The 72,089-nt window shown below is 45.9% G+C and overlaps 1 protein-coding gene across 1 annotated transcript; it reads left to right on the forward strand.

Moving 5' to 3' along the window:
• The first annotated feature begins 15,016 nt into the window (after nt 1–15,016).
• Nucleotides 15,017–43,559, forward strand: FAM83C (family with sequence similarity 83 member C). Its single transcript, XM_056548516.1, has 4 exons — nt 15,017–15,575; nt 27,390–27,557; nt 32,820–32,944; nt 42,067–43,559. The coding sequence occupies exons 1-4, from the start codon at nt 15,072–15,074 to the stop codon at nt 42,854–42,856; spliced, it is 1,587 nt and encodes a 528-aa protein (XP_056404491.1). The 5' UTR covers nt 15,017–15,071; the 3' UTR covers nt 42,857–43,559.
• Nucleotides 43,560–72,089: the final 28,530 nt, after the last annotated feature.

The following is a 72,089-nucleotide window of genomic DNA, read 5'->3' on the forward strand; positions in this document are numbered from 1 at the left end:
ACAGCCAGGGCCCAAGGAGGTGATCAGTGACACAGAGACCTCGCAGGCTTGCTGGGACTTGTAGTTGGACGGGAGAATTCAGGCCAGATGACTTGACTGACTTGTGACCGACAGGATGGTGACATTATCTTACTTGCACTTGACTTGTGGCAGCAGGACTTGACTTGAGGCCTCCATTACTCTGGACACACACTAGGCACAAGTTTACTGGACCTCAGCAGGAAGCAAGAGAGAGAAACTAGCTCCACCCAGAGCTTATATGGGGGAGACTAGCAGGGAGCCCATAGGTCATCTTTGGGGTCAGCTGGTCACTGGTACCTCCTGAGTAACAATAACATGGTACATTTTATTTATTTATATACAACATATATACAAATGGGGAAACAACTACAGGGGGCCCTGGGACACCGAGGGACACTGCCTGACAGGGCAGGAAAGGTACAGGGCAACACCATCCCATACTGGGCCACCACATTCACTCCTCACTGAGAGCACCAGGGGCCTGTCCCGGTGATGACAGGGGGCCCCAGCGGTTGACAAGTACATTTTTACCGGAGCACTCCTCTATCAGCCTGGAATCGATGCTAATAAACATTACTTCTCTGATACATTGTAGCAAATTATCAGGACACAGGACAGGAGAAGTTTCTGCTGTTGATATATTTAGTTCACGGAAGACGCATGCTTTGGGAAAGGATTTCCTGATCTCACAGGACTGAATATGAATCCAACCCTGACTCTAAATATATAGTTCCTGAATAAAGTAGTTTATGTGCCTGTTGCCTAACATTGTGATGTGAAGGAAAGTACTGTTATAGAAAAGTTGGTATATTGGTACTTAAAGTGTACCTGTCATCACTGAGCCAAAAAAAAAAAAAAACTGTAGCCATACTTGGTGATGGTCTCTGATCATTTCCAGACTTTTCTTTTTTTTTTTTGGTCTGCCCTGTTTCTCTACGCATCCATGATCTCCTGTATGGGCTTCTGCTGTTCTCCTGAACTCTGTGGGTGTTCCCAGGCAGTGATGCTGCTTATCCTCATTGCTGTAAATCTCCTGTCCCTTAGTTGCCAGGTTGACAGCAAAAGCCAATAAGCTGCCATCTCCTCTATGTTCCCTTTGGCAGTAGCTACAGAGAGGAGTGAGGAATAGAAAGTCAATACACACATCTCAGCCATAGACACTCACCTCTGCTACACACAGTTCAGCCATACACACACTCATCTCTGCTAAACACAGCTCAGCCATATACACACTCATCTCTGCTACACACAGCGCAACCATATACACACTCATCTCTACTACACACAGCTCAACCATATACACACTCATCTCTACTACACACAGCTCAACCATATACACACTCATCTCTGCAATAAACAGCTCAGCCATATACACACTCATCTCTACTACACACCCATCTCAGCCATACACACTCAGCTCTGCTACACACAGGTCAGTGATACTCAGTTCTACACACATATGTAGCTTTACTTCACACTCAGCTTTACTACACACACAGCTCAGCCATATACGCACTCAGTTTTACTACACACATCCTCAGCCATACACACTCAGCTCTGCTACACACATATCTCAGCCATATACATACATTATTTTATATTACATTATACACATTATTTAATACACTCTATAAGGCCAGGCTGCTCGAGTCAGTCCTCAACCACGGGACAGCCACTTGTGCTGGGACACCACAAACTCCCCCTCTAAAACACAGCTGGCCTCTGCATCCAGTCTTGGAGGTTGAGGGATGGCGAAGGGAAGTCCTGAGGTAGGAGAAAGGGCAAATTAGAGTCTCTTCCTTACGTTGGTGCCTTTGTTGAAAACCAAATGCTTTTGTAATTTGTGCCAATTGAGTGGTTGTGGTAGGGTTTAAGTGCTTTGTAACTGCGCTTTGACTGATAATTACACAAGACAAACAAACATATAACATGACTTTGCTGTACACCATGGGCTGCAGCAGTATAACTCCAAAAGGTGGGTCGACGCTGCCGTAGGCTATAATTTCGCAACCGGTCTAGTACCACGAGGCCCATTAGCTTCTAGCACTTCTCCCCGTGATGAGACTCAGAGTCCTCCTCCATGGGCACACCCTGGGACAAACAAAGACAACATAGGGGCACCTCCATCCACAGCTATTTTATCTACCAAGGCGCCAACTTTAATTTCGGGGCCCTCATGTGCCTCAGGAGACACCTAGGACAACATGAAGAGAAGAAAACATCCTGAAAAACATTTTTACTAACTGTCTGGCTTTAAGCACTACTACTACTTCTTGGCAATAATTTAAAGAAAGCATAATGAAAGGAAGACATTAAAACACAGTTTAAGGCTACCTAGGTTATGCATGTTTCTCCATTAGACAATTATAACTAGGAAAATAATTTTCAGTAGTAATAGCATTTGTGGCTACCAACAAGGAAAGTATAAGGATATGTACTGTAGTAAAGTTCACAACATAGGCTGGGAACTTGTAAGCATTTTGGTTACTTCTTGGCCCAAGGACAGGCACAGTTCTTAAACATTGCAGGAACTTGAAACTGAACATATAGCAGTCCTGGGGCATTGATACCAAATGTCCCGCACAGGCTGGGGTATAGGTATCAGTCCTGGGGCATTGATGACGAATGTCCTACACAGGCTGGTTGTAAACAAAAGCAAGAACTGAAGATGTAGGCTTTGTCGCCAAAAGGATAGTAAACAAAAACAAATGTAGAAGATAAGGCACAAGAAGGGGTGAGCGTTATGTCTCACCTTCCTTCACCATAGCAGACTTTTCTTAAGTAAGGTGCAGGTTGGGGCTCCCATTCAGGTGGGCCAACTTCTTTTTCTCTCTTCATTAGGTGGCGTGGTAGACGAGGAGCCTCTGACAGAGTCACGATGCTCTGGATTGAAGAGACCCTTGATAATTGTGAGCCAGAAATGTGGGGGCTCATGGTTACTGTCACGCTTCGGCTGGCTGGAGGTGGATCCTCTGTGCCAGAGAGGGATTGGCGTGGACCGTGCTGGTGGACCAGTTCTAAGTTGCTACTGGTATTCACCAGAGCCCGCCGCAAAGCGGGATGGTCTTGCAGCGGCAGTAGCAACCAGGTCGTATCCACCAGCAACGGCTCAACCTCTCTGACTGCTGAAGATAGGCGCGGTACAAGGGAGTAGACAAGAGCAAGGTCGGACGTAGCAGAAGGTCAGGGCAGGCAGCAAGGATCGTAGTCAGGGGCAACGGCAGGAGGTCTGGAACACAGGCTAGGAACACACAAGGAAACGCTTTCACTGGCACAATGGCAACAAGATCCGGCGAGGGAGTGCAGGGGAAGTGAGGTATAAATAGGGAGTGCACAGGTGAACACACTAATTAAGCCAGCTGCACCAATCAGTGGCGCAGTGGCCCTTTAAATTGCAGAGACCCGGCGCGCGCGCGCCCTAAGGAGCGGGGCCGCGCGCGCCGGGACAAGACCGACGGAGAGCGAGTCAGGTACGGGAGCCGGGATGCGCATCGCGAGCGGGCGCCTCCCGCATCGCAAATCGCATCCCGGCTGAGAGAGGTATTGCAGCGCACCCGGTCAGCAGGTCTGACCGGGGCGCTGCAAATGCGAGGATGTTGCGAGCGCTCCGGGGAGGAGCGGGGACCCGGAGCGCTCGGCGTAACAGTACCCCCCCCCCCCCCTTGGGTCTCCCCCTCTTCTTGGAGCCTGAGAACCTGAGGACAAGACTTTTGTCTAGGATGTTGTCCTCAGGTTCCCAGGATCTCTCTTCTGGACCACAGAGGGGTCTGGCGAGACTGGTCACCGGGATGTTGAACCTATTGATGAGGGAGGCCAAAATAAAATTTCCTGCAGATCCGGAATCCAAGAAGGCCATAGTAGAGAAGGAGAAGGTAGAGGAAGATATCCGCACAGGCACAGTAAGGCGTGGAGAGGCAGAGTTGACATCAAGAACTGTCTCACCTTTGTGCGGAGTCAGCGTACGTCTTTCCAGGCGTGGAGGACGGATAGGACAATCCTTCAAGAAGTGTTCGGTACCGGCACAGTACAGGCACAGATTCTCCATGCGGCGTCGTGTCCTCTCTTGAGGTGTCAAGTGAGACCGGTCAACTTGCATAGCCTCCACGGCGGGAGGCACAGGAACGGATTGCAGAGGACCAGAGGAGAGAGGAGCCGGGGAGAAAAAATGCCTTGTGCGAACAAAGTCCATATCCTGGCGGAGCTCCTGACGCCTTTCGGAAAAACGCATGTCAATGCGGGTGGCCAGATGAATAAGTTCATGCAGGTTAGCAGGAATTTCTCGTGCGGCCAGCACATCTTTAATGTTGCTGGATAGGCCTTTTTTAAAGGTCGCGCAGAGGGCCTCATTATTCCAGGATAATTCGGAGGCAAGAGTACGGAATTGGATGGCGTACTCGCCAACAGAAGAATTACCCTGGACCAGGTTCAGCAGGGCAGTCTCAGCAGAAGAGGCTCGGGCAGGTTCCTCAAAGACACTTCGAATCTCCGTGAAGAAGGAGTGTACAGAGGCAGTGACGGGGTCATTGTGGTCCCAGAGCGGTGTGGCCCATGACAGAGCTTTCCCAGACAGAAGGCTGACTACGAAAGCCACCTTAGACCTTTCCGTAGGAAACTGGTCCGACATCATCTCCAAGTGCAGGGAACACTGCGAAAGAAAGCCACGGCAAAACTTAGAGTCCCCATCAAATTTATCCGGCAAGGATAATCGTAGGCCGGAAGCGGCCACTCGCTGCGGAGGAGGTGCAGGAGCTGGCGGAGGAGATGATTGCTGAAGCTGTGGTAGTAGCTGCTGTAGCATCACGGTCAGTTGAGACAGCTGGTGGCCTTGTTGCGCTATCTGTTGCGACTGCTGGGCGACCACCGTGGGGAGGTCGGCGACAACTGGCAGTGGGACTTCAGCGGGATCCATGGCCGGATCTACTGTCACGCTTCGGCTGGCTGGAGGTGGATCCTCTGTGCCAGAGAGGGATTGGCGTGGACCGGTTCTAAGTTGCTACTGGTATTCACCAGAGCCCGCCGCAAAGCGGGATGGTCTTGCAGCGGCGGTAGCAACCAGGTCGTATCCACCATCAACGGCTCAACCTCTCTGACTGCTGAAGATAGGCGCGGTACAAGGGAGTAGACAAGAGCAAGGTCGGACGTAGCAGAAGGTCAGGGCAGGCAGCAAGGATCGTAGTCAGGGGCAACGGCAGGAGGTCTGGAACACAGGCTAGGAACACACAAGGAAACGCTTTCACTGGCACAATGGCAACAAGATCCGGCGAGGGAGTGCAGGGGAAGTGAGGTATAAATAGGGAGTGCACAGGTGAACACACTAATTAAGCCAGCTGCGCCAATCAGTGGCGCAGTGGCCCTTTAAATTGCAGAGACCCGGCGCGCGCGCGCCCTAAGGAGCGGGGCCGTGCGCGCCGGGACAAGACCGACGGAGAGCGAGTCAGGTACGGGAGCCGGGATGCGCATCGCGAGCGGGCGCCTCCCGCATCGCGAATCGCATCCCGGCTGAGAGAGGTATTGCAGCGCACCCGGTCAGCAGGTCTGACCGGGGCGCTGCAAATGCGAGGATGTTGCGAGCGCTCCGGGGAGGAGCGGGGACCCGGAGCGCTCGGCGTAACAGTTACCACCACCTGGATTGATGCGGCTCCCGCTGCTGGAGCTGCAGATGGAACGGTTGGTGCCACTCTTCCAGCCAGACCTTCAGGCAATGGGGCTGTGGCGCAGTAGCAGGAGACCGTAACTTTTCCCTTGGCATTGCCGCAGCTTGTGGTAAGGGAGCTGTCTCTGACGCTTCTCTCTTGGGCAAGGAAGCCAGGGCTTCTCTCATATGCTTGAGGAACTCTTGCTCATCCCCGAAGAGCCACTTTGGAAGTGGAGGCAACTGGGGCCTGCTAGGGGTTTCCGGCTCTGGTTCCGGTATGCTAGCCGACAACAGTTCGGGACTAGAACAGGGTAAGGGTGAGGTAAACCCCGTCCTGGAAGGGATACTGACCTCGGAGGACTCACTGCATAGCTCCGCCCATGATCCCTACGAGGTGAAGGGAGGCGATAATCTCATCGGCGGTGGCGCCCGGGATGATGCAGGAGACCTATCTTCAGGACTGCCGCCAGCCGTCAGGGTCCCTGGTGACCTGCTGGCATCACTGACGTGGTCCTTCAGGCAGATAACAAGGGCCGAGAAGACGTTAGCGGCAGCCGCCGTTACTTGCTGTGGGCTTGCTTGTCGCAATTGCTCATGTGAGCGCTCCATTTTGCTACACCTTTGCTGCTCCTCACAAGACGAATCTGAAGGGCAGAGTTCTGCTGCAGGCTTTATAGCAGGCTCCCCTAAAATGGCCGCCAGGTGGAAGTACGTCATCCATGCAGCCTCTTCAACCATCCTGTCAGGATCCGGACTGGTATGCAGCGAGGACAATGGTGGTGGATCCTCTGTGTCAGTAAGGTGATGGCGTGGGCCGTACCAGGGGAACGGAGTCTAAGGGGTTGCTGGTTTTCACCAGAGCCCGCCGCAAAGCGGGATGGACTTACAGCAGCAGGTAACCCCCAGGTCATTCCACCCGATAGCGACTCAACCCAAACTGACAGCTGAGACAGGCGCGGTACACAGGGACAAGGCAAGAGCAAGGTCGGACGTAGCAGAAGGTCAGGGCAGGCAGCAAGAGTCGTAGTCAGGGGCAACAGCAGGAGGTCTGGGTACACAGGCTAGGGAACACACTAAACGCTTTCACAGGGCACTAAGGCAACAAGATTCGACAAGGACAGGAAGGGGAAGTGGGTTTTTATACACATAGAGCAGGTGTAGGTACTGATTGGGCCAGGCACCAATTAATGGTGCACTGGCCCTTTAAATTTAAGAGAGCCGGCACGCGCGTGCCCTAGAGAGCGGGGCCGCGCGCGCCGGGACAGAACAGAACAGCAAGAGGACAGGGCAGGTGAGGAGATTGGGATGCGATCCGCGGGCGGGCGCGTCCCACTACGCGGATCGCATCCCCGCCGGTGATACCAGTGCAGCGCTCCCAGTCAGCGGGTCTGACCGGGGCGCTGCACAGAGAAGAACGCCGCGAGCGCTCCGGGGAGGAGCAGGGACCCGGAGCGCTCGGCATAACACATCCCCTGGCAACAAGGGAGCGGTCCTTTGAGTTCCACTTAGGCTTTGGCACAGCAACTTAGTTCCCGTGCCCAGGGATGGGGCGTTCCGTCTGGTGGGAATTCTTTGCACTCTTTGTGCTTGCTGAGTTAACCCCTGCTGGGGCAGACTGGAATCTGTGGTGCAGCATGATGTTGCTGCGTTGCTTGCACATTCTTGAAACGTTGATACACACAGTCTTTGGCAATCTTCACACGATGTGTGTGTGGGCTTCCGTGTTCAGGACCGCCCCATGTTACGTCACGCCCTCCTCCTCAACGAAAGTCTATGGGAAGGGGGGCGTGACAGCTGTAGACTTTCGTTGAGGGGGTGGGCGTGACGTCACGAGGGACGGCCCTGAACACGGAAACCCGCACACACATCGTTCAGAACAATAACTTCCGGATGCTGGGGAGGGGAGCTCCGAAAGCAAGGGAACGGAGTACCCCTTTAACATAATGACTAGGGTTTTTTTGTAGGCACACACCCGTATCCTCTTTGTGGCGGCCACTGGGTGTAAGACATACCTCGATCACTTTGTGACACCAGGGCACTGTTTATCCGAACCACGGTCCGAAGGTGGGAAGCAGTCTTCCTGGGCCAGACACGATGAGTCAATGAACACACCGACGTCAGATTACGGTTAACTGCTTTTACTGAGCTTGTGAAGATGATAAAACACAAACAGCTGGCCTTAGTGTGAGAGTGCAGCGTACTCCTTGCGAGCCTTGTTGCCTTTCTCAGACTTGGATCATGGGGGGGGGTCGCTAGGGTTGCCACCTTTCTTGCCCAAAAATATCTGCCATGCTAATTTGCATAATTAATTATATCTACATTAATCCCCCCCTCTGATCCCGCTGTGCCATAATCATTTCACTTGATTCCCCTGTGCCATACTCTTTTACTCATTTCAATTGATCCCCCCCCGAACCCGTATCATAACCATTCCAATTGATTCATCCGCCACTTTCCACTGATCCCCTTGTGCTATAACGACTCTAATTTATTTAACCCCCCCTCCCACCGATTCCCCCAGTGCCATAACCATATAACCATTTCAATCAATCCCCCCCCCCCCCCGTGCCATACTCTTTTACTCATTTCAATTGATCCCACCCCCACTGATCCCCCTGGTTCCTCGCTGCCTGTACCTACTTACCTGGCCTGTATGTCTTTAGCAGGCTCAGGTGAAGCGAAAAGGCAGCTGCCAGCTTCTCTCTGTGCCGGCGGGCGGAACTGATGAGGGATGTCCTAATGCTCGGCTCCTCGGTGCAACATCAGGTGTGTCCACTGGCAGACACTGCTGACAGCTCTGCCTCTCGGTCTGCTCTTCTCTCTGTCAGTGAAAACATGGCTGCTGCTCTCACCTTGTGCTGTGCTCTGCACAGTGATTGACAGGCTAGGAGCATACAGCACAGTGCTAGGTCCGCCCCTACTTCCTGTGTTCCGACTGTGCAGCACTGTTGCCACAGTAAGTTAGGACATAGAGACAGGTGGACAACAGCAATGTACATGGTATGGGGACCGACCCCCCAGTAGACTGAACTTTTTCCCATAAACAAAGGTAAAATATTTAATTCAAAGAAATTACAAAGTTGAATAATTTTATATAATCTGTTGAAAAATAAAAAAGTAGTTTATGGCAGCAGTATTTAAAGGGAACATGTTACAAAGAAATACAGTCCAATCTGCAGGAATCATGTTATAGAGCAGTGGGAGCTGAGCAGATAATATATACAATACAGTACAATCTGCAGGTATCATGTTATAGAGCAGGAGGAGCTGAGCAGATGATATATACAATAGACTACAATCTGCAGGTATCATGTTATAGAGCAGGAGGAGCTGAGCAGATGATATATACAATTCAGTACAATCTGTAGGAATCATGTTATAGAGCAAGAGGAGCTGAGCAGATGATATATACATTACAGTACAATTTGCAGGTATCATGTTGTAGAGCAGGAGGAGCCAAGCAAATGATATATACATTACAGTACAATTTGCAGGTATCATGTTATAGAGCAGGAGGAGCTGAGCAGATGATATATACAAAACAGTACAATCTGCAGGTATCATGTTATAGAGCAGGAGGAGCCGAGCAGATGATATATACATTACCGTACAATCTGCAGGTATCATGGTATAGAGCCGGAGGAGCTGAGCAGATGATATATACAAAACAGTACAATCTGCAGGTATCATGTTATAGAGCAGGAGGAGCTGAGCAGATGATATATACAATACAGTACAATCTGCAGATATCATGTTATAGAGCAGGAGGAGCTGAGCAGATGATATATACAATACAGTACAATCTGCAGGTATCATGTTATAGAGCAGGAGGAGCTGAGCAGATGATATATACAATACAGTACAATCTGCAGGTATCATGTTATAGAGCAAGAGGAGCTGAGCAGATGATATATACAATACAGTACAATCTGCAGTTATCATGTTATAGAGCAGGAGGAGCTGAGCAGATTATATATACAATACTTTACAATCTGCATAGGGGTTGACATAGGGGTATTTTATGCCAGTGATTCCCAAACAGGGTGCCTCCAGCTGTTGCAAAACTCCCAGCATGCCTGGACAGTCAGTGGCTATCTGGCAATACTGGGAGTAGTTGTTTTGCAACAGTTGGAGGCTCCGTTTTGGAAACAGTGGCGTACCAGACGTTTTTCATTTTTATTGGGGAGGGGAGGGGGGCTGTGTAGGGGTATGGGTATATGTAGTGTTTTTTTTAAACTTTTTATTTTATTTTGTGTTAGTGTAGTGTAGTGTTTTTAGGGTACAGTCGCACGGGCGGGGGTTCACAGTAGTTTCTCGCTGGCAGTTTGAGCTGCGGCAGAAAATTTGCCGCAGCTCAAACTTGCAGCTGGATACTTACTGTAAACCTCCGCCCATGTGAGTGTACCCTGTACATTCACATTGGGGGGGGGGGGGGAAATACCTCCAGCTGTTGCAAAACTACAACTCCCAGCATGTACGGTCTATCAGTGCATGCTGGGAGTTGTAGTTTTGCAACAGCTGGAGGCACACTGGTTGTGAAACACCCCCAGCATGTACGGACAGCGGAAGGGCATGCTGGGACTTGTAGTTATGCAACAGCTGGAGGCATACTACTTTGGCTGGGGATTGTATTTATGCAACAGCTGGAGACACACTGGTTTGCTACTTAACTCAGTGTTTCACAACCAGTGTGCCTCCAGCTGTTGCAAAACTACAACTCTCAGCAGTCACCGACAGCCAACGGGCATGCTGGGAGTTGTAGTTATGCAACCAGCAGATGCACCACTACAACTCCCAGCATGCACTTTAGCTGATTGTGCAAGCTGGGAGTTGTAGTTATATAACAGCTGAAGGTACACTTTTCCATAGAAAAAATGTGCCTCCAGCTGTTGCAAAACTATAAGTCCCAGCATGCCCATAAGGGAATGCTGGGAGTTGTGGTGGTCTGCCTCCTGCTGTTGTATAACTACAGCTCCCAGCATGTCCTTTTTGCATGCTGGGAGCTGTTGCTAAGCAACAGCAGGAGACTGTCACTCACCTATAACTGCTGCTCCACGCCGCCGCGCAGGTCAGTCCCTCGCCGCCGCTCCTGGGGCCCCGATCCCAACAGGGACACCGGGAATCGGGGTCCCCAGCACCCGGGGTCTTCTTCCCGCACCCGCTCACGTCCTCCGGAAGAGGGGCGGAGCGGGTTGCGGGAGTGACAACCGCAGCAGGCACCCTGATTGGTCGGCCGGGAAACCTCACCTCTGCTGGCTGTCAGAGACAGCCCCGATCAGCCAGTAATTCCGGGTCACTGGAGACCCAACTGACCCGGAATCCGCCGCAGATCGCTGGACTGAATTGTTTAGTGATCTGCGGCCATCGCCGATATGGGGGGACATAATGACCCCCCTGGGCGATATGCCGGGATGCCTGCTGAACGATTTCAGCAGGCATCCGGCACCGGCTCCGCTCCAGCTAGCGTCTGGGGCCGGAAATGCGCAGGGCGTATCCATACGACCTGTGTCCTTAAGGACTTGGAAACGGGGGCGTATGGATACGCCCTGTGTCCTTAAGGGGTTAAATGGGCACTGTCACAAACTTTTTTTTTTGATATGTTGTAGTACTTATGTACTACAACATATCTCTAATATAATTTAATCATTTTTTTTTATTAAAATAGTTTATTTTACATGTTAAAACCGGCCACTAGGGGTCTCCCTCCGCAATCGGTCCTAATTCATTCAGGCTGCGCTCGCTCCCTGCCTGTCAATCAGCCAGGCGGGAGCGAGCACTGAGAATACAGAGGAGAGCATTGGCTCGCACGCCGGCCCTGCCTCCCTGCATACATGTGCCGCCGCTGAAGTCCTGCACTGTACTCTAGGGGTATGTCTTTTTTGGGGTGGGGGGAGCGCAGTGGGGAGCGGGTTGCGGGGTTGGGGGTTACGCGGCCGTAACTCAGATACTATTTTCACCACAGGGTGCCTCCAGCTGTTTCACCACCACAACTCCCAGCATGCCCTGACAGCCAATAGATGTCAGGGCAAGCTGGGAGTTGTAATGGTGAAACAGCTGGAGGCACCCTGTATAGGTGAACTAAGGGCAGAAGTCGGCCCCCCCAGCAGGCATCAGTGACCACACTACCAGGCAGACAAAATGGCATTTGTAAGATAATTTAAAAAAATTTAAAGGCAGAAAAGGGGTTAGGGATAGATGGGCAATAGGCAGGGACTAAAAAAAAAAAAAAAAAGGATGGCGGGAGCTACCCTTTAATCAACTGGTGCCAGAATGTTAAACAGATTTGTAAATTACTTTCTCTAGATACTCTATCTATTTTATTTCTGGCAGATACAACCGTGAGCTCGCGAGATCCCTCAGGACAGGCATAGGAGCCACTAGATTCATTCAGCACATGAATGAGATCCATTCCCGAGAAAGGTGTGGATTCCAGTTTGCAGATCTTGAGAAGGTCGAACGGAGCAACAGTGGTTTTAATAAAGATGAAATTTAACAAAATGTATACGTTTAGAAGCGATGGGACCGCTTGGTTTGAGCGAACAAACAGAACTTAGTGCCTTGCTGTAATATCTTGTTTCTGCAGAGTTGGTTTTAACATATTTTAATTGCACTTCCCTTTTGTTTGATGGTTGTCCTGACAACAGAGGGGAGGGATATTTAAATGTGTATCCAGCGTGATGACGTCGTTGAAGCGCAAACCGCGAAACGGCACCGTAGCCCGATCAACTCCCCTCCCCGTCTGAATCGTCCACCCCGACCCTGCACTGTATGTACTTTTTACTATTTTGAATAAAGAAGATTGAAGAAGGCGCGTGTGGTGAGTTGCCCTGTTTATGTTCTACTCCGTTGGAATTTGTCTATTGACGGGCTTTCACGCAGTGAGCACCACCTGGCGCAGGTCAGCTAGCAGAGGTACTGACATTCAAGCTAATTTTGAAGGCAGTAGTGCCGAGTGTTCTCTGTTCTATACATTAGGACTTGTTACAGGTTTTGATAATTCTTCCCCAATGGGTCAAATAACCACAGTACAATATATTTGTGGTGTCTGGGGTGTTGCAATGGTGATTGACAGGTCTGGTGGTATTAACCCTTACTTCTCGTGATGCCAGAGTGAGGTTTGCTTAGTATTGGAGGTCCTGCTGCCAACCAGCCCACAATCGGCAGGGATAATAAATGGAATGTCCACAGCAGAATTTTCTGAGATAACTGGAAACTTTTACTTGAACTTTTATGCAACAGTCTTTACAATTAAACAGTTTCTCTCGAGGTAACCGGGATGCAGGTTCCTCACAGGCTTTGCTGGGACTGATAGTAATGAGCTTTAAGCAGGCCACTGTACTACTAATTATCAGATTTGAGTGGAATAGTAGTCACACAGGATTTGTAGGATTGAGCTTTATAACTCATGGTTTTAGTGGCCGCTGGTTCTTTAGGCTTTGGCCTAGTTGAAATGAAATTGAAGATATGCTGATTGTGGTGGCTTGATAATCCAGAACTAAGAGGGAGAATTTACAGACTACAGCCCCTTATATATTAAGGGGGCTGGACTAAGCTCATTGGCCAGCAAACCTGTAAGTCCTGAACCCAGTGAACTCTGGGTACATCACATGACCCAGGAAGGTCCTTAATCATATGTACATTCACAACTGTAGATCACATGACCTGGGAAGGTCCTATACATTTATTTAAGCTATACATTAAATAATAGACATGTAAATACTGAGGCGACCAAGGGGCAAGCCCTGCAGGAGAGCCCTGTGGAGATGGAGGAGCTCTAGCTGAGGGGACTTGACACAAGGGACAGGACAAGGTCTTGTACCGGGATACCACATATTAATTTGTAATGAAAAAAGCAAAGAAATCAAGGAATGCTCAGTTTAGTAAAAAAATTACTTTATTTGGGTGGTTGGGATTAATTCAATAACATAAAACAGTATGATATGGCATACTTTACTATTCCATACCTCTGAGTTTAATAACCTTTCTTTAGGATGAAGAATACCAATGTAGTTCCACAAAGACAGTTTTGTGAGCATGGTCCTCACTGGAGTGAGCTTGCACAAAAATTCCTCTGCGCAATTTTTTTATTTATTTATTTATTTTTTGCACCTTATGGCAAATGATAAATCCTAGTTCACTGCATAAGCAAAAAAAAACACAAAAAAGGTAGAACATTTTCAGTAAGTTTCAGATCACAAAAAGACACAACAGGACACATGCGCCAAAGCCCTACCAAAAATGAATCAGCCCACAATGATAAATTCCCCCCCCCCCAATGGAGTCTTTAAAGGGGTATTCTGTCTATAGACTTCTTATCCCCTATCCAAAGGATAGGGGATGAGATTTCTGATTGTGGGGGGCCCACCGAGGGGACCCCCCCCGTGATCTATGTGCAGCCCCCACATACTATGCCATGTTGCTGCTCCAGTCTCGGAAACCTCTGTATTTCTGGGACCGGAGATGTGATGTCACACCACGCCCCCTTGTGATATCATGCCACACCCTCTCCATTCATGTCTACGGGAGGGGGCGTGACGGCCATCACGCCCCCTCCCTTAGAAATGAATGGAGGGGGCATAGTGTGGCATCACTAGGGGGTGTGGTGTTTCCGAGACTGGAGCAGCAGCCCGGCATAGAATGTGGGTGTTGCATGGAGATCGCGGTCAGACATCGCGGTCGAGATCAGACATCTTATCCTTGATAGAGGATAAGATGTCTATGGCCGGATAACCCCTTTAACAATTTTTTTTTTTTATAATAAATTCTCACTTACAAAAAAAATATATAGCAACTCATATTACAATACTGAACCCCGCTCTGTCCCTCCCACCGACCTACCCTGACTGTCCGGCAAAAAATAATAATAATAATAATAATATTGAATAATAATAACTACTTAGTTACGAATAAATGATCTTTAACAAGTGTTTAGCGTGTGTAAAGATGAGCTTCAGGAGATAAGAGAATTTTTACTTTTCACGGCCATAAATATCCGTCCTGCTTTTACAATTTGCTGAGGAACAATGGAAGGAACCATTAAGTCCGCCTTTGGCATTGTCTGCCTTAATAGCATATGCGTTGTCAGGAAGCCTTATCTGTAGCCTGCTGGAACAAGTCGGATAGCAACAGTCACTAGTTGAGTAGGTTAACAAACAGGTAGCTGGGTTGGGGGTAGGGCGACATTTGGCTGGAAGACACAACTAAGATCAGTTGTAAGAGGGAGACTGAAGAAGTATGAGGAAGTCCTGGAGAGTGGAAATGATCATGTAGATACATAGTGAAACTCATTTCATGTGACAAGTATAAAAGCTATCGAGTCAGCTGATTGGAACAGCCACACGAGGATAGCCCTTGCAACACACAAGTTGGAACTTTCACCCTTTACCAGGAGAAGACGACTGATATTCTTGCAGTAATGCTCAACCCTGAAGCAAGGAGAGGCGTGAGGACCATCGGACAACTGAAAAGCAGAGTCGAAGAACTTAAGAACCCTTGGAGACAAAGTTCTCCTTTGGTTCTGAATTACAATGAGTCCGCACGCTTGGCTACGGATGCTTTGGTGGAACAAGGGGAGAAGGCATATCTGCAGGCTCTCAGTGACGAGAAAGAGTTGCCCTTTCTATCCTCCTTGGACATCGACTATATCTACAACAGTACAAATAACAATAAGTCGGAAGATGCCTTGTTGGACAAGGACGGGGACGGCTCTGGATTTCCCGACAGCTGTCCTTCTGAGCTGACGTCCGGCACTTATTTCCCTATGATGTCTGACATCGAGACACCTAATCTGGAGCTTGGCTGGCCCGAAGTTCCGCTTCTCACCCGCAGCAAAGGAACAGAAGTGCAAGTGATCTTCCAAAGACACCGCAACAACTGCATCAAAGATCTGATCAGATCCCTCCTCAACAAAGCAAAATCCGTAAGTCTTTTTGTTTCACCCAAAAATAACAATTATAATGGGGGATATTTATCATCGTTGTCTTTGGAAAGTGATTCTATTTCTATTTTGGTTTTGCTTATGTGCGACATATTTATCAAACTATCAAGGACGCTTGATAAATTTGGCGCACATAAGCAAAAAACAATAAATCACTTATGTTTCCTCCTCTCCTCCGGACTTTTTAAAAGTGCTCTCCAAGGACAGTTTTGTAAACCAGGTCTGACCTGGCTTTGACTTGTTACTTTTTTTGGAAGGGGGGGGGGGAGGGTTGAGACTTTTTTATGCCTACGGGCGACATTCGCACTTCATAAATTCACGACCACTGCAAAGTGAAAACTGAAAGTTGCTTAGGTAAGGCTGTTTGCTACTTTATGCGTACCCACAAAAGTTGTAAAAAAGAAAGGGCTTAGGCGCACGTGCGACATTTTGGGCGACTGGAGTAAGCAAAATATAAGCTCTAAATGCAATGATAAATCTCCCCCAATGAGTTTATAATACACCAGAAACTAGTGAGTGAGTATGGCATTTATGCCTACTGTTTCATGCTTAGCTGTGACAGTAGTTCTCCCCAATATCCCATCCCCCGGATATGTCACAAGTCGTATAATAGGCTCCTTTAAAGGGGTACTCTGGCACTAGACATCTTATCCCCTATCCTTTGACGCCACGAGGGGTGACATCACGATACTCCAGCCCCGTGATCGTGAGTCATCAGACACGGAGCGATCTTCGCTCCGTGAGGCTGATGATAGGGGGCTCTGCATGAGAGATTGTGGGGGTCCCCAGCAGTGGGACCCCCCGCGATCAGACATCTTATTCCCTATCCTTTGGATAGGGGATAAGATGTCTAGGGCTGGAGTACCCCTTTAAGTGGTGATCTACTTGATTGGCTCCAAATCGCATTCTTAATTGGTTTCTTAATCAGTAACATTAAAAGGGTACCCATGGAAACTAAACCCATAGCCCATCCTTTCCATCTGATCAATCTATTTTATTGTCTAAATATCATTCATTCGCTATAAAGAGCAATTTCCCCTATTTGGTTGTCACTTAAATGCATGAAGTGAAGGAAGGACATCTGTCCACATCCCTCTCTGAAAGCAGCCCCCACCATCCTGAAAGACACAGAACATGTGATTTCTGCCCTGCACTGTTAGGTCATGCTCCATTTAGTGCTGAGAACTGGGAGGGGTGTACAGCCTCGGCCAATCAGACACTAAACCTCTCTCTGCTGCTCAGAGCAGGAGGGTGGGGGCTGGCAGAGCAGAGTAGGTTGCCGGGAGATGTCCCTTAACTAAACTGTGCTGTTTAAAGTATATTTATATATATATATATATATATATATATATATATATATATACACACACATATATATATATATATTGTTTTGTTTTAGTAAACACAGGAAAGATACAGTTTGTATAAAGAGTTGCAAAGGGTTAAGTTGGCTGAACCCATTGTTTTTGGTAAGAACAACCAACTGTCTAATATGAATGGTGGCCTCGCGTCTCTCTGCCGACAGATAATGTTGGGGAGAAAAGGATTGGAAATGTTGGTTTTTAAAATGTCCAATCCATTTGTTCTGGGATAGATAAGCTGCCACCAGGGGAGTCTGACAGCGGCTTACCCCTCCTCTCTCCATTGTGTACAGCTATCTCATGTGTGCAGATACCTTTACAAATAAAAAAGTGAAAAGAGAGAAAAGTCTAAGGCACGGTCCAAATGTCACATATGGTAAACCTTGTCTTGTCCTGATGGATACATCCTGGGCAGGGCATGAGTTGAACAAAGTTATTATTGTGTTTATTTCCTACCACACTGATAAGGAATGCATTGTGTATTAGAATAAGGTGTTGCCTAGGTACAAGTGTCCTTATACAAACAGAGAACGAGATTCATCCGTAGGTGAAGCTAATGATAGGATTTAAAAGATAAGGCAAAGACTTAGATGGAAAGACGATGGATATCAGTATTCTGGTCAAATGACTGAATTACGTCAGACGGATTGTCTGGGACTACAGAATGTGACTAGTTAGTCCCACAAACTTTCTATGTGGTCTCCAAGCCATGGACTTAGGGACTGTGCAGTACCAGAACAGTATTAAAGGAGTAGTACTGTGCAGGACCAGAACAGTATTAAAGGAGATAAGTAACTGATCACAGGGGGGGTCCGACTGCTGGGGAGGGTGCTGCACCCAACGGTCGGAGCCCCCGTGATAAGTTATTTTTCACCGGAGTATTCCTTTAACATGCATACTAAACTAAAAAAACATGTTACGGTTCATATATGGTAGTGTTTTCCTACCAATGTGCCTCCAGCTGTTGCTGGAGGCATGCGGAGAGCTGTAGTTTTGCACCAGCTGGTGACACACTGGTTGTCAAACATAAATATATGGCAAGTGTCTGGTGAATGTGTTGGGCTGCCCAGAGGTAAGCGGCACTGCTGTATGCATTGCAGCTTATGCTACTCAGTGGGCCAGGTGCTCTGCATAGGGCACCATAGAAAGCACTTACATGAGCAGGGATCCCTGCCTGTACATACAAAGTGGTGAGGCACACAATGTGGCTTACACCGGCCCATGCCCACAACACTTTGCCCAAAAAAGTGTTGGGCTGTCCTTAGATAAGCAGCGATGCTGTATATCGTATACAGTGCACAGCACCTGGCCTAGTAAATGTGTCGGCTGCCCAAAGATCAGCAGTGACTCTCTCAGTAGGCACAAGAGCAGGGACTCCTGTTTTTTGACAGGTGTCCCTGCTCTTGTACGAATCTAAATTGGCCGTCGTGTCCGAATTAAATTGATGGCAGATTTGTAGCAAATCTTCCCAAATGGAGTTTCAGAAGGTGCACTCATCTCTACTTAATAGTACTTTTTACTGAATCACTAAACCCAAAATAATGCCTACTGGAAGGGCATGGTGTATGCCATGTGCAGTTTGGCTGTGGGTTGTGTTCAGACAAGCTATTAACATGTAGGTCACTTGAGTTATGTTAAATCATCCACGCTGCCTCCCTTTTTACCGGGGTGAGGCCGTGTCCTGTTGCCACATTCATCAAGCACCTAATCAGTTGTTTAATAATTTTATAGCAATTACTAATTGTAACAGATACATTACTTAGACTGTCATAATGCCGTCATTTATGTAAACTGGAAACTGCTATTCCCAGCCCATGAAGTAAAGGAAACAGAATAGAAATGTTTAGAATATCTGTCTTTTTTCCAGTCTATGATTTCCATTTTGTATTTTTCAGTATTAATCTGCAATTAGAGCTAAACTTGAACCCCACAGTTCTACTAAACGAAACTAAACGCATCATAGGGACTGAGGGGGGGGGGGTGTAAGTTCTGTGTGTTAAATTAGGAACCAGATACAATGGTCCCTCAACATACGATGGTAATCCGTTCCAAATGGATCATCGTTTGTTGAAACCATCGTATGTTGAAAGATCCGTGCAATGTAAAGTATAGGACAGTGGTCTACAACCTGCAGACCTCCAGATGTTTCAAAACTACAACACCCAGCATGCCCGGACAGCCAACGGCTGTCCGGGCATGCTGGGAGTTGTAGTTTTGCAACATCTGGAGGTCCGCAGGTTGAAGACCACTGGTATTGGAGGTCATACTCACCTGTCCCCGCCGCTCCGGACCGTCACCGCTCGTCACCGCTGCCCTAGATGTCTCCTTCCATCGCTGTCGCCACGTCCCCGGGGTGTCGCCGACGCTCCGGCAAGGCCTCTGCTTCCCCGGCATCCTCGTTCTCCGTCGCCACCATCACGTTGCTACGCACGCCGCTCCTATTGGATGACGGGATGGCATGCGCAGCGACGTGATGACGACGATGGAGAGCGCCGACGATGCAGGGGATCCCGAAGAGGATGCGCCGGAGCCCCGAGGACAGGTAAGTGATCGTCAGCGGACCACACGGGGCACCGTAAACGGCTATCCGGTGGCAGCTGAAGCAGTCTGCGCTGCCGGATAGCCGTTTATGCGATGGCCCCGACATACAAAAGCAGCGTATGTTGATGCTGCCTCTGAGAGGCCATCGTATGTTGAAATGATCGTATGTCGGGGCCATCGTAGGTCGGGGGGTCACTGTATAGCGGGTTATCCTGCCTCATAAAACTAATAGCAACTATCTGTGCATGTTACTAAGACTTAAAGTGTACTTTTTACAAAAGGTTTTCATCCTTTTATGGCTCCTGATTCTCTGTTTATGTTGCTTAAGCTACATGCAGTTCACTGGGGAGGAGGGGGCATTCCCTTGCTTTCCCTTACATCCTATGTGGGAACTTCCCCCCTCACTCCTAAGAGCTGACAACTGGCTGCTCTGTGCACTGAGGTTCTGTGACACACCCATGGCTCACACAGCAGGCTGATTGACAAGCCAGGAGCCTGCACAGAGCCCTGCTTGTCCCGCCCACATTTCTTGTATTTGGGACCCACAGGGAATAGCTGCAGAGACAAGACAATGTTCTGGACAGTTGAGGGACCCCTAGTGATAAGAAGTATGGAGAACCGTCCAGAGCAGGAGAGGTTTGCGTTAGGGATTTGCTCATGCTCTGGACAAAACCTGACACGGACAGAGGTGGCAGCAGAGAGCACTGTGTCTGAAAGACTACATGACTTCTTTCAGAGCATACAGCAGCTGATAAGTACTGGAAAGATTGAGTTTTTTTTTAAATAATAGTAATTTACAAATAAAATTAAAAAAATTATCCAGAGTGCTCCTTTAACCTTTGAACATATTAAACTGGTACTCCGCTCCCCTGCTTCCGGAGCTCCGCTCACCAGCATCCGGAAGTTAACGCTGTGTGCGAGCTTCCGTGTTCAGGGCCGCCCCTCGTGACATCACGCCCGCCCCCTCGTGAAGTCATGCCCCCCCTCATCGAAAGTCTATCACGAGGGGCGGCCCTGAACACGGAAGCCCGCACACAGCTTTAACTTCCGGACGCTGGTGAGCGGAGCTCCGGAAGCAGGGGAGCGGAGTACCCCTTTAAAGGAGTACTCTAATGCAGAGTATTCCTGCTCCGTCCTGCCCGGGCTGCAAAATAAATGAAAATGAACCATCACTCACGTCCCTGGGTTCCCGCGGAGCGTCACTACAGCTGATCGGTCCTCCGGTCCATCTCCTTCATACTTCCGGGTGTAACGAAGTGTCACATGGCGCTCAGCCTATCGCCGGCCGCCGCGATGTTCTGCCTCGGCCGGCGATAGGCTGAGCGCCATGTGACGCTTCGTTACACCCGGAAGTATGAAGGAGATGGACCGGAGGACCGATCAGCTGTGGTGGCGCTCCGCGGGAACCCAGGGAGGTGAGTGATGGTTCATTTTTGTTTATTTTGCAGCCCGGGCAGGACGGAGCAGGAATAGTCTGCACTAGAGTACTCCTTTAAGCTAGACCTGGTCTATGTTTTGCAGCCATAATACGTTAACAGCCAATTTACCCTATTCTCAAACCAGCCCTAGTCATATCCCAAATTCTAAAACTGAAACTCTAGTCCTATATAAATCATAGCAGATGATGACATTTAGTTCAGATCAGTGACATGAAGCGGGTGCTCTCACTGAAGGTGACATCACACAGGTAAACATCATTCACACCTGCTGGGAAAGTCATTGGTTTCAGCATAAACAATAAAGCACTTGAGTCACAGAAGCTACAAGTCATTGTCATCGCTTCACGTGATGTTATCTGGACTTTTCCTATCTATACAACCGGATAGAATGAAATCGACAAACAAATGGTTATTGTGTTTGCTTTAGATTTCAATGTAGTTTTATTCCGTATAATGGACATTTTTTGGATCATTACCAAGAATCTTCTGGAATATTGCGGTGAAGTCCTGAAAAACCAGCAAGAACTAGTCCACCGACAGTTCTCCGATGTTCTTATCTGGCAGCATTCATGTTAGGCTGCATTCACACCACCTTTTTGCAATACAGTTCCTGTATACGTTTTCAATGTGAAAACCGTACGGAACCTTATTGAAAACCGTATGCAGTGACTCTCCATTGAAAACCGTATGCCAAACGATGCATCCGGTTGTGTACTTTTTGGGTCTTGTACGGTTTTGTCCATTTTTTTCCTGTACTAAAAATCGTAGCTCTACCACGTTTTTTTGTCCGGGTGAAAAACCGTATTGAAACCGTATACGGTTCCTTTAACATGGGAGTCAATGAGAATTGTAGAGAACGGTGTGTGCGTCCAGTTTGCACACCGAATGGAATGAAAAATTTAAAACGTTTACTTTAAAAAAAAGAAAAAGTTTTCCACTGTATACGGGTTAAAATTTGTACACACGTTTTTTTTATACAGTTTAGTACGGTTTTGAGGAATACGGGAACTGTATTGCAAAAACGTGGTGAAAAGGAAACCTTTAGAGTAAGGTCAGACATAGCATATCTGATGCTGCAGATGCTCTACTGACCGCCCCTAGAGTCAGCCTCCTACTTTGCCCGTGAGTCCCTTCTTTGTCTGCTGGTAGCAGCAATCCGCCACTACAAACAGACACAGGGAGCTCCGAGTCACGCGCGCGGATGCCTCTGCAGCTCCCTCTGTGTCTCTGCAGACATGAAGGAAACAGATAAGAACGGAACCTTTTCTAGGTGCTGTTTGCAGATCCAGGATAGTCAGACACAAATGTGTATGGTAAAAAGTGCCAGGAGGCACTATGTTTATTAAAAGACTTTCAATTACGCGTTTTGGAGGTTATTACTTCTTCCTCAGATTGCCAATTTGAGGAAGAAGGAATACCCTCTGAAACGCGTCATTGGAAGTCTTTTAATAAACATAGTGGCACTTTTTACCATACACATTTGTGTCTGACTATCCTGGATCTGTGAACAGCGCCTAGAAAAGGCTCCATTTTTATCTGTTTCCTTCCTGATTGTATGGGAGAAGATTGCATCCTCTGCTGTTGGACCCTGGGCTCCAGCTTTCGTTTCTGCACACCAAGTACCCCTAAGGGGTGATAAGCCTATTTTACTATTCATCTGGTGAGCGAGCATTTTATAGAAACATTGCCCCCTCTAGTCCCTGCTTGGGACTTTGGTACCCTGTGATAATACACAAGGCACAGTCCTCTCCCCCTTTTTTTCTCTCTTTCACAGGTCTCTGCAGACAAAGCAGGGACACACGGGCAATGTAGGAGGCGGGCTTTAGGTACTGTTAGTAGCGCATCATCAGCATCAAATACGCTGCGGTTGTGCTACCTGTGACCCTACCCAAAAAATGTTTTTTGCCATGACAAACCCTTTAAATATGATCTAAAACGTAAAAAGATCTTTATTGTATTCCTTATTGTCATAATTGCTTGAGATTATGTCACGTTCATTGGAAAGGATCCGTTTCTCAACTAATTCAAGTGGATGTTTATAGGCCCTGTGAATTCTATTAGGGTCTATCTCACTACAACTTTCAGCCTTTACCTGGAACAAAACAGACAGAAACAAAAGTACTAATCGGGCAGAGTGTCAGTCGCGAGACCCCCACGATCATTAGAAGTCTTAGGAAGAAGCAAAAGGACCTATGGATTCCAGGCGCTGTCAACTAGGTTCTCAGTGAAAACAAAGGCCAATATACTACAGGTTTTAATAAACACAGTAGTTTTATTAATATAAACATAAAAAACTGTGATGACGCGTTTCGAGGGGAGACCCCTCTTCCTCGAAACGCGTCATTACTGTTTTTAATGTTTATATTAACAAAAAACTACTGTGTTTATTAAAACCTGCAGTATATTGGCCTTTGTTTTCACTGAGAACCTAGTTGACAGTGCCTGGAATTCATAGGTCCTTTTGCTTCTTCCTAAGACGTCTCCTTCAGGACAAGTGCCATCTTGCTTCCTGCAACCTCCGGCATAGCAGTCATCTGGACATCAGTGAGTACCCCCTATGGGGTGATATGCGCCCTATTTATCTCTCTCTGGTGAGCATCCATCTTTAAGAACGGTGGATTCTCCACCTTAGCCTACTCCTCACAGTACCAAGGGTAATACGCAAGGCGCCGTTTTCGGTCTTTAATTCTGTTTGTCTTGTTCACGATCATTAGAAGGAATGGGAAGAAGCACGTGGTAGAGGGCTTTACTCCTGGCTTGCGGAATTCTCCATCCTGCTAAACTAGACGGCCCCATAAGCGAGATGGGGAGGAGCTTTAGGGTCTATTCACATGGCAGAATTTCCACTTCTATGGGATTCTGCACTCCCATTCATACATCAGAATTTCTGCTTGCCGAATTCTGCAAACCAAAAGTGTGAATGGGAGTGCAGAATCCCATAGAAGTCTATGGGCTTTAATTTGAGGGGGAATTCCGCAAGCGGAAATTCTGCCGTGTGAATAGACCCACGGGTGCTGCCCACGGGTGCGGGTTTTAACATACAATAACGTGGATTTACATGGTTTTAAGATAACTACATTTGTTTTAACTCAGAACATTCTTTACCTGTTAGATAAAATTCTCAGTATGTAAAACTTGACTCATACAGTGACCATACAAGTTTTACTTATTTCCATGAAACTTTCAAAAATACCTTTTTCAACAACATTTTTATGCAGATATTTCCTCCAGGGAAAGACCACAAGCCCTTGAGACAAAAAACAAAACATGATGGCACCAAAAATAGAAGGAATTTGTCACCTGTCATTCTTCACTTCAACAACAATTCATTTTGTCCCTTGGTTTCGACTGTTGGACCGAAAATGTACTTTTGGCTACACATAATAACAATGTAAAAATGTTGGAGTTTTCTGTGAGCAAAAGTAGGGGTCGTACAGGGATTATAAAACATGGCTGTCCACAGGCTTGTGTGTTGTCTTGCAGTTTAAAGGGGTGCTCCGGTGGAAAACAATTTTTTTCATATCAACTGGTTCCAGAAAGTTAAACAGATTTGTAAATTACTTATATTCAAAAATCTTAATCCTTTCCGTACTTATCAGCTGCTGTATGCTACAAAGGAAGTTGAGTTCTTCTCATTCTGACCACACTGCTCTCTGCTGACACCTCTGCCCATGTCAGGAACTGTCCAGAGCAGGAGCAAATCCCCATAGCAAACCTCTCCTGCTCTGGACAGTTCCTGACATGGACAGAGGTGTCAGCAGAGAGCACTGTGGTCAGACTGGAAAGAGCTACACAACTTCCTCTGGAGCATACAGCAGCTGATAAGTACTGAAAGGATTAAGATTTTTTTAATATAAGTAATTTACAAATCTGTTCACCATCTGGCACCAGTTGATTTGAAACAAATAGTTTTCCACCGGAGTACCCCTTTAAATGAGATATCTGTGATGTCCCAGTACAGGTATATAGTTCTGTACTACCTGTAGGCCCGGTCAGGTTGAGTCCCTCAGTGACCTGGGGGCTCCCCTGCAGGGTCTCCCCCTGTTGTTTCCACCTGTTGTTTTAAAGGTGTGTGTATCACTTTAATTTATAGACAGGATCCCTATGCATAGTTAGTATGGAGGACCTGTGGGAGGTCTCAAGGACCTGTGTGTAAGTTGTCACATGTTATGTTATGCAGTCACATTATTTGTTGTCACATGTTCTCGCAGAGAGCACCAGCTTAACCTATGACCCGCAGCTTGACCAATGGGCTTTAGTCCAGCCCCCCACCCCACTATATAAAGGGGTGGCCATTATTATTCAGTTTCTTTTCTCTTAGCACTTACCACCAGCTACCTTACTGAGCTCAGCTACCAGCGATCTCAGGACAAGTGATCAGCACTTGATGAAGTATATTAGTCCAGCAAGCTGCAAGGTCCTACTGGGTCCTGGTCACCTCTCTGAGAATTCTGGCCTTAGCTGTGAAGATAATTCCACCTGTCTTCTACTCAGTAAAGCCTCCGTTTGACCATAACTGGTTGTGGACTCTTTATTCACTACTAGCCCGTGGGATAACGGAGAATCCGGTCGTTTGGTGTTCCGGAAACCTTAAACCACACTGGCGCCACGAACACATAAGATTTAATACCATCCGACCTCCGGGGTTAATAACATCAGATCCCACCATTCACACCGCAACATCGGTGGTCCCGCCATTTCACCCAGTGGTTCACCACATATCCCATAGATAAAAATCTTTAGCCATAATACTCAGGGGCACAGATTATAAAATAACAAACGGGACCTGCCACCGCTCCATTGGTGTCCTGTATCGGCACTTCAGTTTTCCAGTGGCGTCTTTTTCTGCATTCCCCGTGGTCAACGCATTAAACTGCGGCTCAGCTAGTCACCAGCTGCAGCGATGTCCCGCGTCGGCCGGCGATAGGCTGAGCTGCAGTGTGAAGCATGGAGCCTTGGCATTGGAGGTCCTCTTTCCCTCTGTACCAGTCTGCCATCTTTATTGTACTTGTTTTTTTGTTTTATGTTGTTAATCCCCTTCTCATATATACAGCACCTTGGAAATAATGGTGCTTTAAAAGAACTAAAAATATTAATGCATCATCATAGATCATAACCATATAAATATTCACTGGTAATGGTAACCCTAGCAACAGTATCCTCACAGTAATAAGATTTAAAAGATAAACTTTATTAATGCAATTTAATAAAGAAAATAATAAAAGATAAAAATTTAAACTAAAACAAAGAAGTAGTAGCAATAAACAGTCACCAGTAAACATACAAAGATATAGGACAATGGTAGGACCCAAGTACATCAAAATATACAAGTATAAAGAGTAAATGCCAGAATAGCTGATAAGGTACAAGAATGATACCTCCCAAAAGTACACAATTAAGGGTGCCAAACCATACCTAAACCTGAACCCCAACGATCGTTTCGCTATTATGCCGCTTCTTCAGGGGGCATGACGCCCCCTGAAGAAGCGGCATAATAGCGAAACGATCGTAATAGCGAAACGATCGTCACGCCCCCCTGAAGAAGCGGCATAATAGCGAAACGATCGTTGGGGTTCAGGTGTAGGTACCTACACCTGAACCCCAACGATAGGTACCTACAACTGAACCCCAACGATCGTTTCGCTATTATGCCGCTTCTTCAGGGGGCGAAACGCCCCCTGAAGAAGCGGCATAATAGCGAAACGATCGTCACGCCCCATGAAGAAGCGGCATAATAGCAAAACGATCGTAATAGCGAAACGATCGTCACGCCCCCTGAAGAAGCGGCATAATAGCGAAACGATCGTTGGGGTTCAGGTGTAGGTACCTACACCTGAACCCCAACGATCGTTTCGCCATTATGCCGCTTCTTCAGGGGGCGTGACGCCCCCTGAAGAAGCGGCATAATAGCGAAACGATCATAATAGCGAAACGATCGTCACGCCCCCTGAAGAAGCGGCATAATAGCGAAACGATCGTTGGGGTTCAGGTGTAGGTATGGTTTGGCACCCTTAATTGTGTACTTTTGGGAGGTATCATTCTTGTACCTTACCAGCTATTCTGGCATTTACTCATTATACTTGTATATTTTGATGTACTTGGGTCCTACCATTGTCCTATATCTTTGTATGTTTACTGGTGCCTATTTATTGCTACTACTTCTTTGTTTTCGTTTTAATTTTATCTTTTATTATTTTCTTCATTAAATTGCATTAATAAAGTTTATCTTTTAAATTTTATTACTTTTTTGTTGTTGTGGTACGGTTCTCTTTTTGGTGTTAGAGGTTTAAATACGTACCCTTACCTACTCTACATTTAGGGTTATATATATATCTTTGGTGAAGTATCCTCACAGTATTGCGTTCCTTTCAAAGCCTGTTATATTTACAAATATTAGGCTACCTAATACTTCACTACATTTGTCATATTTATTATCATTATTTTTGTTTCTTTAGGTCATCGCATTGGTCATGGATCTTTTCACAGATGTAGACCTCCTATGTGATCTGATAGAAGCAGCAAGTAAAAGAAGAGTCCCCGTGTACCTGCTGCTCGATGAGAAGAACCTCACATACTTCATAGAGATGTTTGAGAAGTTGGGATTCAATAAAGTTCAAATACCTGTAAGTTCCATTTATATATTTCATATATATATATTGTTCACTATGTATCCAAAAAAGAACATCTAAAATAAGTCTAAATTACAACAGCTCAGACCCGTGGTGTCCCAGCACCGGTGGCTGCCTCGTGGTTTTGTACTGTCTCGGGCAGCTTGGCAGCACAAGGTGTTGGGCCCACTAAAGTTCTGGATTTACTATAATATCAGAATATATTTCTCTGAATTCATTATTGTTCTATGTATATATGTTTTATAAGTTATTGTGCCTTTAAGGGTGTTACCCTTGAGACCCTGCAGTGAACTCCATGTGACCCTGCCTGCCAATGAGACCCCAAAAGTCTCCCCTGTATAGTGAGGTGCAGGGGAGGAGTTAGTCAGTTCACTGCTGGTACTAGTCTAGTGCTAGTCTCCAGTCTAGTGGCTCCTGAGCAACAGCTGGGCTCAGTTGTGCTGTGTGTCGTGTGCTCTGACGAGAGGCCTACTTCAAGTTTAATCTCTCAACTGCAAGTGTTACTCGCAACGAAGAAATTCATGCCTCTGCGGAACATTCTTCAGTGCCTTGGCAGGACCCTAGCAACCAGGCAAGTCAGTACAATTCTGTCCGGTGAAAGCACCACAAGTCTCAGCAAGAAAACAGGGCTCCGCTGCACTCTCACACCAAGGCCAGCCGTTTGTGTATTGTGGTGTCCTGGTACAGGATCTTGTCCTGTCCCTGTCTAAAGTCCCCTCAGCTAGAGCTCCTCCATCTCCACAGGGCTCTCCTGCAGGGCTTGCCCCTTGGTCGCCTCATATAATTGTATTTACATGTATATTATTTAATGTATAGGTATAAGAAATGTACAGGACCTTCCCAGGTCATGTGATCCACAATTGTGAATGTACATATGATTAAGGACCTTACTGGGTCATGTGATGTACCCAGAGTTCACTGGGTTCAGGACTTACAGGTTTGCTGGCCAATGAGCAGCCACTAAAACCATGAGTTATAAAGCTCAATCCTACAAATTCCTGAATGGTGAGTGCTTGCCGCTGTTCTTCTTTTTATTTCGTCAATCCTACAAATCCTGTGTGACTACTATTCTACTCAAATCTTATAATTAGTAGCACAGTGGCCTGCTCAAAGTTCATTACTATCAGTCCCAGCAAAGCCTGTGAGGAACCTGCATCCCGGTTACCTCAGGAGAAAGTGTTCCATTGTAAAGACTGTTGCGTAAAAGTTCAAGTAAAAGTTTCCAGTTATCTCATAAATTCTGCTGTGGACATCTGTTTATTATCCCTGCTGTTTGTGGGCCGGTTGGTGGCAGGACCTCCAATACTAAGAAAACCTCACCCTGGCGTCACGACAAGTAAGGGATAATACCACCAGACACTGTAATAGCATTGCAACACCCCAGTCACCACAGTATTACCATCTGCACAAGCTCAGTAAAGACAGTTATCCGTAACCTGACGTCGGTGTGTTCATTTACTCCCTGTGTCTGGCCCAGGAGAAGCTGCCTACAACCTCAGACCGTGTATAGGATAACGGTGCCCTGGCATCACGAAGTGATCAGGTATCTCCACCAACACCACCCTGAGTCACCACAACCCTATCGAGTATGGGGACCTGAGTCTCTCATCGGAATTGTGCGCCACTACTCCATTCTTTGTCTATGGGAGATGTTGGAGATGCTTGGCTATCACTGGCAGCTCCTATAGACAATGAATGGAGCAATAATGTAAATGAGTGACCGGCACTACATTCAGACAGGTGACTCGTGTCCCAATTCTCAAAAAAACGGGGGGTTCCAAGTAATCCCTTAAGATCAGTAACCATAAAATGTCTATGATTATCTCAGTTATAGTACAGAAAGATAAAAGTATGGTGGTCTCTGGATACCCGATAAGGAGCCATGAGAACTGCATGTGCCATTGTACATTGTCTGACCTTGCAATTAAAAGTGCACGAGTCCTAATAATGTTGGCGATGACTCCCCATATAATGTCAGATGTAATGTAAATTATTACTCTGACTTATTTGGGTGGAAGCTTTTTTTTTTACTGTGAAGGTGCTAAAAAAAATCCCATCATTAGACACGTCTGCACTTGAAATGCTCCCATTTTTCTTATTGACTTGCTGACTTCTAGGATTTCTGTATTACTCAGGACAATAACTGGGTGTTCACCCTCAGGCACCGGGTGGAGGACTGCACAATATTCTTCCATTGACAGAAAATGACAGTTAAATATAGTCTGGAGCGCTCCCATATTTATGTATAAAACATTACGAGGATTATAACCAAGCAAAACAGTGTAGCGTTCAGTGATGTCTCTGTTTAAAGAGGTACTCCGCCCCTAGACATCTTATCCCCTATCCAAAGGATAAAGGATAAGATGTCTGATCCCGGGGGTCCCGCCAATTGGTCTTGATCTCGGATGCGGAACCCCAGACATCGGCTGCATGGCGCGAACTACGCTCCATGCCGGATGACTGGCGATGCGGGGCTGAGGTTTGTGACCTCACGGCCACGCCACGCTCATGACGTCACGGCCATGCCTCCTCAATGCAAGTCTATTGGAGGGGGCGTGACAGTCATCACGCCCCCTCCCATAGACTTGCATTGAGGGGGCGTGGTCATGACGTCACAAGGGGCATGGCCGACCACCGCAGCACGAAAAAAAAAGCGTTTGGAACATTTAGTTCCAAACGCTGGCCAGTGGAGTACCCCCTTTAATGCACCACAAAATCCATATTTAAGGGGTGCTCCACTAATTTAAATAATTTTATTTATATAGCGTCCTTGGTCCAGGGCGCTTTACATTTGATAAGGAGTTGAAAAATACATGAAACAACCACAGGTACAATAAACAGGACACATAGTAAATGTTCTGAAGTTCATGGGGGTCTGAGTTGAACTTGATGGACTCTGGTCTTTTTTCGACCTATGTTACTATGTATATGTCTTAGAGGCCAAACCCCCCGCGATTAGACACTTACCCCCTTATCCTATGGAAAATGAATAGGTTTTAAAGGGGTACTCCAGTGGAAAACAATTTTTTTTAACCGGGGCCAGAAAGTTAAACAGATTTGTAAATTACTTCGATTTAAAAATCTTAATCCTTCCAGTACTTATCAGCTGCTGTATACTACAGAGGAAGTTTTTTGTTTTTCAATTTCTTTTCTGTCTGACCACAGTGCTCTCTGCTGACCCCTCTGCCCATGTCAGGAACTGTCCAGAGTAGGAGAGGTTTGCTATGGGGATTTTCTCCTACTCTGGATGGTTCCTGATACCGACAGAGATGTCAGCAGAGAGCAATGTGGTCAGACAGAAAATAAATTCAAAAAGAAAAGAACTTCCTCTGTAGCATACAGCAGCTGATAAGTACTGGAAGGATCACAATTTTTTAACAGAAGTAATTTACAAATCTGTTTAACTTTCTGACACCAGTTGATTTAAAAAAAATAAAAAATTCACTGGAGTACCCCTTTAAATTGTGCAGGCTTTGGTAAAGATTTTCAGTTGTGGAAAACAAAATAGTAAGACTTCACTCACATCCCGAGGAATTGATTCCTGGTCCCCTGGTTGGCCTCTGTACATCCGAACGCCAGCAATGATATTTCCTTACATTTAATTGTACTCCAAGGAAATGCCAGGGAAGGTAAGTATAGTGTTTTTATATTAACTTTTTTTTAATTTAATTTAATTTATTTTCATAACTATTTTTTTTAAATGCAGATTTGTGAGTTTTCACAGCAAAATCCACAATGCGTTAATTTTGTAACTGATTTTGATGTTCCCTTGGAATCGTTAAAGGGTTACTTCGGTAAAAAACAAATGTTTTCAAATCAACTGGTGCCAGAAAGTTAAACAGATTTGTAAATTACTTCTATTTAAAAATCTTAATCCTTCCAGTACTTATCAGCTTCTGTATGCTCCAAAAGAAGTTGCGTTTTTCTTTCCAGTCTGACCACAGTGCTCTCTGATGCCATCTCTGTCTGTGTCAGGAACTGTCCTGGGTAGAAGCAAATCCCCATAGCAAACCTATCCTGCTCTAGACAGTTCCTGACACGAACATAGGTGGCAGCAGAGAGCACTGGGCAGACTGGAAAGAACTACACAACTTCCTCTGGAGCATACTGCAGCTGATAAGTACTAGAAGGATTAAGATTTTTAAATAGAAGTAATTTACAAATCTGTTTAACATTCTGGCACCAGTTGATCTGAAAACATTTTTTCACCGGAGTACCCCTTTAAGAGAAACATGCATCAAACCCAAGACAATGTTGAAACATAACTTGACACTCTGTAGATCGGCAATGCAGGTCAAATCATCAGAAATCTTTTGCACAGTGTTTAAAGGGGTTATCCAGGAAAAAACTTTTATATATACTGTATATACATATATATATATATATATATATATATATATATATATATATATATATATTTATATATATATATATATATATATATATATATATATCAACTGGCTCCAGAAAGTTAAACAGATTTGTAAATTACTTCTATTTAAAAAAAAATCTTAATCCTTTCAGTACTTATGAGCTGCTGAAGTTGAGTTGTTCTTTTCTATCTAAATCCTCTCTGAGGACACCTGTCTCGGGAACTGTCCAGAGTAGAAGCAAATCCCCATAGCAAACCTCTTCTACTCTGTGCAGTTCCCGAGACGAGCAGAGATGTCAGCAGAGAGCACTGTTGCCAGACAGAAAACAACAACTCAACTTCAGCAGCTGATAATTAGTGGAAGGATTAAGATTTTTTAATAGACGTCATTTATAAATCTGTTTAACTTTCTGGAGCCAGTTGATTAAAAATAAAAATAATTTTTTTCCTGGAATACCCCTTTAAATGTCAGCCACTTTGCCGGTGCTGTGCTACTGTGTGAACATACCTGTGTGGATGATGGATGATGTACTCGCATCATCACATGCAATCTTTTTCTAACAGCTGGAGGCACACTGGTTGGGAATCAATGGTCTGAGGCAGTGGTGTCCAAACTGCAGCCCTCCAGATGTTGCAAAGCTACAACTCCCAGCATGCCCGGACAGCCGTTGGCTGTCCGGGCATGCTGAAAGTTGTAGCTTTGCAACATCTGGAGGGCCACAGTTTGGACACCACTGGTCTAAGGAGTCTAACATATTAGACATCCACATTTTGGGGAGGTAATGTTATCTACACTTGGTTTGCCTGAATAACCATGAATTTACATGCTTTATTAGAAGTGAGTAATATTTAACAATTTTCTGCATGTATCTTTTTTATTGTAGAATATTAAGATCCGCACTATAAGTGGTGACACATACTGCACAAAGTCTGGGAAGAAATTTTCCGGGCAGTCGCTGGAGAAGTTTCTGTTGATTGACTGTGAGCATGTCCTTGCTGGTTCCTACAGGTAAACTTACTATTCACGTCTTATGAAGTAGTTACATAGTTCTTAACCCCTTAAGGACTCAGGGTTTTTCCGTTTTTGCACTTTCGTTTTTTCCTCCTTACCTTTTAAAAATCATAACCCTTTCAATTTTCCCCCTAAAAATCCATATGATGGCTTATTTTTTGCATCACCAATTCTACTTTGCAGTGACATTAGTCATTTTACCCAAAAAGTCATGGCGAAACGGAAAAAAAAAATCATTGTGCGACAAAATCGAAGAAAAAACGCCATTTTGTAACTTTTGGGGGCTTCTGTTTCTACGCAGTGCATATTTCGGTAAAAATGACACCTTATCATTATTCTGTAGGTCCATACGGTTAAAATGATACCCTACTTATATAGGTTTGATTTTGTCGCACTTCTGGAAAAAAATCATAACTACATGCAGGAAAATTTATACGTTTAAAAATGTCCCCTTCTGACCCCTATAACTTTTTTATTTTTCCACGTACGGGGCGGTATGAGGGCTCATTTTTTGCGCCATGATCTGAAGTTTTTATGATTTTTGTTTTGCTCGGACTTTTTGATCACTTTTTATTCATTTTTTAATGGTATAAAAAGTGACCAAAATACGCTTTTTGGGACTTTGGAATTTTTTGCGCGTACGCCATTGACCATGCGGTTTAATTAATGATATATTTATATAGTTTGGACATTTACGCATGCGGCGATACCACATATATATATATATATTTTTTTTATTTACACTGTTTTATTTTTTTCATGGGAAAAGGGGGGTGATTCAAACTTTTATTAGGGAAGGGGTTAAATGACCTTTATTAACACTTTTTTTTACGTTTTTTTTGCAGTGTTATAGGTCCCATAGCGACCTATAACACTGCACACACTGATCTCTCATGTAAATATACATCCTGCGTCGTTAAGGGGTTAAATCAACTGGTGCCAGAAAGTTAAATTATTTAAAGATTTGTAAATGACTTCTATTAAAAAAATCTTTACCCTTCCAGTATTTTTTAGCAGCTGTATGCTACAGAGGAAATTATTTTCTTTTTGAATTTCTTTTTTGTCTTGAACACAGTGCTCTCTGCTGACACCTCTGTCCGTGTCAGGAACTATTCAGAGCAGCATAGGGGATTTTCTCCTGCTCTGGACAGTTCCTGATACGGGCATCAGGTGTCAGCAGAGACAAAAAGGAAATTCGAAAAGAATTTCCCCCTGTAATATACAGCTGCTAAAAAGTACTAGAAGGCTAAAGATTATTTTAATAGAAGTAATTTGAAAATCTGTTTAACTTTCTGGAAGCAGTTGATTTGAAAAAAAAAATGTTTTCCACCCCTTTAAGGCTTAAAAAAGACAAGAGAGTCCATCAAGATCAACCTATATCACTGTTACGCCGAGCGCTCCGGGTCCCCGCTCCTCCCCGGAGCGCTCGCTACACTCTCCTCACTGCAGCGCTCCGGTCAGATCCACTGACCCGGGGCGCTGCGATACCGCCTCCAGCCGGGATGCGATTCGCGATGCGGGTAGCGCCCGCTCGCGATGCGCACCCCGGCTCCCGTACCTGACTCGCTCTCCGTCTGTCCTGTCCCGGCGCGCGCGGCCCCGCTCCCTAGGGCGCGCGCGCGCCGGGTCTTTGCGATTTAAAGGGCCACTGCGCCGCTGATTGGCGCAGTGGTTCCAATTAGTGTTATCACCTGTGCACTTCCCTATATCACCTCACTTCCCCTGCACTTCCTTGCCGGATCTTGTTGCCATCGTGCCAGTGAAAGCGTTCCTTGTATGTTCCTAGCCTGTGTTCCAGACCTCCTGCCGTTGCCCCTGACTACGATCCTTGCTGCCTGCCCCAACCTTCTGCTACGTCCGACCTTGCTTCTGTCTACTCCCTTGTACCGCGCCTATCTTCAGCAGCCAGAGAGGTTGAGCCGTTGCTAGTGGATACGACCTGGTCACTACCGCCGCAGCAAGACCATCCCGCTTTGCGGCGGGCTCTGGTGAAAACCAGTAGTGACTTAGAACCGATCCACTAGCACGGTCCACGCCAATCCCTCTCTGGCACAGAGGATCCACTACCTGCCAGCCGGCATCGTGACAGTAGATCCGGCTATGGATCCCGCTGAAGTTCCTCTGCCAGTTGTCGCTGACCTCACCACGGTGGTCGCCCAGCAGTCGCAACAGATAGCGCAACAAGGCCAACAGCTGTCTCAACTGACCGTTATGCTTCAGCAGTTACTACCACAGCTTCAGCAATCATCTCCTCCGCCAGCTCCTGCACCTCCTCCGCAGCGAGTGGCCGCTTCTGGTCTACGACTATCCTTGCCGGATAAATTTGATGGGGACTCTAAGTTTTGCCGTGGCTTTCTTTCCCAATGTTCCCTGCACCTGGAGATGATGTCGGACCAGTTTCCCACTGAAAGGTCTAAGGTGGCTTTCGTAGTCAGCCTTCTGTCTGGAAAAGCCCTGTCTTGGGCCACACCGCTCTGGGACCGCAATGACCCCGTCACTGCCTCTGTACACTCCTTCTTCTCGGAAATTCGAAGTGTCTTTGAGGAACCTGCCCGAGCCTCTTCTGCTGAGACTGCCCTGTTGAACCTGGTCCAGGGTAATTCTTCCGTTGGCGAGTATGCCGTACAATTCCGTACTCTTGCTTCAGAATTATCCTGGAATAATGAGGCCCTCTGCGCGACCTTTAAAAAAGGCCTATCCAGCAACATTAAAGATGTTCTGGCCGCACGAGAAATCCCTGCTAATCTACATGAACTCATTCACCTAGCCACTCGCATTGACATGCGTTTTTCCGAAAGGCGTCAGGAGCTCCGCCAGGATATGGACTCTGTTCGCACGAGGCGTTTCTTCTCCCCGGCTCCTCTCTCCTCTGGTCCCCTGCAATCTGTTCCTGTGCCTCCCGCCGTGGAGGCTATGCAGGTCGACCGGTCTCGCCTGACACCTCAAGAGAGGACACGACGCCGCATGGAGAATCTCTGCCTGTACTGTGCTAGTACCGAACACTTCCTGAAGGATTGTCCTATCCGTCCTCCCCGCCTGGAAAGACGTACGCTGACTCCGCACAAAGGTGAGACAGTCCTTGATGTCTACTCTGCTTCTCCACGTCTTACTGTGCCTGTGCGGATGTCTGCCTCTGCCTTCTCCTTCTCTGCTGTGGCCTTCTTGGACTCCGGATCTGCAGGAAATTTTATTTTGGCCTCTCTCGTCAACAGGTTCAACATCCCGGTGACCAGTCTCGCCAGACCCCTCTACATCAATTGTGTAAACAATGAAAGATTGGACTGTACCATACGTTTCCGCACGGAGCCCCTTCTAATGCACATCGGACCTCATCACGAGAGGATTGAACTTTTGGTCCTTCCCAATTGCACTTCTGAAATTCTCCTTGGACTTCCCTGGCTTCAACTTCATTCCCCAACCCTGGATTGGTCCACTGGGGAGATCAAGAGTTGGGGGCCCTCTTGTTCCAAGGACTGCCTAAAACCGGTTCCCAGTAACCCTTGCCGTGACTCTGTGGTTCCTCCTGTAACCGGTCTCCCTAAGGCCTATATGGACTTTGCGGATGTTTTTTGCAAAAAACAAGCTGAGACTCTACCTCCTCACAGGCCTTATGATTGTCCTATCGACCTCCTCCCGGGCACTACTCCACCCCGGGGCAGAATTTATCCTCTGTCCGCCCCAGAGACTCTTGCCATGTCTGAATACGTCCAGGAAAATTTAAAAAAGGGCTTTATCCGTAAATCCTCCTCTCCTGCCGGAGCCGGATTTTTCTTTGTGTCCAAAAAAGATGGCTCTCTACGCCCTTGCATTGACTACCGCGGTCTTAATAAAATCACGGTTAAGAACCGCTACCCCCTACCCCTCATCTCTGAACTCTTTGATCGCCTCCAAGGTGCCCACATCTTTACCAAACTGGACTTAAGAGGTGCTTATAATCTCATTCGCATCAGAGAGGGGGATGAATGGAAAACGGCATTTAACACCAGAGATGGACACTTTGAGTATCTGGTCATGCCCTTTGGCCTGTGCAACGCCCCTGCCGTCTTCCAAGACTTTGTTAATGAAATTTTTCGTGATCTCTTATACTCCTGTGTTGTTGTATATCTGGACGATATCCTGATTTTTTCTGCCAATCTAGATGAACACCGCCAGCATGTCCGTATGGTTCTTCAGAGACTTCGCGACAATCAACTCTATGCCAAAATAGAGAAATGTCTGTTTGAATGCCAATCTCTTCCTTTCCTAGGATACTTGGTCTCTGGCCAGGGACTACAAATGGATCCAGACAAACTCTCTGCCGTCTTAGATTGGCCACGCCCCTCCGGACTCCGTGCTATCCAACGTTTTTTGGGGTTCGCCAATTATTACAGACAATTTATTCCACATTTTTCTACCGTTGTGGCTCCTATCGTGGCTTTAACCAAGAAAAATGCCGATCCCAAGTCTTGGCCTCCTCAAGCGGAAGACGCCTTTAAACGGCTCAAGTCGGCCTTTTCTTCGGCTCCCGTGCTCTCCAGACCTGACCCATCTAAACCCTTCCTATTGGAGGTTGATGCCTCCTCTGTGGGAGCTGGAGCTGTCCTTCTACAAAAAAATTCTTCCGGGCATGCTGTTACTTGTGGGTTTTTTTCTAGGACCTTCTCTCCGGCGGAGAGGAACTACTCCATCGGGGATCGAGAGCTTCTAGCCATTAAATTAGCACTTGAGGAATGGAGGCATCTGCTGGAGGGATCAAGATTTCCAGTTATTATTTACACCGATCACAAGAACCTCTCCTACCTCCAGTCTGCCCAACGGCTGAATCCTCGCCAGGCCAGGTGGTCTCTGTTCTTTGCCCGATTTAATTTTGAAATTCACTTTCGGCCTGCCGATAAGAACATTAGGGCCGATGCTCTCTCTCGTTCCTCGGATGCTTCTGAAGTTGAACTCTCTCCGCAACACATCATTCCTCCTGACTGCCTGATTTCCACTTCTCCAGCCTCCATCAGGCAAACTCCTCCAGGAAAGACCTTTGTTTCTCCACGCCAACGCCTCGGAATCCTCAAATGGGGTCACTCCTCCCATCTCGCAGGTCATGCGGGCATCAAGAAATCTGTGCAACTCATCTCTCGCTTCTATTGGTGGCCGACTCTGGAGACGGATGTTGTGGACTTTGTGCGAGCCTGCACTATCTGTGCCCGGGATAAGACTCCTCGCCAGAAGCCCGCTGGTTTTCTTCATCCTCTGCCTGTCCCCGAACAGCCTTGGTCTCTGATTGGTATGGATTTTATTACTGACTTACCCCCATCACATGGCAACACTGTTATTTGGGTGGTCGTTGATCGATTCTCCAAAATGGCACATTTCATCCCTCTTCCTGGTCTTCCTTCAGCGCCTCAGTTGGCTAAACAATTTTTTGTACACATTTTTCGTCTTCACGGGTTGCCCACGCAGATCGTCTCGGATAGAGGCGTCCAATTCGTGTCTAAATTCTGGAGGGCTCTCTGTAAACAACTCAAGATTAAATTAAATTTTTCTTCTGCATATCATCCTCAATCCAATGGACAAGTAGAAAGAATTAACCAGGTCTTGGGTGATTATTTACGACATTTTGTTTCCTCCCGCCAGGATGACTGGGCAGATCTTCTACCATGGGCCGAATTCTCGTATAACTTCAGAGTCTCTGAATCTTCCTCCAAATCCCCATTTTTCGTGGTGTACGGCCGTCACCCTCTTCCCCCCCTCCCTACCCCCTTGCCCTCTGGTCTGCCCGCTGTGGATGAAATTTCTCGTGATCTTTCCATCATATGGAGAGAGACCCCAAATTCTCTCTTACAGGCTTCATCACGCATGAAGAAGTTCGCGGATAAGAAAAGAAGAGCTCCTCCCATTTTTTCCCCTGGAGACAAGGTATGGCTCTCCGCTAAATATGTCCGCTTCCGTGTCCCTAGCTATAAGTTGGGACCACGCTATCTTGGTCCTTTCAAAATTTTGTGCCAGATTAATCCTGTCTCTTACAAACTTCTTCTTCCTCCTTCTCTTCGTATTCCTAATGCCTTTCACGTTTCTCTTCTTAAACCACTTATCATTAACCGTTTCTCTCCCAAATCTGTTCCTCCCACTCCTGTTTCCGGCTCCTCGGACATCTTCTCCGTCAAAGAGATTCTGGCATCCAAAAAGGTCAGAGGGAAAACCTTTTTTTTAGTGGATTGGGAGGGTTGTGGTCCAGAAGAGAGATCCTGGGAACCTGAGGACAATATCCTAGACAAAAGTCTGCTCCTCAGGTTCTCAGGCTCTAAGAAGAGGGGGAGACCCAAGGGGGGGGGGTACTGTTACGCCGAGCGCTCCGGGTCCCTGCTCCTCCCCGGAGCGCTCGCTACACTCTCCTCACTGCAGCGCTCCGGTCAGATCCACTGACCCGGGGCGCTGCGATACCGCCTCCAGCCGGGATGCGATTCGCGATGCGGGTAGCGCCCGCTCGCGATGCGCACCCCGGCTCCCGTACCTGACTCGCTCTCCATCTGTCCTGTCCCGGCGCGCGCGGCCCCGCTCCCTAGGGCGCGCGCGCGCCGGGTCTTTGCGATTTAAAGGGCCACTGCGCCGCTGATTGGCGCAGTGGTTCCAATTAGTGTTATCACCTGTGCACTTCCCTATATCACCTCACTTCCCCTGCACTTCCTTGCCGGATCTTGTTGCCATCGTGCCAGTGAAAGCGTTTCCTTGTATGTTCCTAGCCTGTGTTCCAGACCTCCTGCCGTTGCCCCTGACTACGATCCTTGCTGCCTGCCCCGACCTTCTGCTACGTCCGACCTTGCTTCTGTCTACTCCCTTGTACCGCGCCTATCTTCAGCAGCCAGAGAGGTTGAGCCGTTGCTAGTGGATACGACCTGGTCACTACCGCCGCAGCAAGACCATCCCGCTTTGCGGCGGGCTCTGGTGAAAACCAGTAGTGACTTAGAACCGATCCACTAGCACGGTCCACGCCAATCCCTCTCTGGCACAGAGGATCCACTACCTGCCAGCCGGCATCGTGACAATCACTATTGTGTTCCTACGTGTTGATCCAGAGGAAGGCAAAGACCCTTATGAGGCTGATGCCCATTGCCCCATACCAGGTGAAACATTCCTTCATGACTCCAAATATGACATTAGAATAAATCCCTGGATCAACGCTCTGTCCCCTATAAATCTAATATCCATAACTAGAGATGAGCGAAGTTACAGTGATTCGATTCGTCACAAACTTCTTGGCTCGCCGGTTGATGACCTTAGCCTGCATAAATTAGTTCAGCTTTCAGGTGCTTCGGTGGGTTGGAGACTCTCTCCTAGGACTGTATCCACCTTTTCCAGCCCACCGGAGCACCTGAAAGCCGAACTCATTTATGCAGACAGCAACCACCGAGCCGAGAAGTTTGTGACGAATCGTATTACTGTAACTTCGCTCATCTCTATCCATAACCTGTAATATTATAACTCTCCATAAATGCATCCAGGCCCCTTTGGAACTAGTTTATTGAGTTCCCCAAGACCACCTCCTCTGGCAGAGAATTCCACAGTCTCACTGCTCTTACAGTAAAGAATCCCTGTCTGAACTGGTGTAGAAAGCATTTTTCCTCTAGACATAGAGGATGCCCCCTTGTTATAGATACAGTCCTGGGTATAAATAGATCATGTATAAAACTTATCTATGATATGTGTCTTATTGTTGGGGTTCATTCTTACGATAATGCCATGTGCATGGATCTTTTTATGGCAGCAAATGGAGCCCCGATCGATCTCTATTACAGACCTCTAGGAACTCTACGTGCCCTGTGTGGTGCCTCATTAAAGGGGTTCTCCACCCCTAGACATCTCATCCCCTATCCTTTGGACATAAGATGTCTGATCACGGGGGTCCGCTGCTGGGAACCCCCGTGATCTCTCCTGCAGCACCCTGTGTCATCTGCTGCACGGAGCTAACTTCGCTCCATGCCTGATGACGGGCGTTACAGGGGCCGGAGTATCGTGACGTAATGGCCCCGCCCCCTCGTAATGTCACGCCCCACCCCGAGGGGCCATGACATCACGATACTCCGGCCCCTGTAACACCCGTCATCAGGCACGGAGCGAAGTTCACTCCGTGCACAAGATGACAGGGGGTGCTGCAGGAGAGATCAAACATCTTTTGGACAGGGGATAAGATGTCTAGGGGTGGAGTTAAAGGGGTACTCCAGTGGAAAACTTTTTTTTGTTACATCAACTGGTGCCAGAAAGTTAAACAGATTTGTAAATTACTTCTATTAAAAAATCTTAATCATATATGGCCAGTTATACTGTAGACCCACATGATGGATCAAGCCAAAGTACTTGGTACAAGAGGCCTAATGTGAAGCCAAATTAGGAGTAAATCCCTTTAAAGTGATGAGACATTAAACTTTTTTTTCCCCAAAGAAGATGCCCCAGTAGAGTTAAATGCAAATAACTCAACTTATTGTAATTTCATGGATGTACAAAGTGCAACGTTTCAGCCTATAAGGAAGCATTAAAGGGGTACTTTGCTGGAATTTTAATTTCATTTTAATTTTAATTTTATTATATAAATCAACTGGTGCCAGAAAGTTAAACAGATTTGTAAATTACTTCTATTAAAAAAAAATCTTAATCCTTCCAGTACTTATCAGCTGCTGTATACTACAGAGGAAGTTATTTTCTTTTTGAAATTCCCTTCTGTATGACCACAGTGCTCTCTGCTGACACCTCTGCCCATATCAGGAACTGTCCAGAGCAGGAGCAAATCCCCAACCTCTCCTGCTCTGGACAGTTCCTGACATGGACAGAGGTGTCAGCAGAGAGAGCTGTGGTCCGACAGAAGGGAAATTCATAAAGAAAAGAACTTCCTGTGTAGCATACAACAGCTGATAAGTACTGGAAGGATTAAGATTTTTTTTATAGATAATAATTAACAAATCATTTTAACTTTCTGGCACCAGTGGATTTAAAAATAATAATAATAATAATGTTTTCCAGCGGGGTACCCCTTTAAGTCTTTGTCAAGCATGAGACTTTTTATCTAACCTTTTCCATCATTACATTGTTATAATTTGTTATGTTTACTTTTTTTGCCTATGAGAACTGATTCTCAGCTTTATTATCTCCTTCAGTTTCAGCTGGCTTTCAGGTCACGTCCACAGCAATATGGCCACCTACTTCAAAGGGAATATAGTAGAAGAGTTTGAAAAAGAATTCCGATGTCTGTATGCGGACTCACTAGAGAATGAATACTTTGCTAATCTAGAAAACGAGAACAGCAAGCCATTTGGGTCTACGCCCACGAGGAACCGATGGAAACCAATAAAAGTTACTTCTCCACCACCTCTGGCTCTTCAACGTTCAATCCAATCTGACAGTAACTCCAGCACAGACAGCCAGAATAGTATAAAGACGCCACCCTTTAGTACCAACCAGGCGGTCACAGTCATTCGTGAAGAAAAACCAGTGATGTCAAGGTATTACCAAAGAAACTCTAATGATAAACCTGAGGAGAGAACTAAGCTAAAGGTGGAATCGCCCAAAGACCAGAGGCGACAGTCAGTTCCTCACGATCTACATAACCTTTCAACCATGCACAAACAGGCACTTTCCAAATCGACCCCGGATCTGATCGACACACCGTCCACTATTAGAGCCAAGCTAGAAAGTTCTCCGAACAGACTAAATCCTCAAAACAAGATATCGCCAAGAATGAAGAGTGACGTGGCAATAAATAAAGGGATAAACCACGACAGCACGCCAACAAGTAAGGCTACGTTGGCTGATAGCAAAAGGGAGGACACTACCAGAGACTTTAAAAGAATGACCCTCGGACATAGTAAATTAGACCTGATCACAAAAGTTAATAACAAGTTACTAGAGAATAAGCTGTACAGTCGCTTTCAGACTCAGCCCATGTAATGGAAAGACCTTCTAACCAACAGAAATGACAAGATGTTGGGAAATGACGTAATGGTTCTATTACTGCAGACGGCCTGTGCCTTGGATCTGTGAATCCATCTATGAACCATCTCATATTCATCTCTTGAGTGTATTCCTATTATGAGATGAGGTTTTAGAAACTAATGACCTTACAGACGACCTCGCCCATCTACCAAGATTCCAGTTTTAGAATACCATGCCTGAAAAATCCTTCACGCCCTGCCTGTGTTTGGTAGGATTCCTTTAAAAAGGGGTAGTCCAGGGCTGAAAGCGATGTCATAAAAGTGTTCATGTTGGCTTAAAGGTGTACTCCACTGGCAACATTTAGTTCCGAACGCTGTTTTCGCGCTGGGGAGGTGGGGGGCAGGGTGTCGGCCACGCCCCTTGTGACGTCACGGGCTTGCCCACTCAGTGCAAGTCTATGTTTTTGAAGCCCGGGCCCAGGGGGACTTAAAAAATTTACGCCGCAGTTCTCCTTAAAAGGGGTGCTCCGGTGGAAAACTTTTTTTTAAAATGAACTGGTGCCAAAAAGTTAAACAGATTTGTAAATTTCTTCTATTAAAAAATCTTTATCCTTCCAGTACTTATTAGCAGCTGTATGCTACAGAGGAAATGTTTTGCTTTTTGTTTTGTCCACAGTTGCTCTCTGCTGACACTTCTGTCCGTGTCAGGAACTGTCCAGAGCAGCATAGGTTTGCTATGAGGATTTTCTCCTGCTCTGGACAGTTTCTGATACGGGCATCAGGTGTCAGCAGAGAGCACTGTGGACAAGACAAAAAAATGAAATTCCAAAAGAAAAGAATTTTCTCTGTAGCATAGAGCTGCTAAAAGGTACTGGAAGGATAAAGATTTTTTAGTAGAAGTAATTTACAAATCTGTTTAACTTTCTGGCACCAGTTGATTTAAAAAAAATGTTTTCCACCGGAGTACCCCTTTAAGTGTAAAATGTATGTTCCTAAATACTCCTCTGATAAACAGCAAAGGGGAAGCAGCACCAGAAAGATTAGATAAGAGTTCTTAAAATGAAATAAAAGAACAACAGGAGGGGCCATGACATGTATATAATACTTAGACATAGAAACATTTCTTTAGAGCAGAGGTCCCAAACCCAGTCCTATAGGCCCACCAAGAGTCCAGGATTTGAATGTTTCCCTCTTCTATTACAATGGAGTCACTGGAAAAACAACCTGGAATATTGGTGGGCCCTGAGGACTGGGTTGGGGACCACTGCTTTATATGATTCCGTGAGAGAAATTGGTATGTTTTGCATAACTTCACAGAAAAATGAAATATTTTGCTGAAAAGAAAAACCTTTTAGAACATAATAAACACTGTAACTATATATATATATATATATATATATATATATATATATAATATATATATATATATATATATCATTAGTGTTTATTATGTTCTAAAAGGATTTTTTTCAACAAATTTGTTTTTGGGCAGTGTATATATATATATATATATATATATATATATATATATATATATCTTTTTTGTTCATTTACATATACATATATATATATATATATATATATATATATATAAATGAATGAATAAAAAATATATATACACTGCTCAAAAAAATAAAGGGAACACTTAAACAACACAATGTAACTCCAAGTAAATGACACTTCTGTGAGATCACACTGTCCACTCAGGAAGCAACACTGATTGACAATCAATTTCACGTGCTGTTGTGCAAATGGAACAGACAACAGGTGGAAATGAAGCAAAGACAGATCCCTCCAGGACAGCACAGGACAGAGCTGGCGCACAAGACTTCAAGGTAAAAACAGATTTATTTTACCCGGCATGCAATGCGTTTCGCTGGATAACCAGCTTCATTTGATGCCTGATGAAGCTGGTTATCCAGCGAAACGCGTTGCATGCCGGGTAAAATAAATCTGTTTTTACCTTGAAGTCTTGTGCGCCAACTCTATCCTGTGCTGTCCTGGAGGGATCTGTCTTTGCTTCACTTCGTGTTGCCAGGAGCGGCTGCCGAGTTTCGCCCGCATAGGGCCTATGCCTACACTATTGTTGTACTTGGTCGCAGTACAACCTACATCGGTGAGCAATATTGCTGAAATTGTACCTTATTTATTTACGGTATCACACTAGGAGCGCCGTCTCCCTTTGTCTATAGTAACAGGTGGAAATGATAGGCAATAAGCAAGACACCCCCAATAAAGGAGTGGTTCTGCAGGTGGTGACCACAGACCACTTCTCAGTTCCTATGCTTCCTGGCTGATGTTTTGGTCACTTTTGAATGCTGGCGGTGCTTTCGCTCTAGTGGTAGCATGAGACGGAGTCTACAACCCACAATTGGATCAGCCTGTAGTGTGGTTTTCCACTTTTGAGTGTGACTCCACATCCAGACCTCCATGGGTTGATACATTTGATTTCCATTGATAATTTTTGTGTGATTTTGTTGTCAGCGCATTCAACTATGTAAAGACGAAATTATTTCATACGATTAGTTCATTCATTCAGATCTAGGATGTCTTATCTTAGTGTTCCCTTTATTTTTTTTTGAGCAGTGTAGATATGCCCATTTGCATATAGACCCTATATTTGCATTTGCAGGTATGAATTAGAAGGTTTTGAACGGTGTAATTGTTATTTATGTAATGTAAGGCTGACACCTCAATGTGTATCCCAGACATAGACACTAATAATATGTCGCATTCTTATATACGAAACATCTCGCCATCAAGGGCGTGTAGTCCGGCTGCATCGTACTAGTCCGCTTGTAAATTATTTTAAATGTAAACTGGGTGTGTCGCATGGATGAGTCAATGTTATAAATAATAGTTTAATACCAGATTTCAACACAATGGCCTGTTTTGGACAGGACGAATGACGGCTTTATGTAATCTGTTATTATTACTTGTTACATTTTTTTTAGGTCAAGTTAGCACTTGGCATTTCGCTGTGACGGTTGTAGTATTCGAAAAAACAACAACATCTAGATCAGTGTTCTCAAACTGTGGCCCTCCAGATGTTGCAAAACTTCAACTCCCAGCATGCCCGGACAGCCGTTGGCTGTCCGGGCATGCTGGGAGTTGAAGTTTTGCAACATCTGGAGGGCCACAGTTTGAGAACACTGATCTAGAGGCTATATAAAATGCCATCAATCGCTGATCAGTGTGGTACTGGCATGGTATGGTACTGGGATCAGCGTGGTATTAAAGGGGTACTCCACAGGAAAAAACATTTTTTTTTTTTTTTTTTTTTATCAACTGGTGCCAGAAAGTTAAAGGGGTATTCCAGGAAAAAAACTTTTTTTTTAATATATCAACTTGCTCCAGAAAGTTACAGAAAAGAAAAAACCTTAACTTCAGAAGCTCATAAGTACTGAAAGGATTAAGATTTTTTTAATAGAAGTAATTTACAAATCTGTAAAACTTTCTGGAGCCAGTTGATATATAAAAAAAAAAAGTTTTTTTTCCTGGATAACCCCTTTAAACAGATTAGAAAATGACTTCTATTTAAAAATTTTAGGGGGACATTTATCAAAGCATTTAGTACAGTGGTCCCTCAACATACGATGGTAATCTGTTCCAAATGGACCATCGTTTGTTGAAACCATCGCATGTTGAGGGATCCGTGCAATGTAAAGTATAGGACAGTGGTCTACAATCTGCGGACCTCCAGATGTTGCAAAACTACAACACCCAGCATGCCCGGACAGCCGTTGGCTGTCCGGGCATGCTGGGTGTTGTAGTTTTGCAACAGCTGGAGGTCCGCAGGTTGTAGACCACTGTTAGAGGAAGTTGTACTCACCTGTCCCCGCCGCTCCGGACCGTCACCGCTCGTCACCGCTGCCCGGGATGTCGCCGTCCATCGCTGTCGCCGCATCCCCGGGGTGTCCCCGACGCTCCGGTAAGGCCTCTGCTTCCCCGGCATCCGCGCTGTCCGTCGCCGCCATCACGTCGCTATTATTGGATGACAGGACGGCGCGCGCAGCGACGTGATGACGTCGATGAAGAGCGCCGGCGATGCAGGGGATCCCGAAGAGGACGCGCCGGAGCCCCGAGGACAGGTAAGTGATCGTCAGCGGACCACACAGGGCACCGTAAACGGCTATCCGGTGGCAGCTGAAGCAATCTGCGCTGACGGATAGCCGTTTATGCGATGGCCCCGACATACAAAAACATTGTATGTTGATGCTGCCTCTGAGAGGCCATCGTAGGTTGAAACGATCGTATGTCGGGGCCATCGTAGGTCGAGGGGTCACTGTAGTTTGTTTGTTTGTTTTTTTTTGCTTAAAATTGTCACAAAAAAGTCACATGTGCAAAAAGCAAAAAAAAAATTTAATAAAATAAAAGAAACTTGCTTACCAAAGCAAAAACTGATTTTTGACTTGCAGTGGTCAGAAATTTATAAAGTGCGAAAGTCGCAAAAAAGTCGCATCGCGTGAAAAAAACCTACTAAATTTACTCCAGCTCAGACATGGAGCCACTACCAAAGCAAAAAATAAATTAAAAAATTGCTCATGTGAAAGAAATTTATCAACAGGATGAAACCAGTTGATAAATAAGGCGCAAATGAGCAAAAACATAGTAAGAAAAAAATTACTAAAAAAAAGGAATACATAAGCAAACATTGATAAATGTCCCCCTTAATCCAAAAGCTTAACAGATTTATAAATTACTTCTATTTAAAAAAATCTTATTTCTTCCAGTACTTATCAGCTGCACAGGAAGTTCTTTTCTTTTTGAATTTCTTTTCTGTCTGACCACAGTGCTCTCTGCTGACACCTCTGTCCATTTTAGGAACTGTCCAGAGTAGGATCAAATCCCCGTAGAAAACCTATCCTGCGCTGGACAGTTCCTGACATGGACAGAGGTGTCAGCAGAGAGCACTGTGGTCAGACAGAGAGGAAATTCAAAAAGAAAAGAACTTCCTGTGGATCATACAGCAGCTGATAAGTACTGGAAGGATTAACATTTTTAAATAGAAGTAATTTACAAATCTAAAGAAAAATATTAGGGCTCAAGGTCAAGGACATTGATGATGATAATAATAATTTTATTAGTAATTATATTAAGCACAATAGATGTAAATTGGATGAAATAGCGGAGTCCGTGTCAGGCAGGGCCCTTGTGATAACACGGCATCAACTATATGTGGTAATAAAATTTTATATCTAATATATATGAATAAAATATATTTAAACTGTGACCACCATAAAATATGTAAAATAAATTAATAACTTCCCAATATATATTCAATTACAAATTCATAAGAAATTCAAAGTTCATAAAAATCAGCTCCAAAAGTCACTTATTGTCCATATAGATCCTATAGATCCAGTGCCAAAAGTGCTCCAATTAATAAAAAGTCCCTGTAGCAAATCACTTGTCAATTGCAGGAAAAAGTCTTAAAGGGGTATTCCAGGAAAAAACTATTTTTTTTTATATATCAACTGGTTCCAGAAAGTTAAACAGATTTGTAAATTACTTCTATTAAAAAATCTTAATCCTTTCAGTACTTATGAGCTTCTGAAGTTAAGGTTGTTCTTTTCTGTCTAAGTGCTCTCTGATGACACCTGTCTCGGGAAATGCCCAGTTTAGAAGCAAATTCCCATTGCAAACCTCTTCTAAACTGGGCGGTTCCCGAGACACGTGTCATCAGAGAGCACTTAGACAAAAAAGAACAACCTAAACTTCAGAAGCTCATAAGTACTGAAAGGATTAAGATTTTTTAATAGAAGTAATTTACAAATCTGTTTAACTTTCTGCCAAAAGTTTGCCACAGGAGTACCCCTTTATTCAGCAATTCAGCAGGGCAAAATTTGTGCCATGACCAGGGCCAAAAGCAATTGCGTCCATTCACCGTCTAGTGGCTGTACCTGGTTACTACAGCTCAGCTCCCGCTCAACTGAATGTACACCCGATACAGAGGAGTTGGCTGGCATCACACATACACGTGGTTACATGCTTCTCTATTATTGTACCTTAAAAAAAAAAAAAAGAATGTTTTGAAATTGCTCTATTCCATATACAGGGCTGTATGAGGGATAATTTTTGTGTCGTATTTTGTTGTTTTTATCTGTACCATTTTGTGTATATATGACTTTTTTGATCACTTTTTATTCAATTTTTTTCTGGAATTTGAGGTGACTAAAAATCAGCAATTTAGATTTTTTTGTGTGTGTTTATGCCATAAACTATACTGGATTATTACCATAATATTTATATATTTTTTATTGGGGGAGGGCATCTTCACTTTTTTTTTAAAGGGGACTATTTATAGTAATCTATTGATTGCTTTTACTGTTCATCAGTGCTATGCATTGGCATAGCACCGATCGGTGACATCTGCGATTCACTTGTATAGTCTGCCAGAAGTCAGACCATTACAAATAAATACAGGAAGAGCAGCACGGAGGAAGTAAAGGGCATCTAAAGGGTTAATGATGGACATAACATGTCAGCTGATAGCAGCCGGACGCGCAGTCTATGAAGCAAGCGCAGCTCAGGTGCTCGCTATATAGACTGTAAACCCACCATGACGTACATGTACGTCGCTATGTGCTACATACCAAGGCACAGCGACATACATGTATGTTGTGTGCCCTCTGGGCGTTAAACTGTAAAGCTCCATGGGGATAAAAAAAAAGTATGCAAATCAGTTGGATCAGTTGGAGGACTAAGCTTTATACAGCACTCTCTATAGGTAAACATGTACTGCTCTAGCCATAGACCATTACACCAGAAAAAAAAAAACATTTTCTTAAAGTGGACCTGTTATCAACATAAACTTTTTATATAATGTAGATAATACCATTATATGTATATTTGTAATAGACATTGGTTAAATAATGTGTATATTTTTGTTCCTACAGCTATTGCCTGTGTGTCTCTATGAAGAGTCCAAATACAGGAAGTGAGGGCGGGACAAGCAGGGCTCTGTGCAGTGAGGACAAGCAGGACAGTGTACACTGAGGCTCTATGACATGCTCCATACATCAGGATGATTGACAAGCCAGGAGTCTGCTTGTCCCGCCCTCACTTCCTGTATTTGGACTCCTCATAGAGACACACAGACAATAGCTGCAGGGACAGCATTTTTTCACCCAAAAATATACACAATTTTTAACCAATGTATATTACAAATATACATATAATGGTATTATCTACATTGTATAAAAAGTTTTTGTTGATGACAGGTACACTTTAAATCTTTTGCTGTTTCTTTGATTCTTTTCTATTCTATATATTAAAGCAACGGGGAATATGTAGGGATGGGGGAATGTTTGATATTGAGATATATATATATATATATATATATATATATATATATATATACTAGATGCAGATAGAAGCAAGGAACGATGGCACTTTCCCATAAAAGTATCTTAATCTACATATATAAAACTGTAAAAAAAATGTGTATGTATGTGTGTATGTATGTATGTATGTGTGTATGTTCCAGCATCACGTCCAAACGGCTAAAGATATTAACATGAAACTTAGTCACATGTTACTTAAATGTCACCAACAAATATAAGATAGGTAATTTAACCCTTACTCACCCTTATAGCAAGAGTTGGGGTTTTTGTTTAAAGTCCCATACAAGTCTATGGGAAATATATGTTACTGCATAACTTCCAAACGGCTGGAGATATTTCGATAATACTTGGTCACATGTTACTTATATGTCCACTTAAAATAAAGGATAGTTAATTTAACTTTTAACTACCCCCATTTGTGAGGGTCTGGATTTTTTGTTAAAAGTCCCATGCAAATTTATGGGAAATGTATGGAAATGACAGGATATGAGGATGGGACATAAGGATGGGAAATGAGGACAGCATATGAGGACGGGATATGAGGTCGGGCTATGAGGACAGAATATGAGGACGGGATAGGAGGTCGAGATAGGAGGACGGGATAAGAATTTGAGATATGGGGACGGGATTTGGGGACAGGATATGGGGTCGGGCTATGAGGACGGGATATGAGGTCGAGATAGGAGGACGGGATAAGAGGTCGGGATATGAGGGCGGGATATGAGGTCTAGATAAGAGGACGGATATGAGGACGGGATAGGAGGTCGGAATATGAGGTCTAGATATGAGGACGGGATATGAGGACAGGATATGAGGTCGGGATATAAGGTCGAGATATGAGGACGGGATAGGAGGTCGGGGTATAAGGTCGAGATATGAGGACGGGATATGAGGTTGAGATATGAGGACGAGATATGGGGACGGGATATGTGGTTGGGATAAGACAACAATATATGAGGATGGGATATGAAGTCAAACGTTTCCTCCTTTGTTAATTTTCCTCCCCAACAAGGATTAGGAAGGAAAAACCGGGCAGCACCTGGTACTCAGCTAGTTTATTGATAAAAATCCATCCAGTAAAGGATACAACAAGGCCGACAGGCTGTTTCTCGCCACGCAGGGCGCTTAATCGTGACCTCTCTCGTCGGCCTTGTTGTATCCTTTACCAGATGGATTTTTATCAATAAATTAAGATACCTTTATGGGAGGTGCCATTGTTCCTTGCTTCTATCTGCATCTGGTGAAATCTCTACACTAAGATAGAGCACCTTTCAAGGTAAATTCTGGACTGCTAATGTGAACTGTTCCTAAGCCTAAAGTGCATATCACAATCAAAAGCTGCAGTGCTGACTGTGTGTTTTTCTGGACATTTGAAATATATACGGTATACTGTTTATTCTTCTTCTGTTATATACAATCACAACTTATGTGACTTTTACATCTGTTTTACTTGGTTATTGCATATGGTTTACTGGACATTTGTTTGTACAAAGCGTATGAAGCGTATTAAAATATTTTTCAATACATCAAACCATTGTTTTTGGATACAACAAACCATTGTATACATCAGGCGGTTTCTGCCATAGATTGTAAGCTCTTGTGAGCAGGGCCCTCACACGTTTGGAGGCGATAATAAGTTTGTTACTATGTAATGTCTGTATATTATCTGTACATGGACCCTTGGAATTGAAAAGTGCTGCAGAATATGTTTGCGCTATATAAATAAAGATCATTATTATCATTTATTCATTTCAAGCCTGAAACTCAAATTTTTGCTGTGAATGTGTCAGCTGAACCCCACAGCTTAAAGGGGTTCTCCACCATAAGGTGATTTTTGTACGTACCTGGCAGACAGTAATGGATATGCTTAGGAAGGATTTGCGCTTACAAATCCCACAATTCCATCTTCTTCCCTCCCACGCATCAGCCACCCCAACCACTGAAACATAAATGAGCTGCATCCATTCAAATCAGTGTGGTTTTCAATCAAGGTGCCTACAGCTGTTGCAGATTGATCTCTCTCCCACCAAGCGATCACTCCACCCATTGAAGCAGACAGGCTCCCTGTCATCAGCTGACTAGTGAGTCAGGTCTCGGCCGCATTGCAAGCTGGGAAAAATCTGAGACAACAGTCATTTTGTATGCTGGTAAAAATAATTATTGGACTGAAAATCACAGAAGAATTGTGAGAAAACCGTCTCACACACAGGTACAGACACTATATTATGAACTACACTAACTTTACAGACCCTGTAGAATAGTCAAATAAAAAAAAATTCTGGAATACCCCTTTAACTCTGGGTATGCGCTGCCGGTAGTCACAGAGCGACGGCAGGGTAAGCTCCCTGCTGCCATAGCTCTGCGTGTCCGCTTGTAACTGCCAGCGGGAAATCTGAAGATACGAGCTGACATACAGAGCTACAGTAACAGCAGCAGTGAGCTCGCTCTGCCGTGGCTCTATAACTGCCGGTATAGGATAGGTTTCCACACAGATTTTTTTTTTCTAACATTTTCTGGAAAACTACCACTGCAATTTAGGCTCAAAAACTACAGCAGCAGTTTTCCAAAAAACACCAGCAAAAAATCTGTGTGAAAATCTAGCCTGAGGCTAGAATTCGACTGAGGTTTTTCATGCAAAAACGCAGATAAAAACACCCATTTTGCCGCACTGTGTTTTTCAGCTTTTTTGGTCTCAGAGGCTGGTTTTCAAAAACCTCCTCAAATTCAGAGTATGGCGTTTTTTGGGGGAAAATCTTGGCGTTTTCCTCCCATAGAAGAACGCCAAGAAAAACGCCATGTGGGTTTTAACTTTGGCGTTTTGCAGGCGTTTTTTATTCTTTTTTTGGACTTCAGCGATCCAAAAAAGTCATGGAGATACCTTTTTTTTGTTAAATTTCGTAGGATACCATTAAAATTATAATTTTTTGAAGATACAGTAGTGATGGAAAAAATTGTATTTAAATTTATATTTTTTTAGAACAAATTTTTTATTAAATTTTAAAACAGGGATCAATTTATGTGGGTGGGCAGAGAACTAAAAATCTAGCCAGCAATATAAAAAATGTAGAAAGGGGCAATTTAATTATAAAAATAATACATTTTTTATAATTTATTTTGTATTAGTTTTATAATTAACTTTTTATTAGTACCGGTAATGTATTTTAATTATGTGTTTAATATGTGTGTGTTTTCTTAACTTTTTTTTATTTATTTTTTAGGTAGTATTACTACTCCCAGCATGGAACAGACTGTTCCATGATGGAAGTAGTAGTACCTGTACCAATAGACAGATTGCAGCGGTTGTCCCTTCTGACCCCCGCTGCGATCCTCTGGTTATATCATTATGGTATGTTTTTAATTGAATATGTTTCTCTTAATGTATTATTTACCTCCTTTGTGTAAACATGTCCGTAGGATAGGCGTTTTTGGTTCTTAAACAATTTATCCATAGTTATTCCAGTGCGTTCCACTCTGGAGCGCATCGGGTCACCGATACATCAGGTGCGCAGGCGTTGAGCATTCTATCTATCTCCGCTTGCGCATTGGAGGTATGCGCTCCATTGTGGAACGCATTATTCCGGAAGGCCGGCGGATGATCCTCGATCACGTGGTGATTTTCATCACGTGGTCGCGGGTCCCATTGCCGTAACTTCCGGCTTTCCTCCCTTAGGAGGAAACCAGTATACCACTGGGTATCACATGATCTATGATCACGTGACCCGGGAACATGTGACCTACAGAACCGGATCTGCAGGTCCTCAAACTATCATTTCATTAGAACAAAAGAACCAATTAACACGCCTCTACCCCGGACATGGTATGTATATAAGGGGGCTATTATTACTTTGTTTTGTTATATGCCTGAGGAAGGAGGCGATCCTGTAAGCCCTCCGAAACGCGTCGCAATAAATCCCATCCTACTTATCCACGGGCTTCCTGGCCTTTTTGTCATACTCTCCTGGAAGGGGATGATGTGAAAGGTAACTATACCTACACATCTCCCCTAGTGAAGTAAGTTCATCTCAGTGATAATCTACTAAATTATGGTTTGACTGATATCATGTTTTGAACTGTCTCCGAGCGCTGGTTTTTCTATTTGTTCTTTGCGATCCTCTGGTATAAGCTATAGAAGCAGGCGGCACGCCGCACTTGTCTGGTCCCCTGCCCGCAAAAAAAAAAAAAAAGATCCAGCTCTTCATGTTCCATCACAGAAAATGTGCCCAGGCCTACTCCCCCTGAGGAGGTGTGGCCTGATCAGTGGGCACCAACTAATGTGCCTAGGCTTACTCCTGTCACGGAGGTGTGGCCTGATCCAGAGGCACCAACCTATGTGCCAAGGTCTACTCTAAATATCAAAGAGGTTTGGCCGGACCAACAGGCACCTACAATTTCCCCAGTGGCGCAAGCAATTGCTCTGACGTGATGGTCACTGTCAGTCTGACCATTGCTCAGTCAAAGTTCACCCCATGGAAGTGGTCCAGTCTCGCGCTTCTAGATTTATGTTGCAACCTAGGAAGCATACAGATAGGCGAGACTGGGAGAGAAGATTTCCAGAAAAGAAGAAATCTGTCTGAATTGTGTACAATAAGACACCAAAATTGGTCGTGAGACTGTTTGTTGCGCAGAAGCACTCTTGTTTTTCAGGTTTACAGCAACGGTTTAAGATATGTGCCTGACGAGACTCTGTCAAGAAAAGTTTTTCTACTTGTGAAGTAACCAATTTCGCAAGTTTTGCGCCCGGCTTCGGCCGAGAGACTCCTTGCTTTAGGAGTTTCTACTAAGTCTTGTGCCCGGCTATGGCCGTGAGTCTAACCAGAGACTCCATACTGTATTGGGTCTACTGAGCCATACGTGAACTTTAATGTATATGTGGTAAAAGTAATATATTTTGTGCATCATTTTGCACTCCAGAATATCAAGTGGATCTAACCTGATCATCTCAGTTATCTTGCTGGTAGTACTTAACCTTGTGTCTCTAGGCAATAAAAGTTATGCTTAATAAAATGTAATAAAGTGTAAATGGTTTACTGTACACAAGTACAGAATTGTATAAAGGTGTTTTAGTGATACCACATAGGTGTTGTCCCAGCTCCTCTGAGAAAGACGAGAAAAACCACCTTCACACTAACACCTCAAGATATCTAGACTGACTTAAATAGTGTACACACATAAATTCAGTACACATAAACCTAAATAGTGTACACACATAAATTCAGTACACATAAACCTAAATAGTGTACACACATAAATTCAGTACACATAAACCTAAATAGTGTACACACATAAATTCAGTACACATAAGTATAAAATCACAAAAGTCATGTACATCAGTCACAAACTACAGTCAAATGTACATCAGGGACTGTAACCTTCTTATATCAGTCCAAACCACTGTTATTCACTAAAATATCATATATCTAATGTCATTTTTTCTTGTCTTTGCATGTCCAGGGTACTTTACTGGCCAGAAGGTATTCTTGTAGCTAACCAAATGCACATACAAAAGTAAGGTAACAGAATGTCAAATGTTATCTAGAGTAAAGTGTTCTAGGGGTAAGTGTGTAATGCCGATAGACCCTAGTAGCCAAGGCATTGGGCAGAAAGCCTCAGGCAACCCAATCTGCAACCAGTGTCTAACAGCAAAAATAAACAGTGGTATAATGTTATGTCTAACAGCAAAACTAGTGGTATAAAGTCAAAGTGTATGTATAAGCATTGCGTCACCATGCATACCAAGTCTAATATTCTACTAGTCAGTCAAATGTCAGTAATGGTCTGATATATCTCAAGCAAGTCCTAGAGTTAGGCTGGGTTCACACCACGTTTTGTTAAATACGGTTCCCGTATACGGCTGGAAGGAGGGGGGCAGGGCTTGATCGCGGCGCCCGCACTCAGCCGTATAGGGGAACCATATTTAATGTATGTCTATGAGCCGACCGGAGTAAACCGCAGCCTCCGGTCGGCTTCATTTTCGGCCGTATGCGGTTTCCCGACCGTAGGCAAAAACGTGGTCGACCTCGTTTTTGCCTACGGTCGGGAAACCGCATACGGCCGAAAACGAAGCCAACCGGAGGCTGCGGTTCACTCCGGTCGGCTCATAGACATACATTAAATACGGTTCCTGAATACGGCTGAGTGCGGGCGCCGCGATTAAGCCCCGCCCCCCCTCCTCCCAGCCGTATACGGGAACAGTATTTAACAAAACGTGGTGTGAACCCAGCCTTATTCCGTTCTTCAGATTTGCAGAGCATCTATGGACATTTTATACAGAGACTCTTATCAATATTTCATCAGTTTCTATATTCATTTCATAAGCCTGGAATTGGATGTTGTATGTGATGCTTCATGGCTGCATTCGGCCCAGTGCCCATTTCGCTCCTTTCCCTAAGGGGACAGACGTCGAGGGCGACTTATTTTAAGTAAGGGGGTTTGTGGTGTCCAGGTACAGAAGACACAGTTCTGTACAGTCCTTAAGTCCCCTCAGGTAGAGTCCCTCAGGTCATTCTATTGTATTCTGTTGTATATTAACCCCTTAAGGACCAGGCCATTTTACACCTTAAGGAACAGAGCGTTTTTTTGCAATTCTTACCACTGTCACTTTAAACATTAATAACTGTGGAATGCTTTTAGTTATCATTCTGATTCCGAGAATGTTTTTTCGTGACATATTCTACTTTAACTTAGTGGTAAAATTTTATGGTAACTTGCATCCTTTCTTGGTGAAAAATCCCCAAATTTGATGAAAAAAATGAAAATTTAGCATTTTTCTAACTTTGAAGCTTCGAATATTACGAATACATTTTTTTTTATTCACATATATAATATGTCTACTTTATGTTTGCATCTTAAAATTGACAAGTTTTTACTTTTGGAAGACACCAGAGGGCTTCAAAGTTCAGCAGCAATTTTCCAATTTTTCACAAAATTTTCAAACTCGATATTTTTCAGGGACCAGTTCAGTTTTGAAGTGGATTTGAAGGGTCTTCATATTAGAAATACCCCATAAATGACCCCATTATAAAAACTACACCCCCAAAGTATTCAAAATGACATTCAGTAAGTGTTTTAACCCTTTAGGTGTTTCACAGGAATAGCAGCAAAGTGAAGGAGAAAATTCAAAATCTTCATTTTTTACACTCACATGTTTTTGTAGACCCAATTTTTGAATTTTTGCAAGTGGTAAAAGGAGAAAATTTTTACTTGTATTTGTAGCCCAATTTCTCTCGAGTAAGGACATACCTCATATGTCTATGTAAAGTGTTCGGCGGGCGCAGTAGAGGGCTCAGAAGGGAAGGAGCGACAAGGGGATTTTGGAGAATACGTTTTTCTGAAATGGTTTTTGGGGGGCATGTTGCATTTAGGAAGCCCCTATGGTGCCAGAACAGCAAAAAAAAACAAATGGCATACCATTTTGGAAACTAGACCCCTCGGGGAACGTAACATGGGGTAAAGTGAGCCTTAATACCCCACAGGTGTTTCATGACTTTTGCAAATGTAAAAAAAAAATAATAATAATTTTTACCTAAAATGCTTGTTTTCCCCAAAAATGTACATTTATAAAAAAAGGTAATAGCAGAAAATACCCCTCAAAATTTGAAGCCCAATTTCTCCCAATTCAGAAAACACCCCATATGGGGGTGAAAAGTGCTCTGCTGGCACACTACAGGTCTCAGAAGAGGAGTAGTCACATTTGGCTTTTTGGAAGCCAATTTTGCTCTGGGGGCCTGCCGCATTTAGGAAGCCCCTATGGTGCCAGGACAGCAAAAAAAAAACACATGGCATACCATTTTGGAAACTAGACCCCTCGGGGAATGTAACAAGGGGTTAAGTGAACCTTTATACCCCACAGGTGTTTCACGACTTTTGCATATGTTAAAAAAAAAATAATAATAATTTGAAATTTTTAAAAAGGGTAAAAGCAGAAAATACCCCCCAAAATTTGTAACACAATTTCTCCCGAGTACGGCGATACCCCATATGTGACCCTAAACTGTTGCCTTGAAATACGACAAGGCTCCGAATTGAGAGAGCGCCATGTGCATTTGAGGCCTGAATAAGGGATTTGCATAGGGGTGGACATAGGGGAATTCTACACCAGTGATTCCCAAACAGGGTGCCTCCAGCTGTTGTAAAACTCCAAGCATGCCTGGACAGTCAACGGCTGTCTGACAATACTGGGAGTTGTTGTTTTGCAACAGCTGGAGGCTCCGTTTTGGAAACAGTGGCGTACCAGACGTTTTTCATTTTTATTGGGGAGGGGGGCTGTGTAGGGGTATGTGTATATGTAGTGTTTTTTACTTTTTATTTTATTTTGTGTAGTGTAGTGTTTTTAGGGTACAGTCACATGGGCGGGGGATTACAGCATCGCAAACTTGCAGCCTGATACTCACTGTAAGCCCCCTGCCCATGTGAATGTACCCTGACCTCCAGCTGTTGCAAAACTACAACTCCCAGCATGCACAGTCTATCAGTGCATGCTGGTAGTTATAGTTTTGCAACAGCTGGAGGCACACGGGTTGGGAAACACTGAGTTAGTAAACAGACAATGTTTCCCAACCAGTGTGCCTCCAGTTTTTGCAAAACCACAACTCCCAAACATTCTCAGGCATGCTAGAGCCAGATGGTGCCAAACTACAACTCCCAGCATGCTTGGAGTTGTAGTTTTGCAACATCTGGAGGACTACAGTTTGCAGACCACTAATACAGTAGTTCCCAATCTGTGCCCTTCCAGATGTTGCAAAACTACAACTCCCAGTATGCCAAAACTGTCCAGGCATGCTGGGAGTTGTAGTTCTGCAACAACTGAAGGGCATGCTGAGGATGTATAGTTTTGAAACATCTGGAAGGGCACAGTGGTTTCCAAACTGTGGACCTCCAGATGTTGCAAAACTGCAACTCACAACATGCCCAGACGCCAAGGGCTGTCTGGGCATGCTGGGAGTTGTAGTGTAAGGGGACCAGATGGAGCGGTCTGGACTGCTGTAAAGGTCCCGTGCCGCCACCGAAGATCCACTCACCTGTCGCCACCGCTGCCGTCTCCGCCGCCGGGATCCGGGTCTTCAGGGACGAGGTAAGTACCGGGGCCGGGCCCCAGCACTCCCCCGTCGTCCGGTCTTCCTCCCGTTCTCTCCGGACTTCCAGGGGCCAGGCAGGGCGGGAGGAAGTAACCCCCCCCCCCCCCCCTCCGATTGGCCGGTAAGCTAACCGAGGAATCGCAGGGGATAGGAGGAGGTGGCCGGCTTGCCACCTCGCTCCTAGCCTCCAGCATGGTCCTGGCTGTCTGTGACAACCGGGATCATGCAAAATTACTGGGCGGTCGGGTCCCAGTGACTCGATCAGCCCGGTATCGCCACAGATCGCAAGGGCGATTTCCCTTGTGATTTGCGACGATCGCCGACATGGGGGACAGACATGGCCCCCCTCGGCGTTTGCCCTGGATGTCTGCTGAAGCATTTCAGCAGGCATCCGCTTCCGATCTCTGCCCGGCGCGCGGCAGGGACCAGAAAACGCCAGGACCAACGGGGACGACCTGGGTCCTTAAAGCCCAGGGTGCGGGGACGTCCCCGTACGTCCTGGGTCCTTAAGAGGTTAAGGACCCTTTTTGTGAATTCTGACCACTGTCAATTTATGCGTTAATAACTCTGGAATGCTTTTACCTTTTATTCTGATTCCAAGATTGTTTTTTCGTGACATATTCTACTTTAACATGGCGATAAATTTTCGTTGTTACTTGCATCCTTTCTTGGTGAAAAATCCCCAAATTTCATGAAAATTTTTCATTTTTCTAACTTTGAAACTCTCTGCTTGTAAGGAAAATAAATGATATATTGATTCACAAATACAATATGTCTACTTTATTTCGGCAACATAAAGTTGACATGTTTTTACTTTTTGAAGACATCAGAGGGTATTACGCCGAGCGCTCCGGGTCCCTGCTCCTCCCCGGAGCGCTCACGGCGTTCCTCTCTCTGCAGCGCCCCGGTCAGACCCGCTGACCGGGAGCGCTGCACTGACATTGCTGGCGGGGATGCGATTCGCATAGCGGGACGCGCTCGCTCGCGAATTGCATCCCAAGTCACTCACCTGTCCCGGTCCCCGGCTGTCACGTCCTGGCGCGCACGGCTCCGCTCCTTAGGGCGCGTGCACGCCAGCTCTCTAAGATTTAAAGGGCCAGTGCACCAATGATTGGTGCCTGGCCCAATCAGCCTAATTAGCCTCCACCTGCTCCCTGTGTATATTACCTCACTTCCCCTGCACTTCCTTGCCGGATCTTGTTGCCATTGTGCCAGTGAAAGCGTTTCCTTGTGCGTTCCTAGCCTGTGTTCCAGACCTCCTGCCGTTGCCCCTGACTACGATCCTTGCTGCCTGCCCTGACCTTCTGCTACGTCCGACCCTGCTCTTGTCTAATCCCTTGTACCGAGCATATCTCAGCAGTCAGAGAGGTTGAGCCGTTGCCGGTGGATACGACCTGGTTGCTACCGCCGCTGCAAGTCCATCCCGCTTTGCGGCAGGCTCTGGTGAAAACCAGTAGCAACTTAGAACCGGTCCACCGACACGGTCCACACCAATCCGATCCGGCCATGGATCCCGCTGAGGTGCCGCTGCCAAGTCTCGCTGACCTATCCACGGTGGTCACCCAGCAATCGCAGCAAATTGCCCAACAAGGACAGCAGCTGTCGCAGTTGACCGCCACATTACAGCAACTTCTGCCACTGCTACAGCAGCAACCATCTCCTCCGCCAGCTCCTGCACCTCCTCCGCAGCGAGTGGCCGCTCCTAGCCTCCGCTTGTCCCTGCCGGACAAATTTGATGGTGACTCTAGACTCTGCCGTGGCTTCTTGTCTCAATGTTCCCTACATATGGAGATGTTGTCGGACCAATTTCCTACAGAACGGTCTAAGGTGGCGTTCGTAGTGAGTCTTCTGTCTGGAAAGGCCTTGTCTTGGGCCACACCGCTCTGGGACCGCAATGATCCTGCCACAGCCACTGTCCAGTCCTTCTTCGCTGAAGTCCATAGTGTCTTCGAGGAACCAGCCCGAGCTTCTTCTGCCAAGACTGCCCTGCTGAACCTGGTCCAGGGTAATTCTTCAGTAGGCGAGTACGCCATCCAATTTCGTACTCTCGCTTCCGAATTATCTTGGAATATTTGATTTTTAACACTAAAATGCTGGTGTTACCCCAAATTTTTCTTTTTCACAAGGGGTAATAGGAGAAAATGCCCCCCAAAATGTAAAACCCCATTTCTTCTGAGTATGGAAATACCCCATATGAGGACGTAAAGAGCTCTGATGGCGCACTACAATGCTCAGAAAAGAAAGAGCTAAATTTGGCTTTTTGAAAGAGAATTTTGATGAAATGTTTTTTGGGGGGCATGTTGCATTTAGCAAGTCCCCAGGGTGCCAGAAAAGCAAAAAAAAAAAAAAACCAGCACATGGCACACTATTTGGAAAACTACACCCCTCAAGGAACATAAAAAGGATAAAGTGAGCCTTAACACCTCACAGGTGTTTAACGTGTTTGCATTGAACTTGGATAAGAAAATGAAAAATTAGATTTTTAACACTAAAACAATGGTGTTACTCCAAATTTTTCATTTACACATGGTGTAGCAGGAGAAAATGGACCCTAAAATTTGAAGCCCAATTGCTCCCTATTAAGAAAATGACCCATATGTGGACGTAAAGTGCTCTGCTGGAGCACTACAGGTCTCAGAAAAGAAGGAGCGCCATTGGACTTTTGGAGAGAGAATTTTGCTGGAATTGAAGTCGGAGGCCATGTGCATTTACAAAGCTCCCATGGAGCCAGAACAGCGAAAACTCCCCACATGTGATGTGATTTTGGAAACTACACCCCTCAAGGAATGTAACAAGGGTTACAGTGAGTACTTACACCTTACAGTTTTTTTTAAACAGTGGGCTGTAAAAGTGAAAAATTAGTTTTTTAGCACTAAAATGACGTTACTCCAAATTTTTCATTTTCACATGGTGACAGGGATGTGGAATTTCTATCGCCCGACGCCCCGGACTAGCAGTTTTAAGCGCCGGGCAGGTGAATTTGTCCGGCCCTTAGCCCGGCTTCGGGCAAGCAGGGCCGGACATGACAAGTGCGGCGGATCTGCAGTCTGTATGGAGCGGGCAGGAGTCGGGAGCCCGCTCCATACAGACTGCAGATCCGAAGCAGAGCAGGGGAGATGAGAAGCTGTGTATTTGTCTTCTCTCCCCTGCTCTGCAGACGTGCGGGGGGAGATGAGGGAGCGTGGCTTCTTGCTCTGCAGACGTGCGGGGGGAGATGAGGGGGCGTGGCTTCTTGCTCTGCAGACGTGCGGGGGGAGATGAGGGGGCGTGGTTTACTTCTCCCCATGCAGACCTACGTCCTCTGGCTTCACTCCCCCCAGCTGTAGCTTCGGAGAGCTGAGGGGAGGAGGCGCGTCTGCACGGGGAGATACATGCGGCGATCTGCAGTATGTATGGAGCGGGCTCCGGACTCGTGCCCGCTCCATACTCTGCAGCCCTCGGCTGTTCTCAGTAGCCGGGGGCCGCCGCTAATAGCCAGCATGCGGCGATCGCCGCGGCTGGCTATTAACCCTTTAGATCGCCGCTGTCAAAGCTGACAGCGGCGTCTAAAGCCTGGGTTCTCAACCTGGGGTACGCGAAAACGCTGACAAATACCGGCCATGCATTGGCCAGTATTTGTCAGCGCATCGCCGCGGCAGCTCACTGTACAGTAGCGCGGCCAGAGATGCGTCCGGGGCTACTGTAAGTGAGCTGCGTGGTTGCCAGGGAGACGTGTGGCCTCCCCTGACGTTGCGCGGAGTTGCCGCACAGCGCAGGGGGACGTCACACGTCAGTGCGGCCCTGTGGAACATCCCGTGAAGCAGCAGGCAACGGGACCACAGGACGCCAGGTAAACAACTGTATGGCACAGAGGGGGGGGACTGTATGGGACGGAGCACAAGGCATTAAGATGGAGGGGGAGAGGGATAATGGCGGAGGGGGGGGGGAGTAATAAAGCACAAGGCATTGAAATTTTATGTCTTGTGCTTTATTACTCCCCTCTCCCCTTCCATCTTAATCCCCTTGCACCAGTCCCCCCTTCCTCTGATCCCCCTTTTGCCATATCGGATAATAATGGCACAAGGGGATTAATATGGAGGGGGGAAAATTACAAAAGGGGATCAGAGGGAGGGGGGAATAATGACACAAGGGGATTAATATGGAGGAGGGGGGGTTGATTATCCCCCCCCCCCTCCATCTTAATCCCCTTGTGCTATTATTATCCGATATGGCAAAAGGGGATCAGAGGGAGGGGGGAATTATCAACCCCCCCCCCTCCATATTAATCCCCCTGTATCATTATTCCCCCTCCTCCATCTTAATCCCCTTGTTCCATATTGGATAATAATGGCACAAGGGGATAAAGATGGAGGGGGAATAATGGTAAAAGGGAATCAGAGGGAGGTGGGAATTGTGGGACAGGGGGACTAAGACGGAGGGGGAATAATAGCACAAGGGGATTAAGATGGAGATGGGATGCATTAGTATAAAGGTAAGAACACGCCTTTTGTCTGCGGGTCACTATGGATGTATCCGGAGGACTTACCTCTGCTTCCTCCTGTCCCGGCTCTGTCATTGATAGATCCTGGCTGGACCAGGCTCTATCAATGGATCACAGAGCACACGGATTAACAGAGTTCAATAGAATCTATTCATCTGCCTGAGGAATCTAATGATTCCTCATATAAGTCTAATAAAGTGTAAAAGAAAAAAAAAAAGTTTTAATAAAAGTTTGAAAGACACCCAGTGGTCTTCAAACGGTGCCCCTCCAGATGTTACAAAACTACAATTCCCAGCATGCCAGGACAGCCGTTGGCTGTCCGGGCATGCTGGGAGTTGTAGTTTTGCAACATCTGGAGGGCCACAGTTTGAAGACCGCTGCATTAACCCCTTCCATGTTAAAAGTTCAAATCACCCCCTTTTCCTATATAAAAACATGTAAACATAATAAAAATAAACATATTTGGTATCGCTTCGTGTGTAATTGTGCGACCTATTAAAATATAACATTATGTATCCCGTACGGTAAATGTAAAAAAAATACCAAACCACAGATTTTCAATTTTTATAATATCCCAGAAAAAAAAAATTAAAAAGCGATTAAAAAGTCAGGTCAATGCCAAAATGGTACCGATACAAAAAACTGATTATGGCACAAAACATGAGCCCTCATACAGCCTGGTATGCGGGAAAAAAAATAAAGCTACAGGGGTTAAAAAATGGCAATTAAAAAAATTTAGAAAAAGTCCAGAATTAGTAAAACATGATGTAAACGATACAAATCTGGTATTGCTGTAATCAGGCGCCTAAAGTATAAAACTAACATGTTACCTCAACCACAAGGTAAATGGCGCAGAAAAGAAAAACCACCAAATCTGCAAAATTATCTTTTACTATTTCAATTTCCCTTCCCTAAATATATATATATATTTTTTGGTTCGGAGAATATGTTATTGAAAAATTAAAAGGTGTCATTATATTAGGTAGTCATGGCTATTATAGGGCGAGGAGAAAAAAACGAGAGCGTAAAAGCGAAAATTGGCCGGACAAGTGGATCGTCATGAGGGACAAGTAGATTTTGCTCCATTTTAGTCCCGTGGACAAGTAGTTTTTTATAAAATTTCCACACCCCTGTCAGGTGTAATAGGAGAAAATGGACCCCAAAATTTGAAGCCCAATTTCTCCCAAGAAAATGCCCCATATGTGGACGTAAAGTGCTCTGCTGGCGCACTACAGGTCTCAGACCAGAAGGAGCGCCATTGGACTTTTGGAGAGAGAATTTTGCTGGAATTTAAGTGAGAGCCATGTGCATTTACAAACCTCCCATGGAGCCAGAACAGCAGAAACCTCCCACGTGTGACACCATTTTGGAAACTACAGCCCTCCAGGAACGTAACAAGGGTTATAGTTAGTACTTATACCTCACAGGTTTTTTGAACAGTGGACCCAAAAAAGTGAAAAATTTGATTTTTCGCACTATATTGATAGTTGTGTTACCCCAAATGTTTTATTTTCACACGGGGTAATAGGGGAAAAGGCCCCCAAAATTTGTAGTACAATTTCGCATGAGAAAGAAAATACCCCATATGTGGATGTAAAGTGCTCTGCGGGCACACTGCAATGCTCAGAATAGAAGGAGCGCCATTGGGCTTAGTTTGTTGGAATTGAAGTCGGGGGCCATGTGCGTTTACAAAGCCCCCATTGTGCAAGAACAGCAGAACCCCCCCCCCCCCAACACATGTGACACCATTTTGGAAATGACACCACTCAAGGAACGTGTCACGATGCCGGCTGGCAGGTAGTGGATCCTCTGTGCCAGAGAGGGATTGGCGTGGACCGTGCTAGAGGATCGGTTCTAAGTCACTACTGGTTTTCACCAGAGCCCGCCGCAAAGCGGGATGGTCTTGCTGCGGCGGTAGTGACCAGGTCGTATCCCCTAGCAACGGCTCAACCTCTCTGGCTGCTGAAGATAGGCGCGGTACAAGGGAGTAGACAGAAGCAAGGTCGGACGTAGCAGAAGGTCGGGGCAGGCAGCAAGGATCGTAGTCAGGGGCAACGGCAGAAGGTCTGGAATCACAGGCAAGGAACACACAAGGAACGCTTTCACTGGCACTAGGGCAACAAGATCCGGCGAGGGAGTGAAGGGGAAGTGAGGTGATATAGGGAAGTGCACAGGTGTAACCACTAATTGGAACCACTGCACCAATCAGCGGTGCAGTGGCCCTTTAAATCGCAAAGACCCGGCGCGCGCGCGCCCTAGGGAGCGGGGCCGCGCGCGCCGGGACAGAACTGACGGGGAGCGAGTAAGGTACGGGAGCCGGGGTGCGCATCGCGAGCGGGCGCTACCCGCATCGCGAATCGCATCCCGGCCGGAGGTAGTAACGCAGCGCCCCGGGTCCGTGGAACCGACCGGGGCGCTGCAGTGAGGGAAGTGTAGCGAGCGCTCCGGGGAGGAGCGGGGACCCGGAGCGCTCGGCGTAACAGTACCCCCCCCCTTGGGTCTCCCCCTCTTCTTGGGGCCTGAGAACCTGAGGATCAGACTTTTGTCCAGGATATTGTCCTCAGGTTCCCAGGACCTCTCTTCTGGACCACAACCCTCCCAATCCACTAAAAAAAAAGTTCTTCCCCTGACCTTTTTAGAGGCCAAAATCTCTTTGACAGAGAAGATGTCCGAGGAGCCGGAAACAGGAGTGGGAGGAACAGATTTAGGAGAAAAACGGTTGAGGATGAGAGGTTTAAGAAGAGAGACGTGAAAGGCATTAGGGATACGAAGAGAAGGAGGAAGAAGAAGTTTGTAAGAGACAGGATTAATTTGACACAAAACTTTAAAAGGACCAAGATAGCGTGGTCCCAACTTATAGCTCGGGACACGGAAACGGACATATTTAGCGGAGAGCCATACCTTGTCTCCAGGGGAAAAAATGGGAGGAGCTCTTCTTTTCTTATCTGCGAATCTCTTCATGCGAGAAGAAGCCTGTAAGAGAGAATTTTGGGTCTCTTTCCATATGGTGGAAAGATCACGAGAAATTTCATCCACAGCGGGCAGACCAGAGGGCAAGGGGGTAGGGAGGGGGGGAAGAGGGTGACGGCCGTACACCACGAAAAACGGAGATTTGGAGGAAGATTCAGAGATTCTGAAATTATACGAGAATTCGGCCCAAGGTAGAAGATCTGCCCAGTCATCCTGGCGGGAGGAAACAAAATGTCGTAAATAGTCACCCAAGATCTGGTTAATTCTCTCTACTTGTCCATTGGATTGAGGATGGTATGCAGAAGAAAAATTTAATTTAATCTTGAGTTGTTTACAGAGAGCCCTCCAGAATTTAGACACAAATTGGACGCCTCTATCCGAGACGATCTGTGTAGGCAACCCGTGAAGACGAAAAATGTGTACAAAAAATTGTTTAGCCAACTGAGGCGCTGAAGGAAGACCAGGAAGAGGGATGAAATGTGCCATTTTGGAGAATCGATCAACGACCACCCAAATAACAGTGTTGCCATGGGATGGGGGTAAGTCAGTAATAAAATCCATACCAATCAGAGACCAAGGTTGTTCGGGGACAGGTAGAGGATGAAGAAAACCAGCGGGCTTCTGGCGAGGAGTCTTATCCCGGGCACAGATAGTGCAGGCTCGCACAAAGTCCACCACATCAGTCTCTAGAGTCGGCCACCAATAGAAGCGAGAGATGAGTTGCACAGATTTCTTGATGCCCGCATGACCTGCGAGATGGGAGGAGTGACCCCATTTGAGGATCCCAAGGCGTTGGCGTGGAGAAACAAAGGTCTTTCCTGGAGGAGTTTGCCTGATGGAGGCTGGAGAAGTGGAAATCAGGCAGTCAGGAGGAATGATGTGTTGAGGAGAGAGTTCAATTTCAGAGGCATCTGAGGAACGAGAGAGAGCATCGGCCCTAATGTTTTTATCAGCAGGCCGAAAGTGAATTTCAAAATTAAATCGGGCAAAGAACAGAGACCACCTGGCCTGACGAGGATTCAGCCGTTGGGCAGACTGGAGGTAGGAGAGGTTCTTGTGATCGGTGTAAATAATAACTGGAAATCTTGATCCCTCCAGCAGATGCCTCCATTCCTCAAGTGCTAATTTAATGGCTAGAAGCTCTCGATCCCCGATGGAGTAGTTCCTCTCCGCCGGAGAGAAGGTCCTGGAAAAAAAACCACAAGTAACAGCATGCCCGGAAGAGTTTTTTTGTAGAAGGACAGCTCCAGCTCCCACTGAGGAGGCATCAACCTCCAATAGGAAGGGTTTAGATGGGTCAGGTCTGGAGAGCACGGGAGCCGAAGAAAAGGCAGACTTGAGTCGTTTAAAGGCGTCTTCCGCTTGAGGAGGCCAAGACTTGGGATCGGCATTTTTTTTTGTTAAAGCCACAATAGGAGCCACAATGGTAGAAAAATGTGGAATAAATTGCCTGTAATAATTGGCGAACCCCAAAAAACGTTGGATGGCACGGAGTCCGGAGGGGCGTGGCCAATCTAAGACGGCAGAGAGTTTATCTGGGTCCATTTGTAGTCCCTGGCCAGAGACCAAGTATCCTAGAAAAGGAAGAGATTGGCATTCAAACAGACATTTCTCTATTTTGGCATAGAGTTGATTATCACGAAGTCTCTGAAGAACCATACGGACATGCTGGCGGTGTTCTTCAAGATTGGCAGAAAAAATCAGGATATCGTCCAGATATACAACAACACAGGAGTATAGTAGATCACGAAAAATTTCATTAACAAAGTCTTGGAAGACGGCAGGGGCGTTGCATAGACCAAAGGGCATGACCAGATACTCAAAGTGTCCATCTCTGGTGTTAAATGCCGTTTTCCATTCATCCCCCTCTCTGATGCGGATGAGATTATAAGCACCTCTTAAGTCCAGTTTGGTAAAAATATGGGCACCTTGGAGACGATCAAAGAGTTCAGAGATGAGGGGTAGGGGGTAGCGGTTCTTAACCGTGATTTTATTAAGACCGCGGTAGTCAATGCAAGGACGTAGAGAGCCATCTTTTTTGGACACAAAGAAAAATCCGGCTCCGGCAGGAGAGGAGGATTTACGGATAAAGCCCTTTTTTAAATTTTCTTGGACGTATTCAGACATGGCAAGAGTCTCTGGGACGGACAGAGGATAGATTCTGCCCCGGGGTGGAGTAGTGCCCGGGAGGAGGTCAATGGGACAATCATAAGGCCTGTGAGGAGGTAGAGTCTCAGCTTGTTTTTTGCAAAAAACGTCCGCAAAGTCCATATAGGCCTTAGGGAGACCGGTTACATGAGGAAGCACAGGGACACGGCAAGGTTTACTGGGAACCGGTTTTAAGCAGTCCTTGGAACAAGAGGGCCCCCAACTCTTGATCTCCCCAGTGGACCAATCCAGGATTGGGGAATGGAGTTGAAGCCAGGGAAGTCCAAGAAGGATTTCAGAAGTGCAATTGGGGAGGACCAACAGTTCAATCCTCTCGTGATGAGATCCGATGCACATTAGAAGGGGCTCCGTGCGGAAACGTATAGTACAGTCCAATCTTTCATTGTTTACACAATTGATGTAGAGGGGTCTGGCGAGACTGGTCACCGGGATGTTGAACCTGTTGACGAGAGAGGCTAAGATGAAATTTCCTGCAGATCCAGAGTCCAAGAAGGCCACAGCAGAGAAGGAGAAGGCAGAGGCAGACATCCGCACAGGCACAGTAAGACGTGGAGAAGCAGAGTAGACATCAAGGACTGTCTCACCTTTGTGCGGAGTCAGCGGACGTCTTTCCAGGCGGGGAGGACGGATAGGACAATCCTTCAGGAAGTGTTCGGTACTAGCACAGTACAGGCAGAGATTCTCCATGCGGCGTCGTGTCCTCTCTTGGGGTGTCAGGCGAGACCGGTCGACCTGCATAGCCTCCACGGCGGGAGGCACAGGAACAGATTGCAGGGGACCAGAGGAGAGAGGAGCCGGGGAGAAGAAACGCCTCGTGCGAACAGAGTCCATATCCTGGCGGAGCTCCTGACGCCGTTCGGAAAAACGCATGTCAATGCGAGTGGCAAGATGGATGAGTTCATGTAGGTTAGCAGGGATTTCTCGTGCGGCCAGAACATCTTTAATGTTGCTGGATAGGCCTTTTTTAAAGGTCGCGCAGAGTGCCTCATTATTCCAGGATAACTCTGAAGCAAGGGTACGGAACTGTACGGCATACTCGCCAACGGAAGAATTACCCTGGACCAGGTTCAACAGGGCAGTCTCAGCAGAAGAGGCTCGGGCAGGTTCCTCAAAGACACTTCGAATTTCCGAGAAGAAGGAGTGTACAGAGGCAGTGACGGGGTCATTGCGGTCCCAGAGCGGTGTGGCCCAAGCCAGGGCTTTTCCAGACAGCAGGCTGACTACGAAAGCCACCTTAGACCTTTCAGTGGGGAACTGGTCCGACATCATCTCCAAGTGTAATGAACATTGGGAAAGAAAGCCACGGCAAAACTTAGAGTCCCCATCAAATTTATCCGGCAAGGATAGTCGTATTCCAGAAGCGGCCACTCGCTGCGGAGGAGGTACAGGAGCTGGCGGAGGAGATGATTGCTGGAGCTGTGGTAGTAACTGTTGTAGCATAACAGTCAGTTGAGACAGCTGTTGGCCTTGTTGCGCAATCTGTTGTGACTGCTGGGCGACCACCGTGGTGAGGTCAGCGACAACTGGCAGAGGAACTTCAGCGGGATCCATGGCCGGATCTACTGTCACGATGCCGGCTGGCAGGTAGTGGATCCTCTGTGCCAGAGAGGGATTGGCGTGGACCGTGCTAGAGGATCGGTTCTAAGTCACTACTGGTTTTCACCAGAGCCCGCCGCAAAGCGGGATGGTCTTGCTGCGGCGGTAGTGACCAGGTCGTATCCCCTAGCAACGGCTCAACCTCTCTGGCTGCTGAAGATAGGCGCGGTACAAGGGAGTAGACAGAAGCAAGGTCGGACGTAGCAGAAGGTCGGGGCAGGCAGCAAGGATCGTAGTCAGGGGCAACGGCAGAAGGTCTGGAATCACAGGCAAGGAACACACAAGGAACGCTTTCACTGGCACTAGGGCAACAAGATCCGGCGAGGGAGTGAAGGGGAAGTGAGGTGATATAGGGAAGTGCACAGGTGTAACCACTAATTGGAACCACTGCACCAATCAGCGGTGCAGTGGCCCTTTAAATCGCAAAGACCCGGCGCGCGCGCGCCCTAGGGAGCGGGGCCGCGCGCGCCGGGACAGAACTGACGGGGAGCGAGTAAGGTACGGGAGCCGGGGTGCGCATCGCGAGCGGGCGCTACCCGCATCGCGAATCGCATCCCGGCCGGAGGTAGTAACGCAGCGCCCCGGGTCCGTGGAACCGACCGGGGCGCTGCAGTGAGGGAAGTGTAGCGAGCGCTCCGGGGAGGAGCGGGGACCCGGAGCGCTCGGCGTAACAGAACGTAACAAGGGTTATAGTGAGTACTTACGTTTGAACAGTGGGACGTAAAAGTTAAAAATTAGATTTTTTAACACTGAATTGCTGGTATTAACTAAATTTTTTTTAGTTTCACAAGTAGTAAGAGGAAAAAAAGCTCCAAGATTTGTAGCCCAATTTCTCCAGAATAAGGAAATATCAAAAATATGGCGGGTGCAAAACAGGGCTTAGGAGTGAGATAGCGCCAATTAGATTTGAGGCCTAAAGTGGTGATTTGAAACTACAGCCCTCAAGGAAGGTAACAAGGGGTACAGTTCACAGGTTTTTTTGAATAGTGGGCCATAAATTGAAAAATTTGATTTTTTACACTAAAATGCTGGGGTTACCCAATGTTTTACATTTTCACAAGGGGGTAATGGGAGAAATTGGGTTAGAAATTTTGGAGGGCTTTTTCTCCTGACTATGGAAACACATCCAAATATAGGGTAATGTGCTGGGCGGGAGCACAACAAGGCTCAGAAGTCATAGAGGTCTGTTTGCATTTGAGGCATATGGCATATCAGTAGCTGATGGTTACAGACAGAGGAAAATCCAAAAATGAAACACCCACATGTGACACCATTACAGAAAGTGCCCCTCTGAGGAATGGGTATAGGGGTAAAGAGGAAATTATGAACGCACAGGTGTTTCCTAAATTTATTTTCCAGGAATAGATGAAGGGTAGCTTTAGAAAGTTGCAATTTTCAACCTATGCTCTGCTTCATCTTTCTGGGAACAACTAACATGTGACTCCAAATTGTCGCCTGGAAATACGACAGAGCTCAGCGAGAACTCTTCACATTTGAGGCGGATGTTTGTTACGGACCTAACAGTTACATACATTCAGAGGAAAATACAAGAACGGAACACCCACATGTGAGAATACTACAAACAGTACACCCCCTAGGGAAGGTGTATAAATT

The sequence above is a fragment of the Hyla sarda genome, chromosome 12 (genome assembly GCF_029499605.1).
Source record: "Hyla sarda isolate aHylSar1 chromosome 12, aHylSar1.hap1, whole genome shotgun sequence".
Classification (NCBI taxonomy): domain Eukaryota; kingdom Metazoa; phylum Chordata; class Amphibia; order Anura; family Hylidae; genus Hyla; species Hyla sarda.

What these genes read in the sequence shown, in the direction of transcription:
- FAM83C (XM_056548516.1), top strand. Translation starts at nt 15,072, where the DNA reads ATGCTCAACCCTGAAGCAAGGAGAGGCGTGAGGACCATCGGACAACTG. An exon ending in TCAATAAAGTTCAAATACCT is followed by an intron (nt 27,558 to 32,819) that starts GTAAGTTCCATT and finishes TTTTTATTGTAG; the next exon opens with AATATTAAGATCCGCACTAT. An exon ending in GTCCTTGCTGGTTCCTACAG is followed by an intron (nt 32,945 to 42,066) that starts GTAAACTTACTA and finishes TATCTCCTTCAG; the next exon opens with TTTCAGCTGGCTTTCAGGTC.